The sequence below is a fragment of the Panicum virgatum genome, chromosome 1K (assembly GCF_016808335.1).
Source record: "Panicum virgatum strain AP13 chromosome 1K, P.virgatum_v5, whole genome shotgun sequence".
NCBI lineage: Eukaryota > Viridiplantae > Streptophyta > Magnoliopsida > Poales > Poaceae > Panicum > Panicum virgatum.
In genome coordinates this window covers 13,644,447-13,706,147 of record NC_053136.1, presented here as the reverse complement: position 1 = coordinate 13,706,147, position 61,701 = coordinate 13,644,447, and the positions used below count along the sequence as shown (strand labels likewise).

At 46.0% G+C, this 61,701-nt stretch overlaps 2 protein-coding genes and 1 non-coding gene across 8 annotated transcripts; all 3 read right to left on the bottom strand.

Moving 5' to 3' along the window:
* Positions 1-8,714: 8,714 nt before the first annotated feature.
* Positions 8,715-8,853, bottom strand: LOC120658265. The gene has a single exon (XR_005668567.1). It is a non-coding gene; the product is annotated as a small nucleolar RNA Z247 (small nucleolar RNA).
* Positions 8,854-10,263: 1,410 nt separating this feature from the next.
* LOC120696018 (basic leucine zipper 19-like) lies at positions 10,264-12,181 on the bottom strand. The gene is made up of 4 exons (XM_039979191.1): positions 11,575-12,181; positions 11,112-11,202; positions 10,794-10,920; positions 10,264-10,693 (listed from the first exon to the last, which is right to left on the bottom strand). Exons 1-4 carry the CDS (start codon positions 11,973-11,975, stop codon positions 10,536-10,538), a joined length of 777 nt encoding a protein of 258 aa, XP_039835125.1. The 5' UTR covers positions 11,976-12,181; the 3' UTR covers positions 10,264-10,535.
* Positions 12,182-15,441: 3,260 nt separating this feature from the next.
* Positions 15,442-56,820, bottom strand: LOC120695969 (putative callose synthase 8). 6 transcript variants are annotated; one of them, XM_039979161.1, is made up of 42 exons: positions 56,245-56,820; positions 55,125-55,225; positions 54,840-54,910; positions 54,641-54,722; positions 54,458-54,565; positions 53,899-54,015; positions 53,705-53,797; positions 53,486-53,577; positions 53,286-53,412; positions 52,032-52,169; positions 51,869-51,945; positions 51,715-51,799; positions 50,625-50,801; positions 28,605-28,730; positions 28,386-28,503; positions 27,897-28,225; positions 27,014-27,066; positions 26,875-26,935; positions 26,681-26,762; positions 26,513-26,562; positions 26,321-26,407; positions 26,096-26,230; positions 25,908-26,005; positions 25,754-25,838; positions 24,901-25,061; positions 24,667-24,790; positions 22,206-22,300; positions 21,982-22,135; positions 21,749-21,900; positions 20,854-20,960; positions 20,612-20,710; positions 20,454-20,522; positions 20,102-20,288; positions 19,909-20,020; positions 19,580-19,699; positions 19,384-19,499; positions 19,222-19,305; positions 17,950-18,062; positions 17,637-17,866; positions 16,342-17,211; positions 16,037-16,222; positions 15,442-15,951 (listed from the first exon to the last, which is right to left on the bottom strand). In XM_039979161.1, the coding sequence occupies exons 1-42, from the start codon at positions 56,522-56,524 to the stop codon at positions 15,721-15,723; spliced, it is 5,982 nt and encodes a 1,993-aa protein (XP_039835095.1). In that variant the 5' UTR covers positions 56,525-56,820; the 3' UTR covers positions 15,442-15,720. The 6 variants fall into 6 exon arrangements, with proteins under 6 accessions (XP_039835095.1, XP_039835101.1, XP_039835105.1 ...); XM_039979167.1 differs by having other exon boundaries at positions 16,342-17,190; positions 56,245-56,819; XM_039979171.1 differs by having other exon boundaries at positions 28,674-28,730; positions 56,245-56,618.
* Positions 56,821-61,701: the final 4,881 nt, after the last annotated feature.

Genomic DNA, 61,701 nt, shown 5'->3' with positions numbered 1-61,701 from the left:
TCATCGTTGTTTAATTGCACTTGATAAAAGTTAAGCTGCAGTTGCCTTCATCTGCAAAAGTAATTAACAAAATAGTACTAACATTGATATTTCTAAATTGCCTACATTAAATTACCAAATTGTCAAGGGTGAACAATAAATTGCTAAAAAATGCTACCAACAGTAATGCACAACGATATTACTAAATTGCCTATATCGTATTACTGAATTGGCAAGGGGTAGCCAATAAACTACTTAGCTTCAATTAAAAAAAACGCTAGCAGCAACAATGTACAAAAATAAACTACTAAGCTTCAGAAAAAGTGTTAGCAGCACCAATGTACCACGATAGTACTAAATTGCCTACATCATATCACGATACACCAAACGGTGAACCAATAAACTTATACGCTTATATGCTTCAGGTGAAAATTATACAACTCAAAACAAAAAGAGGCGAAATCAAAACAAAGAAATGCAACAGATGACCTCACCTTCCCGTGCACAGCCTTGCCAGGGCTCTCTGATTTCCACTCCTCACTGCATCACATCAGAAACATTAGAAAATAAATCAAACCTGGCCATCAATCTGTGCAGCTAGTTGAGAATTTACTTGGGTGAAAGTTTTGAGATATAGTTGATCCCTCTGTTCCAAGACTGGTGTTCTCTAGAGAATTTACTTGGGTTCAATGTCCTTCAGCTCACAGATCTGCTCCTCTCCCATGGCTGACTGGACAGTCACCAAAAGGTCCTTGCCCCTCCTCAAATCCATCCTTGATCTAAATAACGAAGCGTTGGATTAGTAAGCATTCTTTTACAATCTTATCACGGATTAAAACCGCAAAATGTACTCAAATATGTGTTCTCCAATTGCTAAATAAATTTACTTCTAACTACTCAAAATACCTTCCAGTCTGCATTCATGTTTAATACTCTAGTCGCCTGCAATGTAATGCAAAAAAAAAAACAAATCAGAGAACATTTAACTATGTAAGTAATGGAGGTTAAAAAGAACATTTCCTAATTAGTAGGCTGAAGAATTATTGCTTGTCTTAGCATTGCTAGTAGTTATATCAACTATTTAATGAAGGCAGCCATAAAAATGAATTGTAAGATACTCAAATAAAATTACTTAATGAAATATATTTTATGCCAAGATAGAACTATATTATTGCTTATTGGGAACCGATATTATTGCCTATATAGGACAATTTTTTGGGGAATCAACATTACTGCCTAAATTTCTTCAATTGCTTATTATTGCCTGCATAGGACAATATTATTGCCTAATTCCTCCTACACTATTGCTTGATTTAGAGCCAAGTTATTGCCTAATTAAAAATGCAACGGAAAGATATTCATTGCTGTTCAATTTTTCTAACAAAAAGTCAAGCTGCAGGCCTGCATCTACAGAAAATACTAGTAAAAGGTCAAATGAGATGAACAAAAGGCACATAAGCTTAAATTCATTATGATGAATAAAATAAATAATTATTGAATTCACGGCCAAAAGCAAGCAAGACATGATAAAAAAATGTAACCACCAGTTGCATCACTATAGCATGAAAATGACATCTGGTTGACTAGCCCCTAAAGTCCGATCACTACTACCGGGGGATACAGGATTCTAGCGAGCAAAAATAAAGGACAGCTCCTCGTTTCTGGTCCCAAAATCTTAAGCCACTCAGTGGATTTTTCTAGGACCTGAGCTAGATGAGCTAGTCAACCAGTGCTACTCAACTTTGCAAAAAAATGATAGCATATGTCCTACTGGTAGCAAAAAAAAATGACAACCAAATTTTTATCCATCCAAATGATAGCATACATCCATTTGATAGCAACAAAAAAAACTATCTCAAAAACACCTGAGCACACATGAGGATTAATGAAAATAAGCATTTCCTAAAATCTAGTGCATCGGCACAACAGGAAGGTGGGAGAGAAGGTGCTCCAAAATTTCACAGTGATATCTCAAAATGCATTTCCTAAAAAATGCTGAACCAAAATGAATAATTTGCATATTCATTTAGCATAAGTTGCCTACATGAAACCCAATAAATAATGAGTACGAACATTGAAAAATGCTAGAATTAGAATGCAAAAATGTGAAACTGAAATTAACAATTTACTTGATGATTTAGCAAAAGTTTTAATGGCCAAATCACAGATTACTAAGAGAACATAAAAAATGGAATAAAATGACTAGACAATGGAAAAGACATGATTGGTGTCAACCGTTGCAGAGGTGCATTAGACATCTCACCATAGGAGCCGACCTCCATGGCAACTGGAATGGCAGACTCCAGGAAGACCTGAAGTTTTGGGGGCAGACCCAAATCTCTCTGCTGGCCGCACCTTCATGGACATCACCTCCCAAATGCTCTCTGATTTTTTTCTCTCTACTGCATCTAAAACATTAAAAAAATCAAGCTATAGGATGGCAATGAATTTGTGCAAGGGGCTGAGCAAAATCACTGCATGAAACAAAATCATCTCGAAAATAGCACAGTGCACAATCTCACCCTCACCTGATCGTTTGAAAGCAACCTCTTGCCACTATGCCTGGAACTTCTACAATTAGCAGCATAAAGTAGTAGAATCACCTAATTGAAATAGTAAAATTGTCTAGTTCAAAATAGTAGGATTGCCTGGGCGAGAAACATGAAAAATATATTAAAAACAGATTTGGTCCTACAAACTATGGTACTAATTGCTATGCTACAGGATCTAGTTCTATGGTTCTACAAATTATGAAATATGTGTAATGTAAAAACTGATCTAGTACTTTGTCATATCATATTTATGTTGACTCAATGGATTTGCATCAAATTTCATGGGAGATGATCTTAAGCAGAATATCAACACATCTGATTGAACTCTTCACTCCTAGTTACTGTTTAAGACCCCAAAATCTAACATCACTATCTACACGGAGCTGCTATATTAGTGGCAGAATTGGAACATATAACTGATTTTTTAGGGAAATGACCTAGAAAAAATGGGGGAGAAATTCTTAGGCACCTAGTGAAAATATTCTTCATGCTCCTCGCTGCTCGTCGGGATGAAAACTTCGACGCTTGTGACTTGTCCCAGCATCCGCGCCTTCGTGCCGCGCCCTGCCATTGCCGTGCTCGCCGGGGATCCGTTCCTCCGCCGCGGCCCCTAGCTCCAAGCCACGGCCCCCAGCTCCGCACCGCGGCCCTTCATCTATGCCTTCGTGTCACGCCCTGCCGTCGTCATGGTCGCCGGGGATCCACGCCGCCGCCCGCGGCCCCTTGCTCCGCGCCGCTCGCCACGGCCGCCGGCTCCCGCACCGCGGCCCTGCATCCGCTCCGTCGTGCCGCACCGCGGATCCATGCCCCCCTGCCGCAGATCCTCCATCAGGAGAGGGGGAGGGGAGGGTGGTGTGGGAGGGGAGGGCAGGGGTGGCTCCGCGCCTCCGCGAGCCCTCGCGCCGTGGGCGGAGCACCGAAAAGGAGGGGGCTGGAGGCGAGAAGAAGAACAGCTCCATTGGGGAGTGAAGGTCGGCAGGTTGGGTAGGGGATGGGAATGGGATGGCCGGCGGGGGAGAGCGGAGATGCAGAGGACCGTCGGGTAAAGAGATAGGAGATGGTGGGGGGATAATTAGTATGAGGTGGGCCAAACACAGTGCGTGGCTAGATAGAGCCGGCCGTGCAGATGAACTAAATTACGGCAGGCCGGTTTGAAGTCATTACCAAAATATAAATAAAAAACATGTTTAGAGTGAGAAGTAAAAGATAAGTGAAGAAAAATGAAAGAAAAAATATGGAAGAAAAAGTGTTGTTAAAAAGAAAAGAAAGAGAAAAAACAAATGATTAGATACATATTCAAAAAGAAAAGAAAGTAAGCATAAAAAATAATGAATAGAAAAAGGAGGAAAGTAACAACGGAGGAAAGAGGGATAAATATAAAACGGAATAAGAAAAAAAAGAGATGATAAAATTACATGGCGGGAGACAAATGCTGCAGGCAGATAAGAACGAAGGACTTGGGTTGCAGCTCGAAAGCATCCTGGGCTAACTTCTAAGTTGGGCCAAAGTGGTTATATACCGGAGTATATTGAGCCGAATTCACGCTAGCAGCCTATCCGCAACCACAATTCTCTTCAGACGATCAATTGTAAATATGTAACACAATTCTCTTCAGCCTATCTCACGGAGTCCACTGCCGCCGCTCGCACGGAGTCCACTGCCAGAGGGCTTCTCGCGAAAACCGGCATCCTAGACGGCGACGGGGAAAGGCCAGTTTCCACTTGTGTTCTCTGGTCATTACGAGCTGCCATGAAGCCCAGAAATGCCAGAACACCGGCCCAAATCTAGTTCTCTGGTCCCTCAGTACCGGAAGCCCATCACCTCCATTCGTTTCCTCCCCTCTTGGCTCTCAGCAGACAAATAAAGAGGCGACAACGCAACATGGGTGATTTTGGCATGCCACACTGAAATCTGAAAATGGTAGCCATTCATATCTTTTGTCCCACATAGATGGGGCCATGGGGGGATATGCGCCATCAAAACTATTGAGCATTGCCATAAACAAAACTATTGAGCCTTTCCTTTTCTATCTTTTGGTGTTATCATAATCATATAGGCGTGATGGGTAGTGACGGATCTAGAATTTGGATCTAGAAGTCTCATTTTTCTCTTCTTCTTCCTGTGAAAATCAGAGGGCAATAGATTAAAGCGTGCTACCTCGTTGGAGGGCCACCCTACGTGTTTATATAGGCGCAAACAACAGGCGCAGGATTTATAGGATCGTAACAAACTAGAGGAGTCGGCCAGGAGTTCTAGTTACAACAGAATATCTCTATCTCTATCTATCTAACTTGTACAACAAGATTCTAGAACTCCCAGCCGATGCTTACTCTTGTTTGTTACAGATATTTGTTTACAATAACCAACACGTAGGAAATCTAATCTTATCTTCTAACACCTTCCCTCAATCATAACCGGGTGAGGTTGAGATTGACTTTGAAATTCTCCAGAAGCCGAACTGACAAAGGTTTAGTAAACCCATCTGCAACTTGATCTCCAGTAGGCACATATTCTATATCAAGTAGTTTCTTTGAGACCCGATCTCTCACAAAATGATAATCCACTTCAATATGTTTTGTTCTTGCATGAAAGATAGGATTGGCTGACAAATATTTAGCTCCCAAATTGTCACACCACAACTTAGCTGCTCTAGGACTTTTAATACCAATTTCAGTGAGTAAAATCTGTACCCATATCAACTCTGCAGTAGCATTGGCTAAAGCTTTATACTCAGATTCAGTGCTAGACCTTGACACCGTAGGTTGCTTTCTTGCACTCCATGAGACAAGATTTGATCCTAAGAAAACAGCAAACCCACATGTAGATTTTCTATCATCTACACTGCCAGCCCAATCTGCATCAGAAAAGGCACTAACAAGAGTAGAATCTGATTTATGGATATGCAGCCCCAAGTTTGTACATTGCTTGATGTATCTAAGTATCCTTTTGACTGCTGCCCAATGCAACGTAGTAGGAGCATGAAGAAATTGACAAACTTTATTAACTGAAAATGTAATATCAGGTCTAGTTAAAGTAAGATATTGTAAAGCCCCCACTATACTCCTGTACTGGGTTATATCTTTTTCTCCTAAAGGTGACCCTTCATGTATAGATAACTTCTCACTAGTGGAAAGAGGTGTACCGATCCGTTTGCAGTCAGACATACCAACATTTTTAAGTAAATCTGAAGCATACTTGTCTTGAGTCAAGATAATACCATCTCGTACCTTGTTCACCTCTATTCCTAGGAAGTAGTTGAGGTCACCCAAGTCCTTGAGCGCAAATTCTTTGTTGAGATCACTTAGTAACGCTTCTGTTTCTTTGTGAGTGGAGCTTGCAACAATTATATCATCAACATACACAAGCACAAAAACAGTAACACTTCCCTTATTGTAGAAGAATAATGATGTGTCAGCCTTAGATGCTTGAAACCCAAGAGAAAGAAGCTTATTGCTCAATCGTGAATACCATGCACGTGGAGCTTGTTTCAACCCATAGAATGCCTTATCAAGTTTGCACACATAGTTGGGTTTTGTGGAATCCTCATATCCTGGAGGTTGCTGCATGTAGACTTCCTCCTCCAACACTCCATGAAGGAATGCATTCTGAACATCAAGCTGACGTAGGCTCCACCCTCGTGACACAGCAATAGAAAGAATTATACGAATGGTAGCATGTTTAACAACAGGACTGAAAGTATCATTATAATCTATTCCATATTGTTGTTTATACCCTTTAGCTACTAGTCGTGCCTTGTACCTATCCAAGCTTCCATCGGCTTTTCTTTTAATTTTATACACCCATTTGCATCCTATAACGTTCCTACCTTTTTGTGGAGGAACAAGGTGCCAAGTTTTATTTTTCATAAGAGCTGAGTATTCTGTATCCATAGCATCTTTCCAATTAACATCTCCTAAAGCTTCATTTAGATCATAAGGTTCACCAGAAGAAGTAAAACAGCCATATCGAATAGTGCCATATGTATATACCTTTGGTTTCCTGATCCCTTGTTGAAGTCTTGTCCTTGGGCGAGTTGATGCAGGGTCCGTAGAAGATACACCTCCCAGAATCGGCTCCGGGACTTGTGCATCAGCAGCGGTCGCAGGCAGAGAACCAGGCGGCTCAGAACCTGCTGGTGATGTCGCGGCAGTGGGAGCCGTCAAGGAGCTCTCTTCCCATCCCGCAATGCCGCGGGGCAAGGCGACGGAAGCCACAGAATCGTGGCCAGCTGAAGGGTGCGTGGCAGCGCGCGAGTCACCACGGCAGATTGGAGACGGTGCAGCTGTCGATGGCGCTGCAGGAGCAGATCCCGAGTGCGAAGCACTCCCAGGAATCTGCACCGCATCAGCTTCAGGAGCAGCGTCTGGTACTGGAGGCGCCAGGACATCCATATTTGATGTGTGTTCTGCCTGATTTTGAACAGAATTGTCTCCAGAAATTTGGTTAGGGTCAGTAGACATATCAGCCGCATGATCAATCAAACTGTCTACCCCAGAATTAAATGTGGCAGGATTTAAAAGATCAGGTGAAAGAAGCTGGATTTCAGATCTCAAACGTCCACCCGCATTGCTATGCAAGGAAGCAAAGGGAAAAACATTTTCATCAAATGTAACATCCCGAGAAACATATACCCTGCCAGTAGAGACATCTAAACACTTAAACCCTTTGTGTAAGCTACTATACCCAAGAAAAACACATTGCTTGGAACGAAACTGTAGTTTGTGAGAGTTATATGGGCGAAGATTAGGCCAACATGCGCATCCAAAAATGTGGAGAACTGAATAATCAGGTTGTTGATGAAACAAGCGCTCAAAGGGTGTGTCTAGATTAAGAATTTTTGTGGGAGTGCGATTGATCAGATATGCGGCAGCTAGAAACGCCTCATCCCAAAATTTAAGAGGCATAGACGCATATGCAAGCAAAGAAAGCCCAACTTCTACAATGTGTCAATGTTTTCGCTCAGCCGACCCATTTTGTTGGTGAGCGTGAGGACAAGAAACCAGATGAGAAATGCCGATCTTATTAAAAAAAATATTCAAGCGCTGATATTCCCCTCCCCAATCAGTTTGGACAGCAAGAATCTTCCTGTCAAAAAGTCGTTCAACAAGGCTTTGAAATTCATGAAACTTCTGAAAAACTTCAGACTTATACTTAATAAGATAAACCCAGGTAAATTTACTATAATCATCAATAAAGCTCACATAATATTTTTTTCTGCCAACAGATTCGGGTGCAGGACCCCATACATCAGAAAAAACAAGCTCAAGAGGGGAGCTAGATACGCTAGTGGATCTAGGATATGGGAGTTGATGAGCTTTGGCTTTCTGACAGGCATCACACACGGATTCATCTGTTGAAGGACCTAAACAAGGAAGTTTATTCTTGCTAACAACCTGACGAACAATAAAAGAAGATGGATGACCTAAACGATTGTGCCATCGGGACATGGAGGGCTTGACAGCACCAAGAGCGGTCTTTATTGTGGATGTGGCGGGGATGGGATACAGTCCTTTGTGACATCGCCCCTTAAACAGAATGTTCCTGGTGTCCTTGTCCTTGATAACAAAAAAATTTGGATGAAATTCTATGAAGGCAGAGTTATCAGAAGTTAATTTATGAACTAAGACAAGGTTTTTTTAGCTTGTGGAACATAAAGAACATCATTTAGATGTAGATCTCTATTAGGGGTATTAACAGTAGATTGACCAATGTGACTGATTGTCATACCTGAGCCGCTGGCAGTGTGAATTTGATCACCACCAGCGTACTTCTCCCTGATTGAGAGCTTCTCAAGCTCTCCTGTTATGTGGTCGGTGGCGCCGGTGTCCGTGTACCAATTGGTGTCGACGTGGTAGGAGTTGGTGGCGGCTCCAGCAAGCTTCTCATCTGGGACGAAGTCTTCTTCAAACATGTGCCAGCACCTGGCTGCGGTGTGGCCCTTCTTGAAGCAGACCTGGCAGACCGGCCTCTCGTCGCTGGAGTTGGTGGAACGCCTGATGTAGCCTCCCTGGTTGCTCTGGCGCCCGCCGGACCCACTAGCCCGGCCACCACGAGATGACCCGCGGCCTCCATGCTGGCCACGGCCACCGCTGCCTCCACGTTGATTTCCACGACCACCGCGACCAGCCATATTTGCTGATCCTTGATGCTGGTCGCCTCCACCTCTCATGAGATCCAACTTGGTCTCAAAGTTCAGCAACTGAGAGTAGAGGTCTTCAAGCGAGATTGGATCTACCCTCGTGACAAGGGCAGACACCAGCGGCAGGAACTCTTCCTCCAGGCCGGTGAGGATGTACTCGACCATCTCTTCATCTTGGAGCGGTCTTCCTGCTGCAGCCATCTCATCGCCGTAGCCCTTCATCTTGGTGTAGTACTCGACGACGGTCATACTACCTTTTTTGGTAGTTGACAGAGCAAGGCGAAGATTCATAGCCCGGGCTCGGGTCTGTGATGCGAACATGGCCTCGATGGAGCGCCATGCCTCCGCCGCAGTCTTGGCTGAGGTGACTTGAATCTGCACCTCACTGCTGATGGATGAGAGGAGATAGCTGAGGATCTGTTGGTCCTTCGCCTCCCACTCTTCAAAAGCAGGATTGGGGCTCTTCTTGCCCGCGTTGTCGACGATCTCCTCGTCAGGCATCTTGGTTGCGCCGGTGAGGTGCCCCTCCAGACGTGCGCTGCGCATGGCAGCGCGTACCTGGGCCTTCCACAAGGCATGGTTCGCCCCTGGTAAGCTTCTCAGAGACGGGAACAGCGACGGAATGTGCAACAAGTGCGGCGGAGGAAGCACTGGTCGACATGATGAAGGTTTTGGTGGATGGTTTAGGCTCTGATTACCATGTGAAAATCAGAGGGCAATAGATTAAAGCGTGCTACCTCGTTGGAGGGCCGCCCTACGTGTTTATATAGGCGCAAACAACAGGCGCATGATTTACAGGATCGTAACAAACTAGAGGAGTCGGCCAGGAGTTCTAGTTACAACAGAATATCTCTATCTCTATCTATCTAACTTGTACAACAAGATTCTAGAACTCCCAGCCGATGCTTACTCTTGTTTGTTACAGATATTTGTTTACAATAACCAACACGTAGGAAATCTAATCTTATCTTCTAACACTTCCTCCTCCTTTGCTTCTTCTTCCGCCTTTTCTTCTTCAGTCATGGTTGGAAATTTGTGGAAGACTTTTGAGACGCTCCATGGGCTGCATGGGATAGGGGGCTCCAGCTCCCCTTGCCCCCACACTAGATCGGCCTCTGGACAGCTAATGCTATAACTTGAAATAACTGTATTTTGAGATAATTTGAAAATATATTAAAATAAAAATATCTTACAAAAATCAGAAACATCTTGCATCAATCCGGTTAATCATTGTAGCCATTGAATATTTTGTTTTTTTAAAAAAAATTACTAACCTCTGTCATTATAAGAATGGTTTGGTTGTCTGTGTAGGGATCACAGTGTACATACAACAGCATATAACTCAAATGGATATGAAAAATTATCGGGTCGACATTTAAAAATTTGGCTTCCAATATTGCACATCTTCATCATAATGTTCCTCACTGAAGTGTAAAACAGGAAGACTCATCGTGCCTTGATTTAAATTCGTTCTAAATACGTCTGTAAGTTTTCGTAGACGCTGGAGATAATGTTATGTGCATGTTTCATCCAGGTTCAATCTTACAACAAAATCCTTATATTTGCCGTTTTGCAATGAGGTAACAAAAAAACTGAAGAAACCAATCACCTTGGAAATTCTTTACCAACTCAAATGTGAGGCTGTCCAAACAATACATTCACAAAGATTCCCCCATTCCAGCCCATTTTTAGCTAGGATGAGCAAATTACATCACATACAAATCAAAAGGTAACAAATAAAACCAGCATATCAGACTGCACAAATTTTTAAACTACTAACAGGTGTGTCTTTGCACACGATGAACTGCCCCCCAAAAAACCAGCACAATGCAAGTTGGCACGCGTTGCGCCGACGATCACCACCGCTATCGAATGGCAGCGCCCTCGCACGCGAGCAGCTCTTGCCTGGTCTGCATCGAGGCGGCAGTGGCGATGTCGGCGCCTCTGGTGGTGGCCTTGATCTGCTGCTGGTGGAACAGTTGGCGTAGCCGCTCAATCTCCTTCTTCAGCGCCTCTTGATGAGCTGCATTACATTGCATATTTGATATCAGTTCAAATATAGTCGAACTAGCATGTTCAAAACCAAATAAATTTTAACTAAACTGAACAGAAGGATCTGATACCATCTTTGAAGATCTTGTCTTGGGCGAGCGCCGCAATTCTTTGCTTGAGATGGCTGTTGCCGACGGTGAGAAGCGAGCGCTGGTGATCGAGGAAGGCCACGCGTGGGGACAGTGCTGACACCTCCATCTGCAGCAATGATGAATCGATCAAACAAATGGATCTCAAAATGGCTCAAGTAAATAAAGTAATGATGATTAGTGAATACTACATGAGCTGAATAGTAGTAACTCATGGTAGAGTTGAATTAGCAAACAGATAACCGCTGAATTTTGCAATATCTATAACTAAACGTCAGATGTAGTGTTTAAAGTTGTCACCTGGAGACTGGTTACACTGCGTTCAAGCTCGGAGATGTACTGCAGCTTCCTAACTCGTGACCTCTGAGCTGACTGTCTGTTTGCCAATATCCTGAAACAAAATAATCACCCAAGGAACAAATAGAAAACATATTTCAGTAAACAAAGATTGACAACGAAGCAAACAAATGTGTTTGTTCCTTCTTGGAACTTGAAAGAGTGGTAGAATTTTCTTAAGAAAATTAAAATGCATATTTTCGTGGGATGATTTTTAAGTGCCAGAATTTTGATTTTTTTTCTCTCTTTTCTGTAGAGCGTCAAGGCTGACTGAGTTATTACTGCTCTATGCGTTGGTAATTTTGTAATTCGAAATGTTAGTCTAACTGTCTAATCTTGGAATAAAGAAACTACTGTTTTACCACAAGGTAGATTTGGTAGGTGAAAGGAACACTATTTACCAGACTATATGCAAGTTGCAACTAACCTCTTGACCCTCTTGGGGTCCGCGACGCCGTCCGCGGCCGCGCGCGCGCCGGCCGGCGACGAGGCCGCCATTCCGTCCTCCGCGTCCCCCATGTCCATCAGCTGCGCGTCCCCGGCCCTCTCCCCGCCGGCGCCGTCGGAGACGGCCGGCGCGTCTACGTCGGAGAACATGGACATGAGCTGCTCGTCGTCGAGGCGGTCGAAGTCGTCGCCGCCGCCGCCGCCGCCGCCGCCGCCGCCGATGACGTCGTCCATGGGCACGGCCTCGAGGAACGCGGCCGAGTCGCTGGCGGAGCGGCGGTGCGCGCCGCGCCTGGCCGCGGCGAACCCGAGGAACTCGCCCGCCGCCGACCAGGGGTCCTGCGCCGCGGCGCTCGGCGCCCTCGGCGGCAGCTGCGCCATTTTCCCCGCCGAGCTCTTCTTCCTGGCACTGGCACCCCCTTGGTTAGCTAGAGCTAGAGAGGCCGCCTAGACTGCTGGGTTGCTAATGCTAGCTGTGTGCTGAGACAGCGTATAGTGTGTATGTATATGGTTACTGGTAGCAACAACTTGCAAGTGTAGGTGGAGGCATATATGCAGTGTATATATTGTGGCGTGTGAGAGCACATGCATGGGTGATGGTGGGGGCACATCACAGATCACACTGCATTTGCAGTTGCATTAGTGTGTGCATGCTACAAACCGGTAGCCTTTAGGGGCGTCTCTTGCAGCATCATGCATGTGTTTAGGGGGGCTATGCATATCAAGATCCAAGAGATATGGTAGGTTAGGTGGTTAGGGGTAGGGGTAGTCTACTACCATGGCAATAATTTCATCTTCTTTGTCAATGCAAAAAAAAAAAGAAAAATTCCTAGCTAACCTTATAGCATTGTTTTGATTTACAGTACATGCTTAAGCAAGATGTAATGTATTGATTAATGTTGTTGGTACTATGGTAGTGAACTGTTGGTGTGTTTGACGTTTTGTACAGAGAGGTTGAGATTTATCAGGGCTTGTGTTATGGTTGAGCTGGTCTAGCTGCTAGCCTGTGGTTAGCTATCCAGAGGTACAGTAATTGTCTAGGTAGGGCAAAGGTAGTTGGGATCTATTTGCCTCTTTGACAGGAAGAAGGAAAAAGGGTGGCAATGCAAGTAGCAGGAGGAGCAAGGATGGAGGGAGGTCACATGATGGGGGGGAGGAGACAGCTAGCAACAGCTAAGTGAGAGACTCTGGACTCTGGAGGAAGGAAGATGCATGGCAATGGCAATGGCATGCATACATGGGTAGAATATAGATTGATATAGGTAGACTGTTAGCAGCAGTGGAGTTCTACTTTCTAATATTTTTATTTTCAAAAGCTAATATTTTTTTCCAAGGAGTTTATTAATCATGCACAGAGCTGCAGGGGCTGGCTTCTCTGGTTCCGGGTTTCAGACTTGAGAGCCCGTCAGCTGGCTGGGCAGTGGCAGCTGCCTGCCGCCCGAGCTGCTCGACCACGTGCTGGACCAGAGCTGTGGTGGTCACTTGCTAGTTGCTGCTGCTGCTGGTGCTGGCTCATCTCCCCTGCTCACCTGCCAAGCGAGCAGTTCAAATTCGGCATGGATTTTCATCCCAGATCCAGAGATTCTAGCGCCGGAGATAAGGATGGAAATGATGGAGCGTCGCTGTCGGGGCCAAGGACAACGCCAAACGACCCTAGATGGCGTGGTTATGCTTAACAGTTACATGGAGTACATCGTTTGATACTAACTAGTATATATATATTAGTATATATACAGTATTCCCTCCGTTCCAAATTAGCATTCGTTTTTGTTTTCTAGATGCATAATTTTTACTATACATTTAGATATATGTTATGTCTATCTGCCATGGAGCAGCAGCTCGGCGTGATGATCGGCGGATGCTTTACGTTCTTCTCTTGGTCATGCTCTGTCTGTTACACATGCACGAAGCATGTGTAAGCCGGGGGGCGGCACATGAGAGCATTGCCCAACGTGGCCGAAAGGGCGCCGTGTAGCTTGCTTAGTTGCCTGCTTGTGGAGTTGTTGTTAGTTATCATGAGAAAAATATGTTATCCTGACCCCCATCAAAGTCAGCCGCCCTCATCAAATTCCGCCGTTCAGGGTCTGTTTGGAACCCGGGAAATCTATCGGCTCCTATTTATTGAACCATTTCTTTAAAAATGTTTCCCTACGCAAAAAAAAATAAAAATGTTGCCTGTTCATAATTTTTTTTAGAAAAAAAGATGTTACCGGCGGTGGTCCTTATAGAAAATTTAAAAGATGTTACGGGCGGTGGTTAGAGTGGGAGATCGAGGATTGGCAATAAGGCGTCTGGAGCAAGTTGCGCGCGCGGGCTCAAAGCAGCAGCCAGCAGGGCTCAAATAATGCGGTGCCGGTGCCCTCCCATGGGCATGTGCCCGCTGGCCGTAGGACATTCCCACGAACAGGGCCCGATCCCTCCACATGCGCCTCACATGCACCGGCCTCCGCTTCGCTTTGCTTCCTGCCAACGTGTGCTGTGCTCTCTCTCTATCCACTCGCAGCGCATCCCTGCTGCCCTCTCCCTTTGTGCTCTTCGCATATATCGCACACGGTGCCTTCCTTGCACTGCACACACACACACACACACACACACACACACACACACACACACACACACACACACACACACACACACACACACACACACACACACACACACACACACACACACACACACACACACACACACTCCTATGTAACCAGCATATAAAGAAATCATATATAGAAATCCTTCTACCATTTCCTGTCGTCCATCCTTAGCTTGTGCTCGCCACTGCCGTGTTCGCCGGCCAATGCGCGTCGATCTCCCTGCCTGACGCTGTCCTACGGCTGTCCCTGCAGGGCTTTCTTTTTCAATGCAAGAGAGTACCACCCGTGAGCTTCTCTCTTTGTGCCAGCAGCCAGCCAGCCAACCGGCGGCACATGCACGGCGCGGCCCCCAGCTTTGGTTCTCCTCCTCTCTCGTGCAGCTAAATCGCCCGTCGCCTCGCGGATTATGCTTGAGGGTTAGAGTGCGAGCATGGCATGGACCAGTTCCTTTCTTTTATCTACTGGTGGCGTTTATTTTATTTGAGGACAACAGGTTTTTTTTTTCCATCCTGGCCGGTGGTGCTGTGTTCCGTCCTTGATATGATATAAAGAAATTGTAAGGTATTTTGTAATAATGTGGTTGGTTAGTGCTGCTGGGGTACATTAGGAGATGGACAAAGTGATACCATATTGTCACAACACTACTAGGGTCCATCATCACTGGGGGATTATCGACACAGCAGATCGCTCGGCTAGCGACTCAGCTATCGTGCCCCTGAATCTGAATCCGACTGGGGCCAACTCCGATCCAGCAATTCTGTAATTTCGATGTGCGACTATGGGCAATATATTGTTGTACAAGACTGGAGAAAAACCCTAAAGTTTTTATCATAAAAAAGATAACAGCAAATAAGAATATAAGATCATCCATCATGTGCCAAGAGTCCAATGCTGCTCTTGAGGTGATATGTCCATCTGGTCTGGAACAAACTTGCTCACAGGCCACACTGCCTCAGCACAGGAGAACATGCACGAAAAAGGAAAAGGAAAACAATGAGAATGACTAGCTGATAGATTCCAGGACGGAACAAACTTTTTTTTTATCTCCAAGAACCTTATTCATAGGTAACAAGGTGGCGTATGAATGGTATGATTGGTACTGGCCACACCACCACACATTAAGGACAAGTAGGATGAGTCGCATTATTTTACATGGATACTACCTCTGTTCTAATAATGATATTAAGGATAAACTAATTACCTCAAAATCAACTAATTTACTTGTCCCAAACATCGTATATTTATAAAAGAAAACAGGGTGAGTGGTATCTTTGTAACTGTATTATGCATGACCCGTCTAAGAGCAATGGTGCAGCTGTTTCTTGTTACAGAAATGGTATGAGAAGTTACAGAATAACAGAAACCGAAACCAAGCTGTTACTACGTTAGATCCGTCAAAGGTGTGGACCAAAGAATGATGGATCACACCGCATAATATTTACACTACCATATTACAACAAACTTATTGCCCTGAGCACCAACCAATCGACCATATTGACACCCCCATTGTGCATCCGTATGAAGCTATCAGTACGCTATCTCCTTTTAGTTTTGCCTACAATAAAAGGTTGGATCTGTAGTTGCCGGGAAAATGCTCTGTTGAAAAGAACCCGAGTTTGGATGGCAGAGATAACAGGCATCCATGCGAGCACAGCGATTGGGGAGAAGAGCAGAGATCCCATTCCATAGTCGTAAGCGTGAGCTATGACCTGAATAGGCTCCCATATCGCATAGTACTCTATTTTTGGTCTCAGAACTTGAACAATCTGCAAGACAAGTGGGAGTTAGGGTGGGCTCCAGCAAAAAGGAAATTATCTTAACATCAACTGTGAGCTGCCACTTGATACTTACAAGGAGAAGACCCCAACCAGTTGGTATGAATGCGAGACAACAGATGATCAAATCCATGATGGATAATTGGCAGAGACAATAGAGAAGAATTAAGGAAGTAACCACCATCAGGAATATCAAAAGTTTTATGACCCTGAAGATGAGTTGGTGCTTCGTGCTCAGCCGACGGCTAGCACAATTTACAAGCTGCAGCAGATTCAAATAAACATGAGAATATTATAGTTGGAAAATGAAATCATCATAAGAATAATGAATCTCAGTAGCATGAAACGAGAGAGAATTGTTTTTGGAGATGAAGCTGGTACCTTAACCAAACCAATAATGGCAATTATTACAACCCACGAAAGCAAATAGACAAGGAAATTCTTGTTGTCTTGAGATATATTCAGGTGATAGACAAGTCCGTACTGATATATAAAGAAGCGTAGCGAGAGCAGCACTTCAAGAATTCTAGAACTCAACACCGAGTGTCGTAGATGTGCATTCTCAGCGTTCCACCATGACTCCCAGCTCTTTTCTGGTTGCACTCCTATGCCCCCTTGATTCCTCATCCACCTGTTCCAGTCAGCCCAGTCCTCGACAATTTTTTGCCAAGCAAAACCAGCTGGGTTAAAAAGAAAAGGAGTAAACAGCCAAGTCACTGCCATAAACCACGTTGAGTATGTGATCATCACGTGCAATACACTGCTCACATAAGATCTCCTAAAGATGTGGTAGACTATCAAAAGGAAGACCAGCTCAAATCCTTTGACAAAGTGACTCCTGGAATACAACTGATAGTTTTCTGTAAAGCTTGCATGGAAAACTACAAATTTACGCCCTGTGGGCCGGTATTTAGCACCACCATGGAGAATAGTACGGCCATAATAGTGTGCTTTTGTTCCAAGAGAGAACGTGAAGAAAACTGAAGCCAACTGCAATTGCATGAGGATAAAATCACTCAGAGATGCACGGAAGCCCTTTTCCAAACCTAGTTCCATCACCATAGGCAATCCTGTAAGAAGTCCCAGCTGGAGAAAAGACTGAGATGCAAGGGCTGTTTCCAAGGATTTTATATTCTGAGTCTGAGCATCATGTAAAAGAGCCCTCTGCAGGCCACTGAGAACCAAGTATAGCTGCCCATAGAGGAAAACATAAACCCCAACAACTGATATCTGCGCCAACATATGGATCAACTGAAAAAATTAGACTGCTAGGTAATGGTAAGGTCTATTGCTATTATAACAGGAACTTTGCCCAAACATAGAAACTACTCTATGAATCCAAAAGGTTTAAGAAAATTAATACTGAGTAATAATAAATCACAAACATAAAATAAGTTTGGTATCTACCAGACAATATTTTAGATTTTGACAAATAAGATAATATTAGCATTTTCCACATTATTGTTGTTTTTTTACTTTAGAGAGAGAGGAAGGGGAGTGAGAGAGTATACTAGGCTGTTGAAGTAAACGTTTAAAATAAGCCTTAAACTTAAAAAATTAACCTTATTAACATTTTCACATCATTGATGATTATTTTTTTACTTTAGAGAGAGAGAGAGAGAGAGAGAGAGAGAGAGAGAGAAAGGGGGAAGAGAGGGAGGAGTGAGAGAGCATACTAGGCTGTTGAAGTAAAATCCCACTGTCGTAAAATAGCATGAAAGCATCCTGAAGAAATCAAATCGCCGACCGAGCCGGTGAATATCACGACTTATTGTTTGTTCACTGTTGCCATTTGCCACTTTAGCTTCAAATTTTGATATCTGATTTAGACCAACATCACGCCCTTTGCCAACTTGAATGTACTCGTTGTAAGTTATATTTCCACGACGCAATATGGAATTATACCCTGTAAAAATAATTTCAAAGCAGCAATTGTTTTAGAAAATGGTATGATGATTTCAGTTCAACAGAAGGAAATCTTAAACTTACCAGCAAATACATCCTCACTTAAGTTTATAGTTTTAGATGCTTTACTTATACCACCTCTTGTTAAATGAAATATCCGGTCAAAAATATCTGGATGGCCATAGTGAAACCGTACCCTACAGTCAGGAAAATATCCATTTGAGTTAATAGTTAATTTCCGAATGTGCCTCTTGCATACGCATATCATATGTAGAAATTTATGAATAATAACTGTGCGTTGTACTCAATACCCCACCCTGTTATTTACAGTGGCTGGGTTGTAGCTGGAGTTTAATACAAGATGGGACTCTTGACCTTGATACTAAGTTTCCAACACTATCAATCCATAAGAAATCAATATATATATATATATAGATATTAACAAAGGGTAAAAAGATTTAAACTGACATCTATGCACTCTAAACTGCTGAAATGCCATTTATAACCTGGAAATGGAATCTATCACGTCCATTTCAAAGCTTTCTTCTCAAAATGCCACTATATCTGATTAATTTCTTTTCTGCAACTATAGATTGCTCCTACCGCCTTCATCTCCTCTTTTGTAGACTGTAGTGTTCAATCTCACAGCCACCATATATTTTTGTCATGTCACACCTATGTTACTACTGCTACCTCACTTGACGCCACTGCTGAACCATGTATACATGAACTTACAGAAACAAATCATATCTTGCTACTTTGTTGGCCAAGCATGCAGCAACAACCAGAAAAATCTGGGTGTGGTGGTGTGTTTGTGGGGTGTGTGTGTGTGGGGGGGGGGGGGGAGGGGAGGGGGGGTATGCATTGGTAGTTCATGAACCATTCATCAAACCACTTGATAATGTTAAAATAGTGGAAGGGCAAAAGTAACATTCTGCAAAAAAAAAAAACAACTGGAACTGTACAAAAGGACTCGAAACCAGTAACTTAGGCTCAGTTCTTTTTTTTTTTCTAGAACACATAGGAGAGCTGCATATCTTTGTATTAAGAAGAAAGGAATAGTCCAATTACAGATCCCAAATCCCACCTTGGACCAGTTCTAAAATGTAGCGTTCTGAACATGCCCTATTCAACTTTGTCAAAGTGCCATTCTGAGAAGATTGAAAACAAGGGGCATAATGTCATCAGCCATTTTTCAATGACATTACATGTATCTAGGGTTCTGCAATAATATATTCAGATTTTTCCTCTAATGTAGAACATAATTCCATCAGAAATTAGAACTTGAAGCAAAAGAATTTAGTTTGCACCATTTTTTGCCTATATTATAAGATAAAATAAGATGCATGTTTTCACCTAAGGGGATCAGCAAGAAATCTTTGTCCAATTGTAACAAAGCTTGTCTCTTGATATGACATGAAGCCAGCAAGAGATGAAACACTGCACAAACAATAATAGCATAATTATCCTACTATAGACGAAACACGTTTCAAAGAAATGTGTTGTAATATTACAGACCTCCCAGTGAAGATATGCTCTCTAAGCCCAAGTATGGTTGGAGCTTGGTCCCTAGGATGTATTACAAACTCTTGAAGGACATTCCTCATTTTGTAAGCTTCTTCCAGATAGTTGTCCTGATATCAAGTTGCATAAATGAACATAAAATCTTTAAACAAAAGAGAACGTGATTATAGAAGCATGTGCAATGCATTACTTGATTCATATCAATTGTTTGTAGAGCTTCTCCACGAGTGAAGATAATGGCATGGTTCTGATTTTCAGGCTTCCCTTCTCCAATGATGGGCGGACCAGGCAGCTTTATACGGTAAATCTCCTATGGACAAAACCAACAAGTCAGCAAACGCCATGGGATTAGAGTGAAAGAACCATATGTTTTACAAGAAAGGCTGTTAATGGGGATGATACTTAATGACTAATGAAGATTGTCATGATGACAAAATAGAAGAGAGGTACTTTCAAGAAATCTTAGATTTACTCAATACAAGTTTTCCTACTTTTTTAGTCTTAACCTGAGATCATTACCTGGTCCAAATTATTTTCTGCTTTTATTAACACAGAGGAATAAACCTTGTGAGGAGCGTTATTTACTATGACTTCCTTCTCTTCAATATAAACGACCCGCAGAACAGAGTACCTTTATTGGGCACAAGTGAAAAAGGTCAGGATAACTCTAGCGACCATCATTTTCTACATTCATATATGTTCCAATGCATACCTGGTCATCAGATCTATGATGTCTTGAGCATGGGGATCACCTTTGATTTTCTGTTCCCCAAACTTCTGACATGAAATGATATATGAAAATTTCATATCTGCAAGTGCTTCAATTTCAGCTGATAATGATTGGTGGATGTTTCTTTTATTTTTTCCTTTCTCAGTTGCCAAAGGTACTTTATATAATTCTGCATAAGTTTTGTAAAATTGAATTAGTGGAAATGCAACAGTTTCCAAAGAAACTTAGAGCTGAAGATTACACAAGAACTTCTACCATAATTTTACATGTCTAACTGTCCTAGGTTATAAATTTCCACCCTTGAATTTAATTAGGACAAGATTTCTATACGCACCTTGATCACTTGTCCTGTCTAAGAAAGCCTGTAGCCTCAATGCCTTTCTGTAGTACATCATTCCCCGAACTAGGAAGTTTATCATAAAAATAGGAGTGAGCTGGGGAGCCATGGTCTTAAATCATAATACAACAAATGAGAATGATACACTGAATTACCAGTTCGGCTCAGTGTTTGGCCACGGTAGGAAGCCCAGTATCTAATTTCATCATTTGTTATCTTTGGACCAATGCGTTCCGAAAAGTTTTTCCATTCATCTAAAATCATAAGAATACCTCAGTACCTAAAGATGGATGTCTCATTTTGATATATCTTAGTAACATATGGTATTCCAGTATGTTTTCATATAAATCAATGCAAGCAGTTGTGGTAGCAGTCAAAAGAAAGTTTTGCTATATACCTGGATATATCTTTTGCATGTAGGAAAGGATGGACGACTCATCTTGATTTGAATAAAGTTCTTCATCAGAAAACTTCACTTCTTCCATGAAATATGGAGTTATTATGCTGGATAAAATATGTAATGTCAGGATATACACTAACACATGGATCACAGTTGTTTTCCATTGAGATGGATGCAGATATCAGAATTATCAAACAAAGAACTACAATTAACTGAACAGCTTGCTTATATTTATAGCAATTCTCATTGGTTATCATCTTATCGAGTTGATTACCAGGAAATCAGTAAGGCCAAGATCACAAGTTTGCTTATGGTTGCTGTTGGATTGTAGGATGTGTGTAATGTGGTCGATGTATTGCATTGAGCCTCTAGGGCGAATATATAGGAGTGCATGGCCTAGAGGGCAAGTAGCCTCTCATAGAGATAAGGAAGGTTATCCCGGGATTACAATCAATCCTAAACTAACCATATCCAGAGTTGCCTAATATACTCTAACAGTTGCATATGAGGGTTCTGGTTATCAATGTTACTTAAGGAGACAGTACGTTATGAACAAATAGCTACTCCAAATTATGAAAAGCGAAAGAATACATTAAATGGAGATTTCTCAAGGATATAGTCTGAATTATTTAGACTTTTAGCATCATCAGATAGTCTGGATTTGGTTCATCTTTGAGATAGATCCTGTGTGCAAATTATGCTACTTTTATTTGTCAATGTATGTAATCAATGTTCAGATAATCCGAGTCGCTTCTGGCAGCAAATCGACAATGATCACTTTGTCAGAAATAAATCAGAACAAACAAAAAGTAAAGCGTTCATTGGTTTCCCTTTTGGATTATTCAAGGTAACTTGGAATAATTCCAGTTGCTTTTGCAAGCAGAAGTATTACCTGAATGATAACATACTGCGAACTTTGGGAGCAGCAGGCATATCCATAAACAGAGATGTGGCGAAGAATGAAATGCGTCGCCTGGCCTCTAAGTTTGATGGTATTTCTGCAACCTGTTCTTTTGTATTAAGCAAAAGGTAGAGGCGTTTAACCTGAATATGAAAGGGAATTTCATTATCCAAAGAGTTATAATCTGCTCCAGCGTCCTTAGGTAATCGAAGGTTAGCTCAGACCTGTTCTTTTTGCTGACTGAGCTGACCATCAAGAAATGGATATCGGATGTTTGTTATTGAGCTGACTGATGCAAAGAGCTCTGGTTCATAGTATCCGAACGCGCCATCATCATCAGAGATCAGTCTCTCGGAAGAATTAACCACATCCAATATACTGTACAAATTGGAGATTATTATACTGGTACACATAAAAAAATAGATCATTTATATTAAGAAATTATTACCTTTGAGCATCCACAATCATATCTTGGATTAGAATATCAACAATATCTTGAAGCAGAATTGTCACCTCATATCGATGTTCGTGTTTGTTTAGATACTAGGTAACACATGCAAGAAAATTTCATTATATTTATTGGCACATACAGAGGATTCAAAAGAGAAGGAAACGTCTGTCTGCACTATATTAATAGAGTTCATATGAGAAAAGAATGTATCAGCTGTCCATCAATATATAGAGCTCAAGAGGAAATAATCTATCCTCTCTTTGAAGTTCTGCAAATGTGATGCCACATTTTAAATTACATCTGACAAAAATAAATACAAAGGGGCACTTACTTCAAAAAAGAAAATAAAAGTCTTCCATGTTTGACCTATTTAAATAGTAAATATAGCTTGACACTCCATTATGTAGTCATCCTTAGTTATTCAACTATAGCTTTCACTTAGAATACACTCTAGTGCACATTTTTATCTTAGTCCTAAGCCAGTGACTGGCATTACATGTGAGAGTACATAGTAAGCAACAACCCTTGTCATCGTTTGGGTTTCTGCAAGACTGCAACACCCAACTCCAAAATCTACTGGGTGTGTTTAGTTGGTGAAAAAGTTTGAGTTTTGGTACTGTGGCACATTTCGTTGTTACTTGACAAATAATGTCCAATCATGAACTAATTAGGCTTAAAAGATTCATCTCGTGCTGATCAGTTAGACTGCGTAATTAGTTATTTTTTTCAACTCCATTTAATGCTCCATGCATGTGTCAAAAGATTCGATTTGACGGGTACTGTAGGGAATTTTTTGGGAACTAAACAGGGCCTTATGGACCAGCTCCTCATGTGGAACGGAACCGAGTACGCATAGCACCTCTCTTACATTTTTATCCTCACTTCTTGTAAAGGGTTAGCCTAGAGGTATGTTTGGAACAACAAGGATTATAAGTTGGCCCTCACCCCCCTAAACTTCAAAGGTGGCACTAACAACCACAAATGGGTTACATGGGCCAACTATTTGTACTATGAGATTTTGAGCTCAACTTATGGGCTGACACCCTCGACGCAACAGACTCACATAACCACCTCATGGTACACAGGTCATGCCGCAGGTCAATCCACATGTGCAATCCACACGTACACACGCACATACAACGAGGGTTCACGCTCTCCTACAATCTATAAGACCCTACTCCAAAATTTTCTTACTGCCTAGCTCCTCACATGGAACGGGCCCGGATACGATTAATACCTCTATTACACTTTCGTCCTCTCTTCGTGTAAAAGGGTAAACCAGGATGTGCTAAGCGACAAGGATTATAAGATGGCCCTCACCTCCTAAACTTTCAAGGTGGTACTAAGCCACCACAACTGGACCACATAGTGTTGGCCCAAATGAAATCTATTTCTCTCAACCCAAAGGCCAATTCACCTCTCTAACCCTATTACTACCTAAGCCGCCACAAGAGGCCAGTAAATCCGCCGTGTGATCCCATTGACGGTCGAGATCACTCCGGGGGGGCTATACCTAGCCCTATCTAGTAGTATAGATAGATACAGGGGCACACTAATGTGAGACTTATCTAAAACATAGGCCTACTGCCCCTATGAGATATTGGGCTGGGGTTTACAATTTCGGTGGGAAGATGTGCTTCTCGGTGACAAAGTGACCAATGATGGATGCACCATTAGTAAAGGGAGAATGAAGTGGGTTGGGCACCAGATAGGTCGAATATGATTATCATCAAGTCTCTTAACTAGATAGATTTATCTAATCAAGTTCCTTAACAACTCAGCTTCTTAGGGATGGCTAACGTGAGCAGTTACCATGGATAATGGAGCCGGAGGTCAATTGCATTCGCTGATTGGTGGAAGAAGTCTTGGAGGAAGGTACCAAAACAACATAAAAAGGGTTTCAATACTCTGGTTATACTTGGAGCATGGATCTTATGGAAGCACCGAAACAGTTGCATTTTTTATGGAGCTGCTCCTAATCTCCAAGGTGCCTTGCAGGCTTTTCAGGATGAAGCACAATTCTGGCGATCTGCAGGAGCTAAAGGGCTTGCTGCCCTGTGTTTAGGTCGTGTAGGACAGTAGTGTCAACGGTGTGCATTGGCTTTGGTCTGGTCCTTAAGTGCAAATTATCTGTAACAGCTCCTTTTGTGTTTTCTATTTTTCTACCCTCACTTTGGCCCAAGGTGAGGTGTGGTTGTGCTGTAATTGGACCATTTCTTCTCCTTAATACAAAGATACGCAGCTCTCCTGCGTAATCAAGAAAAAAAAGGATATGCAAAGATTGCAGTAAAAAAAAGATAAACAGTTGAGCAGGTAGATTTTCAAAGCAGAGCCTAGAATTGCTCTGAAAAAGTAGAATCTAGAATCAACATGCATATGCAAGGACACAGTGACAAAACAGTAAAATAGACCACAATAATAGAAGTGGGGTTGTAGATAGTTCCAGTGTAGTAATTACCAGAAGTTCAGCCAACCGATCAAATTTGCTGAACAATGAAGGCAAATGATCCATCTTAAAATCAGTCAGCAGGCTTGAGTTCTGAATACTCTTCTCTATTTTATTGAATATGACAGCTACCACACTGAACACAATTTGTAGACATTATAATAATATTCACAGGAATATATACTAACAAAACTGCAAGATTGAGCAAAAGAACCAGTGATGGAGGTGACGAATAAAGTGGATTACCTCTTCTCTGTTTCGCCAATAATGAGAAATCTAAAAATAGTTTTTGTCAATTCGTAGAAATCATTTATAGAGCAAAACATGTAGCTATCCTTCTTAATTTTCGAGAACAGTTGAGCACTTTTTCCAGTAAAATTTGCTGCCATGTCCACTGCTTCTGAGAACTAGAATGTAATAGAAACAAATATGAGACTATAGATAAATATTTGCTGGCAAAGATAGAATGGGTACCGATGTATGCCAGACTGCAGAAAGTAACAGAAAATCAACTAATGAAGTATGACTCAAAACAATGTCTTGGAAAAATGGAAGACAGAACATACTATTCAAGGACTCAAAAAGAATAGGTCACTTTTCAGAGAATATTCTTTTTGCCCTTAACTTTTTGTGTGTGTTTATAACTTGAAACTGTGAAGATTTGTTCAATGATCCATAGACCATTTCCTTTTTTTTTGTTTCTTTTTGTGCGCGCGCGCACAAATGACAGTTTGCAACAGACATATCCCCTAATAAGTTAATTTTTCAATGACGTTTCTTACCAGTTACAAGTATGAAGCTAGCGTTATTGAAAACTTGTGCCCTCATAAAGTAATGTCTTCTAATGTTAAAATTAAGAAAAATTTAAGTGAAAAAAGTCTATTATCACCAGGTTTTATTCTGCATAACTCAAAATAATATTATATTTAGAAAAGGCGCATTTGCATATTAACATGCTAACTGTTAGACACGCCTTATATTCTGTCAAAGGTCTGTGGAGACAAGAAACATAATCTACCAAAATAAATAGATTATGTCAACTTCGACATTATGAAGGTGTTGCAGAAAACAGTGTGTACCATAGAAGAGGTCAACTTACCTTTTTAGCAAGTAAAAATAATGGCCAACGAATGGAACCAGAACTATGCTCTAGTGACATGGGCATCGTCATCAACTCCATCTCTCTGGAAAACAACAATTGTTTTTTACAGGTCCGGTGAAACTTAAGCTGCAACAGGTTAATCGATGTTTACCTATTGCTTATTATGTCCTCTGAACGGAAGCTATTTATTATCTGGTTCCAAACCAAAGCAAACTTCGTCGGGTCAAGTCTTTCATCTTTACCTAATTTCTGAAAACAAGGAATCATTTAAAAAACACAATGGACATAAGGGGAAAAGAACATCTTCAGATAGCTCAAAATGGCATGAACATTTTTCACCTTGAATACTTTCTTCTCCAAAAAACTAGGAAACATTCCTTTTTTCTCTTTTGGCATTGCTGGAGGAACAAGAGACATATTGAAGGCTTCAGGTAAGGTACAAAACCGACTTCTCACCATTCCCATTGTGCGAATCTAGATGAGTATAGGACTGTAGGAGGTAAGAATCTGGTAGGTTATAGACATCTGAAAATGAGTTTTCATGTTAAGTGTGCCTAATCTCACCTCCCCGAGATGATGGATAATACCACACATACCACCGAAAATAGTACAGAATACAGAATACCATATCTGTGTGTCCATGAAATAGACCTGTTGAGAATGAAAAGAAAAAATATTAGATAATCCCAGTTCCATAGGCATATGCAGTTATGCACAATTATAACTGTAATTACTGTAAGTGTATGGAATCCTCACAAGAATTATAGGGGACCATACAGCAAGAATAGCGCCAGCATTACTCTTGACTGGTGCAAAATCAAACGTATAGGATCATTATTTTTGCTTGGCTGTAATTTGTCAGCACAAATATAATATTACAAAAAGTAAGGAACAACACAAAAAGCAAGATAGCATATGGAGGACCTTGTGGGAAGAACTCATGCCACTCATATTTGTTCATGTTGATCTTCATAATTTCTTTCGTAGGTCCTACAAGAGGCTTAATCTGTATATATTTTGGTAAAAAAAAATGTATCATGAAGTTGTGTAAGAACAAACAAAATTTTTCCAGTCGTACCTATGATCATGTCCAGTGCATGCTTGAGAGAGAATCTTACCTCAAAGTAGTAGCTGAATAAAAATTTACTTGACAAGAGAATCATCCAAAAAGCTGTGTACCTGTGAGTTACAGAAACAATGATTTAGCTCGTATTAAATGCCCGAAACAAAGTTACTAATTGTAAATAAATATATTACTTCAGTAAAGGTACTAGTCCTTCTTGCATTCCTCGTCCAACATACAATTGTGGCTGCACAAGTAATTGTCATTAGGGCATAATAACAAGATATGCAAGCAATCAGGCGAAGTGAGGTAGTACCTATGTTAAAAAAAAAGTAGTAAATTATTTTACTTTAAAGGGGCTGAAGTTATTTGATATAAAATGGCATGACAACGCATCAAAATTAGTTTTATGACAATATAATTTGTTATATTATGTTAGGCATAGAATTTCAGCTGACTGGTTGAAATGGCGGCAAGCTTCTGGCATCCTTTGTGACAAAAGGGTGCCACAAAAGCTAAAAGGCAAATTCTATAGAACAGCAATTCGTCCGGTGATGTTATACGGTGCTGAATGTTGGCCTACAAAAAGGCGACATGTCCAGCAACTGAGTGTAGCAGAGATGCGGATGTTGCGGTGGTTTTGCGGACACACAAGGAGGGATAGAGTCCGGAACGAAGTTATTCGGGATAGAGTCGGGGTGGCACCAATTGAGGAGAAACTTACCCAGCATCGGCTGAGATGGTTTGGACATGTCCAACGAAGGCCTCCTGAGACGCCGGTGTGTAATGGGGTTCTTGAGCGGGTCGATAATTTAAAGAGGGGTAGAGGTAGACCTAAACTGACGTGGAATGAGTCGGTTAAGAGAGACCTTAAGGATTGGAATATTTCTAAAGAGATAGCTTTGGATAGGAGCGCTTGGAGACTAGCTATCAATGTGCCTGAACCTTGAACTTATTTCTTTCGGGTTTCATCTCTAGCCTACCCCAACTTGCTTGGGAAAAAAGGCTATGTTGTTGTTGTATAATTTGTTATACTAAATTACAAGCTTAAGAAAAATGTGAAGAGAAAAAACATACCTGACACCACCATGACAACATACTGCAAATTCGCCAAGTAGATGTCTCTATGTAGTTGGTGACAGCTGGCACAAAAAATAACGCCATCCCGATCACATTGCTTGCAAGGTACAATGCAACAACCATCATATATTTTGACAAGCAAAACATTCCCAGAAAGGTTTTAGATTGTTTAGCTGAACAAGCCCTATAATTTTGGGAACTGGCATAAAATATAGGAAGAATGATCGCCCATGCCACCGCAAGAGAAAGTTTTAGTGTAAATCGTAGGATCTGATCGGATCTTATTGTTTGCTTGGTTCTCCATGAGAAAGCAATGTCAACGACAACTGCAAGAAAAAGTAGGTATGTCAACCATGCATCAAGATATTAAAAAGGGAAACAAAAGTAGGTATTTCAATTGATTACGCATTATTTTCTCATAACATAATAAGTTAATAACTGATAATGTATAGACTATAATCATAAGATACAAAGATTCACATCAACCTTGAATAACTCGAAGAACTGCATTGGTAATGAAAATACTCAGAATATCTTCAAAAATTATTGGATCAAGTAACTGAGTAGGACTCCCTAATCCGTGCCATGCCATAATTATCAGAACCTGAAAATAAAATGAATAAGGAAATGTATCGAAAGATCTGACAGAACTGTGAAAGTAATCCTAAATGCATCCACTCAATCATTAATGATAGAAAACTAAACCTGAAGCCCAAGCACAAGAACTGTCCACATCCTATCAAAGCTTCTGAAGATATGCCAAAAGGAACGGACCTCAACAAAATTCGTCTTCCCCAACCACCTCTGTTGAGATCTGGGACTTGTAGCTTGCTATATGCAGTACCACAAAAAAAATGAAAACATGTAAACAAAAAAAATCAAACAAATGTACCCAAATCCAAGCATCCTGAGTTGCGCACGTACATGAAAAACCATGCAGCATAGAGATTACAACACAGTAAGTTATGAAAGCACATAAGAAATTGTCGGTACCCCAGGACTGGGGTACCCCTTCTTGCTGTATCTAGGCAAGAACCTTGTAGATATCCTTGACTACGACCAAACAGCCGGACCCCTGCGGTCCGAAGTCCTGATCTCTCGGCAACGGTTGGTTCCGGACCTGCCTCGCGACTGGGAAAGATCCGGGAACGACGCGTGTCCCGGAAGAGGCGGGCAGCCCGGAACAGCCGGGGCTCCGGACCTCCTGAGGGGTCCGGACCCCCACGGAAGTCCCGGACCCCTCATGGGGTCCGGGACCCCCTGTATGGTAACCGGACCCCTCGCTAAGGAAAAAGTCGACGCCCTGCCTCGGGGTGGTCCAGAGCCGACACGTGTCTGCAAGCACGGACACGTGTACAAGGCCGCTTGGCCTCCATACTAAGCCTCACCCACCACTGCATTCATTGTGTTAGGTTGACGCCCGCATTGATGCAGTGGAAGCCGAGGCGATTCTTTGACCAGGGGGCACTATTGATCGCGTATTACCAAGGTGCATAGTGGAACCGCTGGCGCCGCCCACGCCGCGCCTGTCAGTCTGCCATAACAGATGGATACGACGGATCGACTCCACCCATTATGACGCCTACATAATAGCCTCAGCAGGTCACGCCGCAGCCTACGCTCCCCACAACGGTCACCTTGCTGACGGGACAAGGGAAGGCCTCCTTTCGTCAGTGAGCCAGCAGGGCATGGAAGCATATCGGAGGAAAGATTCGTAACCACTGTAGTCATTTGAGTACTCGCGCAGTATGCTGCACAGCTCGTTGGGCCCACTTGTCGGGGCCCCGACGTCCAATGTATCCGCCCCCCTTGGTCTATAAAAGGGGGGCGCCGCTAGAAGAAAACCTCAGGCTGGGTGAAAGCTAAGACCCGGGGCAGAGGATAGGTCCATACACAACCAAGAACAATACTTCTCCCAGTGGATGTAGGGTATTACGCTCCGGCGGCCCGAACCACTCTAGATCGTGTGTTCTTGCGTGCCTGCTTCAGTGTTAGATTAGCCTAACTGCCTAGTACTTCCCCGAGTTCTCCCTCACTGGGAATAGGCGGGTGCATTCCGCCACCCGGCTGTGGGTACCCTAGAATCTCCCGCGACATTTGGCGCCGTCCGTGGGGAACCAGGCGCAGGCTGGATCTGCGGGCTTCAGGGGCTGTGTTCATCCTCTGCAACGGCGAACGAGAAGATGAAGGAAGGCAGGGCGTCACCCACGCCACATGCCGTGGCACTAGGGCGCCAACGCCCACAGTGCGGCGGCGCACGGCAGCGGCGTCTGTTGTGCGTCGCCACTGCGACACCTCGGAGCCGGCGCAGCAACGCACAGCGGAGGCGCCGCTGGGCGCTGCTACCCCTACGTCGACTCAAGGTTTTCTCTCAAGCAACGGTCATGCTTCCTCTGCGGCGGAATGGCGTCGGCTCAAGGCTTCCTCTCAACATGGAGCCTGGAGCCGATGGCATCCCGGAGGAAGTTGGCCGTGTCGTCGTGCCGTCTCCGGCATCACCCGAGGTGCTTGGTGCTGCTGCAGACAGGACCCCGCCAGGCGAGGGGGCCCCTGGCGCGAGCACCAAGGACAAACCGGCGAACGACCGCCCTTCTCCACAATCCGTGCTCGTCCATACGGGCACACATTTCCCCGCTGCGCCAAGGGCGAAAAGCCAGCTCCTGCCGCAGCGGAGGGCGTTCCGGCTGGCTCCCGGTGGCGGACGGCGGCGGCAGGGGGCCTCTTCCATTCAAAGCCAAAAAATTTGTCTCATGCTACCTAAGCATATGACAGCTCTTAGGCAAGGAGTGGCCCCCCGAGCTCCCGAGGTGATGCTAGATGATGCAGATCAGTCACATCTAGGGCGCCTTCACCTCCGACGACTATGAAGAATTCAGGAGTGGCCGAACCACTTCCAACCGGGAAGAACACGCTGTATAGCATGCAGTCGTAGGTTACTCCTAAGAAAAGATTAAGAGAGTTCCTCCTTTGTAAAAACGTGGCGCCTACGTGTGTGTCCAGAGCGGTCAAGGTCTGACCTTGTAAACCCGACCTCTGGCCCTATCACGCAAACAGGCAAAAAGCGGTCCGGAGCGGTGGAGGTCCGACCTCGTAATCCCGACCTCTGATGTATACCATGATAACCACAATAATAAAGGAGATTTATTTTCTTAGTCATTTCTCGGCGCCACCCTGATTACATTCATTCGTTCTGGTTGACTATTTCTTGGTTAACCATCTTTTCCCCCCAAAACAGAGTCTTTTCTTTTGCTGTTAGCGACTCAAGTCAAGTTGCCGGCTTGAACTCAGGTGAGGACGCCCCTTCTAGCTGGAAGGCAGTTCCGACCAACTAAGGACCTGCTCTGGAGAAGTGGTACTCGTATCCTGGGGTAGAGGAGCTCCGCGTAGCTTAGCCTGGTAATGTACCCTAAGTTTACGTACTCCACTTCCTTGTTACAAGTACTCTAGTATCCGAGACTGCTGTCTTTAGAGGTCCCGGACTCCCTTCTAGTATAAGGCTTGGTTTCTTGCACCTTACTGTAAGGTCCGGTGACATATTCCTTTGGTTCATCAGCAATAACCCAAGTCCACTCCGGTGGCCCGCTCCGGCGGAGACCGCTCGCCACGGTCGACTCAAGTCCACTCCGGTGGCCCGCTCCGGCGGAGACCGCTCCCCACGGTCGTCTCAAGTCCACTCCGGTGGCCCGCTCCGGCGGAGACCGCTCGCCACGGTCGACTCAAGTCCACTCCGGTGGCCCGCTCCGGCGGAGACCGCTCGCCACGGTCGACTCAAGTCCACTCCGGTGGCCCGCTCCGGCGGAGACCGCTCGCCACGGTCGACTCAAGTCCACTCCGGTGGCCCGCTCCGGCGGAGACCGCTCGCCACAGTCGTCTCAAGTCCACTCCGGTGGCCCGCTCCGGCGGAGACCGCTCGCCACGGTCGACTCAAGTCCACTCCGGTGGCCCGCTCCGGCGGAGACCGCTCGCCACGGTCGTCTCAAGTCCACTCCGGTGGCCCGCTCCGGAGGAGACCGCTCGCCACGGTCGACTCAAGTCCACTCCGGTGGCCCGCTCCGGCGGAGACCGCTCGCCACGGTCGACTCAAGTCCACTCCGGTGGCCCGCTCCGGCGGCGACCGCTTGCCACGGTCGTCTCAAGTCCACTCCGGTGGCCCGCTCCGGCAGAGACCGCTCGCTACGGTCGCCAAGAGCCGGGTCCGGGGAGAGGTGCATGCTCCCTGAGCGATCCAAGGTCTGTGTAACCGCTTAGCTTGGTTCCGCACCCTAAGCCTACACCTTCGTCGCCCTATGGAGAGCGCTCCAGAACCTGAACCTGGCAACCGGTGTACCGGCCTCAGGGCTCCGGAGCACCCGCTCTTAGCATGAGCACACCGACGCAATCAAGTTGCGTGGAAACACATCACGATAGTGGCCCCACCCTCGGGTTCGTACCTCTCCCGAGGTGGGCCCGGGGGCCACTGTCGGTACCCCAGGACTGGGGTACCCCTTTTTGCTGTATCTAGGCAAGAACCTTGTAGATATCCTTGACTACGACCAAACAGCCGGACCCCTGCGGTCCGAAGTCCTGATCTCTCGGCAACGGTTGGTTCCGGACCTGCCTCGCGACTGGGAAAGATCCGGGAACGACGCGTGTCCCGGAAGTGGCGGGCAGCCCGGAACAGCCGGGGCTCCGGACCTCCTGAGGGGTCCGGACCCCCACGGAAGTCCCGGACCCCTCATGGGGTCCGGGACCCCCTGTATGGTAACCGGACCCCTCGCTAAGGAAAAAGTCGACGCCCTGCCTCGGGGTGGTCCAGAGCCGACACGTGTCTGCAAGCACGGACACGTGTACAAGGCCGCTTGGCCTCCATACTAAGCCTCACCCACCACTGCATTCATTGTGTTAGGTTGACGCCCGCATTGATGCAGTGGAAGCCGAGGCGATTCTTTGACCAGGGGGCACTATTGATCGCGTATTACCAAGGTGCATAGTGGAACCGCTGGCGCCGCCCACGCCGCGCCTGTCAGTCTGCCATAACAGATGGATACGACGGATCGACTCCACCCATTATGACGCCTACATAATAGCCTCAGCAGGTCACGCCGCAGCCTACGCTCCCCACAACGGTCACCTTGCTGACGGGACAAGGGAAGGCCTCCTTTCGTCAGTGAGCCAGCAGGGCATGGAAGCATATCGGAGGAAAGATTCGTAACCACTGTAGTCATTTGAGTACTCGCGCAGTATGCTGCACAGCTCGTTGGGCCCACTTGTCGGGCCCCGACGTCCAATGTATCCGCCCCCCTTGGTCTATAAAAGGGGGGCGCCGCTAGAAGAAAACCTCAGGCTGGGTGAAAGCTAAGACCCGGGGCAGAGGATAGGTCCATACACAACCAAGAACAATACTTCTCCCAGTGGATGTAGGGTATTACGCTCCGGCGGCCCGAACCACTCTAGATCGTGTGTTCTTGCGTGCCTGCTTCAGTGTTAGATTAGCCTAACTGCCTCGTACTTCCCCGAGTTCTCCCTCACTGGGAATAGGCGGGTGCATTCCGCCACCCGGCTGTGGGTACCCTAGAATCTCCCGCGACAGAAACTAATTCATATTCCTTGAACCTGGAGAGTTCTGGTAAGCGCTGTATACAGTGTGATAATATGCAAGCAGTATAGTGTACGTGTGAAGAAATCAGCATCACAGAGTATCGGTGTATACATAACTATTTTTTCTCGAACACGCAAGAGAACTGCGTATCATTGTATTAATAGAAGAAGAAAGGAGTCGTACATAGACCCAGACACACACCACGCACCCTAAAGAAATATGATGGCCTATAAGCCTAGTGTTTGTATCTTAATTATGTAATTAGCCTAATGTTTAGACTTGCCTTGGCTTCCAAGTTGAAGAGCCTTGGCTGTTTTTTACTTTAAGCACTTTAGTGGGTGAGCTCCTGCTATATAAGCAGAGCATCCCCTCCCCTCTTGTAATTGGAATTCTATCCCTTGCATTTCCAATTCAATCAAGCGGCCTTGGTCAAGCTGACCTCCGGCCTTTACCATGAGTTTGTGAGTAATCTGGGCAACAATTGGTTCTAGTGCTTTTCCCTCCCCAGCCGCCGCCACTATGTCTACCTCCAGCTCGAGAGCTCGCCGGCTTGCAGATGCCACCAAGGGCCCTGGCGCGGGCGGCGACGCCGCCGCTGCGCAGGCGCGGAAGGCGCGTCTTGAGGCTGCCGAGGCAGCCGCTGCCCAGGCAGCACAGGCAGCTACGGACGCAGCGGCCGCGGCCAAGGCCGTGGTGGAAGCTGCTGCGGCTCTGCGAGCGGAGATCAAGGCAGAGGAGGCGGAAGAGGAGGGAGAGGACGAAGACGAGGCGGAGACAGGGGACTCCGGTGGATCGCGCCAGACGAAGAACCATCGCCGCCGCATGTCGCCATCTCCACCACGGTATCGCAGGCGGCGCGGGCGTTCGCCGGCTGCGCCCATCTACCGTGAGATCGGAAGCAGGTGGCCGATGCTCACGCGGTCGTACTACTACAAGTGGAGTCTCCTCATGAAGGTGAAGATGCAAGCTCGCTTCTTGTGGGACGCCATCAAGTACGACGACGTCGACTTCGAGCAGGATCGCCGGGCGATGGAGGCCCTCTGCGCCTCGGTCCCGCCGGAGATCGGAGCCACCCTCGCCAACAAAACCACCGCCAAGCTCGCCTGGGAGGCGATCGAAGCTAGGCGCGTTGGGAGCGATCGCGTTCGCCGCGCCGCGCTCCAGCGCCTTCGCGAGGAGTGGGAAGGTCTCACCTTTTGCCCCGACGAGCAAATTGAAGACTTTGCGGTCCGCCTCACCAATCTGATGGAGCAGATGGTGCACAACGGCGACACCAACCTCGATGAGGGATGCGCCATGGAGAAGTTCCTCCGGTGCATGTCTAAGAGGTACGAGCAACTCGTCTTCTCCATCGAGACCCTCCTCGACCTCCAGGATCTCTCCATCGACGACGTTGCCGGGCGGTTCAAGGTGGTCGAGGACCGCGAACGCGCGTCGGAGTCAGAGCAGGGCAAGCCGGAAGGGAGACAACGCCACCACGTCCAAGGACGGCTAGGAGCGGCGTCGTCGTCTCCGTGGCGGCAGGAAGAACAAGCCCAAGGGCGATCGCGCTGGCGACGCGCCGATCCCGGCGGAGGACGCGGTGACAGGGGAGGTGACGCCGGCGGCGAACGCAGAGCGGGCCGCGACGACACCTGCCACAACTGCAACCGCGCTGGGCACTGGGCTAAGGATTGCCCCCAGCCGCGGCGGAATCGCAGTGCCGCACATGTTGCGGAGGGAGACGTCGACGTCAGCCTCTTCCTCGCGCACGGCACCGTCGGGCTGGACGCAGGACGTGCAGCAGCGCATGGCCTCTTCCTCGAGCTCGACGAGCGGCGCGCTCGCGTCGTCCTCAACACCACCGTCAGGCATGACCGGGCGCCGTGAGCTCTTCACCGACCTCGACGGCGATGTGTCCGGCTCGGTGCGGTTCGGCGACGCGTCCAGGGTGGACATCCAGGGCGTCGCCACCGTCGCGTTTGAAGGGAAGAACGGCGAACGGTGGCTGCTGCAAGGCGTCTTGTACATCCCGGCGCTCAAGAACTCCATCATGAGCCTCGGGCGGCTGGACAAGGACGGATCGGAAGTGAGGATCAGAGATGGTGTACTAAGGGTTTGGGATCAGCGCGGACGTCTCGTGATCAAGGTCCTGCGCAGTCCCAACTTCCTCTACACCCACCACTTCAACGCGGCCAAGCCGCGCCGTCCTGATCAAGCCGAGGGCCAGAAGCTCTGCCTCGCCGCGCGCAAGGATGATCAAGCGTGGCTCTGGCATGAACGCTACGACATGGTGCGCGGGATGCCGGTGATCAAGCACGACGGCCACCTCTGCGACACCTGCGTCATCACCAAGCAGAGGCGTGCACCCTTCCCCGCCCAGGCCTAGGACCGCGCGCAGGAGCAGCTGGAACTGGTGCATGGCGACTTGTGCGGACCGGTGACGCCGGCGACACCCGGCGGCAGGCGTTTCTTCTTGCTGTTGGTGGACGACGCCACGCGCTACATGTGGGTGTCTCTGCTTGGCAAAATCGGCCACCGCGGATGCGATCAAGCATGTCCAGGCGGAGGCGGAGAAGGTCTGCGGGCGCAAGCTGCGCGTCCTCCGCACCGACAATGGCCGGGAGTTCACCGCCACAGAGTTCGCCGAGTATTGCGCCGACGAAGGCATCACGCGCCACTACTCCGCTCCCTACTTGCCTCAGCAGAACGGCATGGTTGAGCGGAGGAATCAGACCGTGGTGGCCATGGCGCGAGCTCTGCTCAAGCAGCGAGGCATGCCGGCCAAGTTCTGGGGAGAGGCGGTGGTCAAGGCGGTCCACCTGCTGAACAGATCGCCGACTAAGAGCCTGCAAGGCAAGACGCCTTGCGAGGCTTGGCACGGGCGAGCTCCAGCGGTGGCGCATCTGCGTGTCTTCGGCTGCCTCTGCTTTGTCAAGGAGCTGAACCAGGTGCGGAAGCTCGACGACCGCAGCAGGCCGGGCGTCTTCATCGGGTACGCCAAGGCGTATCGCGTCTACGACCCGGTTTCGCGGCGCGTGCTCGTGTCGCGCGACGTCGTCTTCGACGATACGCGTGGATGGGACTGGAGCGAGAGCGCGGATCATGCTGCATCGGTGGCGGAGGAGCTCGTCTTCGACGACGAGCTGATCGACGCCGGCGGACCAGGTGCGCATGACGCATCAGCGACCGCGGCCTCACCCTCGCCACGATCTCCATCTCCGGGGGAGACTGGGAGCGCAGCATCGACGGACGGCACGCCATCCTCAGCTTCCGCATCGTCCCCTGCTCCCGCGCCATCTCCTGCTTCGGCGTCGTCCTCTGCATCCCCTGCCTCAGCAACTCCTGGAGGGGCAACACAGACTCAAATTGAGTCAGCCACTCCTCTGCAGGACGATGAGGACCGCCTCGACGCGTTCTACGACGGCGAGCCCCTGCGGTACTGCAGGATTGACAACATCCTCGGCGACGAAGCCGTGCCGGAGGTGGAGCCGCGAGTGTGCGCAGAGCTGCATCTGACGCACGCTGGCGAGCCGTCCACATACGCGGAGGCACAAGGCGATCCAGCGTGGCGCGAGGCGATGCAGTTGGAGCTTGAGTCCGTCGAGAAGAACAGGACTTGGGAGCTCGTGGATCCACCGGCCGGCCATAGCCCGATCACCCTGAAATGGGTCTTCAAGCTCAAGAAGGATGAGAAGGGCGCTGTGATCAAGCACAAGGCGCGGCTGGGGGTGCGTGGCTTCATCTAGCAGGAGGGGATCGATTACGACGACGCATTCGCGCCGGTGGCGAGGATGGAGTCTGTAACACTCCGGGTGTTTAAAACACTAAACATAAAATACTAAACATAACATCATGCATAATCGTCAAGATTAAATTAAATAATGCATTTCTGGTATGTTTACAAATGCATGTGTATGTATGGGTATCTAGGTGTATGGGTGCAAGATATGTGTAGAATAGAATGCTCATGTATTTTTCACCCTCACCATGAAATGACAAATAGAAGGCAATGATATACACCCTAGGTGATGTTTAAAATTTTTGCAAGAAAAATCAAATTCAAATTTTAAAGTGGTCACATGAAATGATGAAATAATTCAAATCTTTATCAACATGCTTTAAAAATAATTTTCAAACCATAGCTCAACTAAACTTTTGCCCAAAACCAAAGTTGTAGAGTTTCATATAACAAACAACTTTCATGTTCAAAGATTTTTAAGTTAGCACACCAAATTTGGAGAAAAATTCGAAAAACAATGTGTATAGGGTAATTTTCTTTTGCATTTAAATTTGAATTTGTAACTTTCAAACGAAACCTCAAATGGGGAAATGCCTGAAACAAAAGTTGGAGATTTCGACATTTTGAACAACTTTCGTATTCAAAGTTTTTGAAGTTTCAATTAAAAATTTTGAGAAACTTTAAAGTCAACTCTCTGACTTTTCTCTCTTTCTCTCTCTTCTCTCTCTCTCTCCCTCGCTCTCCCTGGCTTCTCTGCTCACGCTGAGCTACTCGAGCGCGCACGCCCGCGCGCGCTGCGCCGCTGCCGCTGCATTGCTGCCTCGCCGCCTGGCCACGCCACCGCGTCACAGCTGCCACCGCGCCGCTGCCTTGCTGCGCCACGCCATCACCCCCACTCGAGCGCGCATGCTGCCCTCGCGGACTTCCCGCTGCACCGCGCACGCCACGCTCGGCGACAGTAGCGTCCGGCCAAGCGCCGTGGCCGCTGCCCGCGCTGCCCGAGCTGCCCGACCTCCCTGCCCGCGCCCATCCCCTCCTCCTTCACCATGCTCGCCCCTAAAAGCCGAGGCAAGCCCCTGCTCGCGCGCCCAGAAGCCGGAACGCGCACGCCGTCGCCGGTGCCCACCATTGCCGTCGCCTCTCCCCTTAGCAACGCGGAGCCCCCTCCTCCACCCTTCCTCGCGCCCAAACGACCCCGTACTTAGCTTCCTTGGCCTCCACCGGTGCTCCCCGAACCGCTTGCCACCGCCCAGAGCCACCAGACCACTGCCGCCGCGGCACCCCATGGCCGCCGCCCAAGCTCCACCGCGGAGCTCTCCCTTCCAGCCCTCCTCCACCCGAGCAAGCCCCCTAGCTAGCTTCTCCATGGCTTGGTGAAGCTCCCAGACCACCCCACTGTCGTTTCCCCTCGCCGGAGCGCCGCCGCCCACTGCTCCCGCGGGGAGCACCCCTCCGGCCATCCCCAACCTCGTTTGAGCCCACAAACGGGTAGAGCTCGGTCTCCTCTAGCTCCTCCCCAACTTTCCCCTCGCCGCCGGGGCCGAACCTCGCCGGAAAACGGCCGCCCGACCCTCCCCTGTTCTGTTCCCTCCGCCAGGGACCTCTAGTGAGAAGAAACAAACTTCCAGGGGCCTAAATGCAAGAGTTCGTTTCCTTTTTCTTTTGTTTTAAAAAAAAACAGCAAACTTGTAAATTCCATATAAAATCGTAGAAAAATCAGAAAAATGCAAACTAAAATGTTTTGGAATCCTTAGATCAAAACCTACAACTTTTGTTACAGTCACATGTTCATATTATGCTTCTATTTTAATCTAGGATAAAGATTAGATTAAATAGCACACAAATGTATCTCCTGTTGTATTCATGAACTAAGGCTAGTTTTTGGACAGTGTACTATAACCTAGATTAGTAGCTTACTGTAAAAATTTAATGACATTTTGACAAATCTAGATATATGTTTCATTAGATCTTGGTTTATGCCTATGTTAAATAGAATTAAATACACAGGGTTCTATTTTAGTTTTCCTGAGCTGAAATTTTTACATAAGCCTTACTTTAGTTTCTAGATGCTACATAAAAATTTTGGGAATTTTTAGTAATGTATAACTAGTCCTTTTGATTTATTCATGAATAAATTTTGTAAATCAAAAACCCTAGTTTACTTCATTAGAAAAATCTCATATTTTTACTAGAGCTTCTATTAGAGTACTAAATCCTTCTGGTAAAGTTTGAGCCTCTATAAATTAGTGTGACAGCCTATGGAAATTAGTTTTGATCCATACAGCTATATGTTTCTCTATTTTTCATGCTCTTTTTACTGCTCCATAAAATCTGAAAAATTAACAGTAGACGCCACGTAAGAGTAGGAAGCCTCAGTAAAAATTATAGCATCTTTACTTGTGTGGTTTGTTCTGTATAAATGAATCTTGCTCCTAGTAGTAGCTGTTTAATGTCTTTTTAATAATTAATATGCTCAATGGAATTAGCTAAAAATTTCACAGTAGGCATGTTACTCAGATTTGTATCTTGCATAAAAATTTCAGTACCAGAAAGTATATGTAACCCTAGTTATGGCGTTACAGGTTAGTATAGTGTTAATTAAGAAAAATACCATTTCTTCATATCAAGAAAACGAAAGACAACAAACTCCTAGTCCTTTTATGAATAAAATCATGTTAGATAGTACTCTATAAACGATTGCCCAATAAAGAGAACATAATCTCCAACTTAACTGGAGTTGTGTTGGTTTACAACTTTATAGTGAATTAAATCATGAATTGAGATTATCACGTAAACTCATGCATATGCATCTCGTGTAGATTCGACTACTCTCGCCGACGGTACGTACGAGCTGGTGCCGGAGTCCGAGAGTGAGCAGAGTGAAGCCCAAGCTAATCTAACTGAAGCCGCCGAAGACCCGAACCAAAGTTCGGAAGAGCCCAAGGCTAACTTTGCTTAGCAAGGCAAGCCCCGGAGCATGTCCTATCTACTGTAGATTTATGCAACTACTTATATTTCTATATACTTGTGCATTTACGTTTACAGGAGTTGATTGAAACCTTAGTTGCATGATCCTAGGTACCTATGCTTGAACACTAGATGGTTTAGGTCGCTAGTTGGCTAGGCTAATGGTTCGGTAGAAGTCGAGTGATTTCCTGTCACTCGCGAGAATTATAGGAATTGAATGTCCACTACATACTGCAACTATAAGGCTCACGGGCGGGGTTGTGGTACTTGAGGTACCCCGTCTGTTTAGTGAAAAATGGATAAGGCCGCAGTGTGTGGTAGTGGTGGTTAAGCTTTTGAACGTACTAACCACATGCCGAGAATATGGTAATCGGTAAGCTTAAGTACTGGATTGAACCGAGGCCGGAACATACTCCCCACCGTCTTGAACTTGTTCACATCTAGCTAATGGCGAGTACAGAGTCGTCGTGCTGCTGTACTTGAGGGCGGTGGGCCTGTTCCGTGAATCGGGAATTGAAGGGAACTGTTGCGTGGGTGACTCTGTTCCCATGCGTGTGTTTAGGTCCGCCTGGCCAGGTTAACAAACTCGATTCGAATCGTCCGCCTCTCACGGATATTGGGACTGCTTAACCCTTTTGCCACATAGAGTAAGAAATGGAACAATGAGGATGATGAATATGGTTGAATGATGAAAAATAATTATTTTCCACCATGTATGCTATTGGATAGATGCTCACTTAGAAGGGTTAATTGAACTAGAATATTGAAGCTAAAATTCGAAATTAAGGATTCACTCTCAGTTGCTTTTCGGCGAAACAAACCCGTCTAGCCAAAAGCCTTGCATGTCTAGGTTAAGGGCTAAGTATACCCTTAGTCGGGTAAGCCTTGCTGAGTATTAGTATACTCAGCCTTGCTTGTGGCTCAACTTTGTTTTCAGGTGTTTCGTTTGAAGATAAGGTAGCTAGCTTGACTTGGCCGTGTGTTTTACCACCTGGTTGGTCGGTGGATTGGGACACGACTCCGGCCGGCGATGACAAAGCCAAGTGATGTCATGTACGGGCTTCATCATGACATCTTGTATCGTCGTTTAGAACTCGCTTTATTTCCGCTGCAGTTGAACTCTGAACTACTTTCAATTTGAATTTCAAGTACCCTTTTAAGATTTCTAACTCGGTTTGTAATTTTTTAAGTTAAGACTATGTGATGTAAGAATTTGTGAAATGTTGTACTCTCTGGACTCACCTTCGTGTGAGTTATATGTAAGCTTTGGGTTTCGAATGCAGCTCAGGTGGTTTTATCGGGACTTTACCCGACTGGACTGTCGGATTTCTCCGTTTGAAGTGCGTGTTAGCCAGGATTACCGTTATGGTGATGGTTAGCGCACTTGAGCCGGATTAATTCGGGCGGTACTGCCACAGCTGGTATCAGAGCCGAACAAAGCGCACACCCGAGAGTACGACAAGATTTCAAAAGTTTTTCCTTAAAACTTAGCCACACAATCGCATTCGGAAAATACGTTGTTTCGCTAAGGATCATGCATAGTACGTAAAGCCCTAGGGAAAATTATGGGAGTTACTAGGTGGCTATCTAACTTATGGTTTATTTATGACTGACTTCCAGCACGTTTCTTTCTGTACATTAAATTCAGTACTTACATTATGTAACGACGCACCTACGCTAAGGTAAGACGGTAAGGATCCTCAGTCAGCTGAGAGAGTTTGACCTTCCCGTCGGTGATGCGAGCCGAATGCTGCCCTCAAGCAGTGGCTTACTTGAGGTGCTGCCAATATACCAACTATTAGTTGGCTATGTTGGGAGTAAAGTATACTCAGTCAACTGAGAGAGTTTGACCTTCCCGTCGGTGATGCGAACCGAACGCTGCGCTCAAGCAGTGGCCTACTTGAGCTGCTGCCAATATACCGACCATCGGTCGATTATATTGGGGGTAAAAGAAAACGTGAATACGTCACCTCAGTAGCGTATGAGCGCTGTCCATGCAGTGCTGGACGCATGGATGCCGCTTCTATAGTGAGCGGTAATGTATGGGGACGCTTTCATGTGTGCTGGCATGAAAGGTTCAATGAATATATATCTATCAATTTTCTGCAGGTACACTAACCACGATTACGTAAGTTAAGAACGGTTAGAACTCGGCTAGAAATATATATATAGGGAGAGACGTAAAATTGTGCCATGCCACCGGTGCTAACCCCGTAAGTCCAAAGCTATTTGGCAATTGTTTTCCTTGTGAGGACGAATAGGACCTGCATGCATCCTGATCATAAACAAAAAGCCAATAGAAATGGATTTGGATTAGTTGGGAATATTAAGGTTTGCATCTCAGCACGATTCTTTTCTCTCGATCGAGGTCTATCTAGAAATCTGTCTTTTCTACCGTATCTAGAGAGATGCGACTTATTAGATATATCAAGGACCTTATATGCAGAAGTGCACGAGGAGAAATTTACTCCAAAACTTGTCTACTACCTGTTGTTAAAATTTGAGAAATTTTGGACATCAACTCCTTGAGTTATGGCTACGTTAGTGCACTGTTCATAATCTGTTCACCTATCTCCCCATATCACACACCATATCATTACTTCAGATGACCGACCCCGTCTAAGGAAAAATTTGCACATTGCAGATGGATCCAGGGATACACGATACCCCTGAAGGCTTAGGAAGTGCTAGTGGTAATGAACAGCCCACACCGCCACTGCCACCGTGCAACCTGGCTGAATTCATGGATGTCCAGACTGTTCTGCTTCGACAGCTTGTCCAGGGACAGGTAGCGATTGGTCAATTCCTGCTGCAACAACACTTTCAACCGGAGGAGCACAATGTCCACCAACCTCAGGTTGTAGGCTATCAAGAGCTCAATGAGGAGATAACGGAGACAAAGGATGTTGTCTCCGACTCTCTAATGCCACCATCACGACTTCCGATGAAGCTTAAGGATCACCAACTAACGTGTCGGACTCTCAAGCATGGCCCAAGTGACATAGACTTGGCTGGATGGGAAATTACATGCACAAAATTCGTTCCACGTGGTAGACGGCGGACTAGCAACACTATTAACACCAACACCGTCCTAAGAGCAAGAACTCGCTCGCCTGTCCGGGAAACGATGGACCTTGCCAGGTGCACTACGCCCAAGAAAGGTTCAGTAGGTGTGCCTGCCAGTACATCCTTAGTTAACAAACCGCCTGGTGGTTCAAGAAAGATGAAATGTTGCTTCAATTGTGGGAATCCTAACCACTTTGCTCGAGACTGCTCCCAGCCTAGACGACCAAAACAGGGTCAAGATTCTATACAGAGCAACAAGAATAAGAACATGAGACGGACTATTATGCAACGAAGGGTCAAAGTCACCACACTTGCCGATCTTCCTGAAGGTACACCAGAAAGGAAGGGTACGTTCTCCTATCCAACCCACCTAGCTCCTTAGTTAGTATTTCGAAGATGAGTAAAGGTGCCTCCCTCGGATGAGTTACAGGAAATCTCAGTTGCTCTTCTTGCTCATATAATTCTGTTGAAAACTAAAAATGGTGCATACAAATACGAGAATATCATGTAGGATCATTACATGCATGGTTGTGGCATTGCCATTGCCAAATCACCTGCATTTTTGGGGCTCTGTCTCCATTAACATCATATGCATCTCGGAAGGACTTCTTATTATCACCTGGCTCTATTTTCCTTCCTGGCCATGCACATTATTGGGTTGCTATATTTTCATCTTGTCGTGGTGTTTGTCACTGACATATGGTGCCGCGACGGAACCTAGGGCCTCGTATGCGCTACAGCCATACGCTTGTGTCACTAGGTGCGCGCTGGTATCATAGTCCGCGATAGCAACTCCGCGACATACTATTTTTCGCAACCTGCATAATGGGTTGACTTGGGTTCTAATTCGGGTCAAAATAAAAATAATAAGGAGCACCTGCATGACTCCCACGGTTGCTAACATGCATTCCAACACGTGCACCATCAGACATGCATCATGACCGGCACATCATAACCAATGCAACACGCCATGTGCATAATTTCATAAATGCATCGGTCATCGCATCCATGCATTGTATCATCGATCTCGTGGCATGTTGGCATTTCCATAATACATTATTTTTCTCAAAATAAATATCAACTCCATTAAAATAAAAGCAACTTTGAGCAAGAATGTCTTGAGAAAACCTTGCTTATGCCACATAATAAGATCTCGGGTTAAAAATGCCTCAAGTAGTAGTAGAGTTGATCTTGTTGTTTTCCATGCTACGCATGTGCCAGTGCAACTATTCAATTATGTACATATAAGATCCACATGAGTCACCATACCGAAGACGAAGCCACGTGTGACACTGGAAGTTACCTAAACCAAAATTTTTGTGCTTCCCCAATCTCACTCCAAGGCACATGCACGTTCCCCTCTAATTTTACTCACCCGAATCTCGGGACGAGATTCTTTTTAAGGGGGGTAGGCTGTAACACTCCGGGTGTTTAAAACACTAAACATAAAATACTAAACATAACATCATGCATAATCGTCAAGATTAAATTAAATAATGCATTTCTGGTATGTTTACAAATGCATGTGTATGTATGGGTATCTAGGTGTATGGGTGCAAGATATGTGTAGAATAGAATGCTCATGTATTTTTCACCCTCACCATGAAATGACAAATAGAAGGCAATGATATACACCCTAGGTGATGTTTAAAATTTTTGCAAGAAAAATCAAATTCAAATTTTAAAGTGGTCACATGAAATGATGAAATAATTCAAATCTTTATCAACATGCTTTAAAAATAATTTTCAAACCATAGCTCAACTAAACTTTTGCCCAAAACCAAAGTTGTAGAGTTTCATATAACAAACAACTTTCATGTTCAAAGATTTTTAAGTTAGCACACCAAATTTGGAGAAAAATTCGAAAAACAATGTGTATAGGGTAATTTTCTTTTGCATTTAAATTTGAATTTGTAACTTTCAAACGAAACCTCAAATGGGGAAATGCCTGAAACAAAAGTTGGAGATTTCGACATTTTGAACAACTTTCGTATTCAAAGTTTTTGAAGTTTCAATTAAAAATTTTGAGAAACTTTAAAGTCAACTCTCTGACTTTTCTCTCTTTCTCTCTCTTCTCTCTCTCTCCCTCGCTTCTCTGCTCACGCTGAGCTACTCGAGCGCGCACGCCCGCGCGCGCTGCGCCGCTGCCGCTGCATTGCTGCCTCGCCGCCTGGCCACGCCACCGCGTCACAGCTGCCACCGCGCCGCTGCCTCGCTGCGCCACGCCATCACCCCCACTCGAGCGCGCATGCTGCCCTCGCGGACTTCCCGCTGCACCGCGCACGCCACGCTCGGCGACAGCAGCGTCCGGCCAAGCGCCGTGGCCGCTGCCCGAGCTGCCCGACCTCCCTGCCCGCGCCCATCCCCTCCTCCTTCACCATGCTCGCCCCTAAAAGCCGAGGCAAGCCCCTGCTCGCGCGCCCAGAAGCCGGAACGCGCACGCCATCGCCGGTGCCCACCATTGCCGTCGCCTCTCCCCTTAGCAACGCGGAGCCCCCTCCTCCACCCTTCCTCGCGCCCAAACGACCCCGTACTTAGCTTCCTTGGCCTCCACCGGTGCTCCCCGAACCGCTTGCCACCGCCCAGAGCCACCAGACCACTGCCGCCGCGGCACCCCATGGCCGCCGCCCAAGCTCCACCGCGGAGCTCTCCCTTCCGGCCCTCCTCCACCCGAGCAAGCCCCCTAGCTAGCTTCTCCATGGCTTGGTGAAGCTCCCAGACCACCCCACTGCCGTTTCCCCTCGCCGGAGCGCCGCCGCCGCGGCCTGCCGTCGCCGCCGCCCACTGCTCCCGCGGGGAGCACCCCTCCGGCCATCCCCAACCTCGTTTGAGCCCACAAACGGGTAGAGCTCGGTCTCCTCTAGCTCCTCCCCAACTTTCCCCTCGCCGCCGGGGCCGAACCTCGCCGGAAAACGGCCGCTCGACCCTCCCCTGTTCTGTTCCCTCCGCCAGGGACCTCTAGTGAGAAGAAACAAACTTCCAGGGGCCTAAATGCAAGAGTTCGTTTCCTTTTTCTTTTGTTTTTAAAAAAAAACAGCAAACTTGTAAATTCCATATAAAATCGTAGAAAAATCAGAAAAATGCAAACTAAAATGTTTTGGAATCCTTAGATCAAAACCTACAACTTTTGTTACAGTCACATGTTCATATTATGCTTCTATTTTAATCTAGGATAAAGATTAGATTAAATAGCACACAAATGTATCTCCTGTTGTATTCATGAACTAAGGCTAGTTTTTGGACAGTGTACTATAACCTAGATTAGTAGCTTACTGTAAAAATTTAATGACATTTTGACAAATCTAGATATATGTTTCATTAGATCTTGGTTTATGCCTATGTTAAATAGAATTAAATACACAGGGTTCTATTTTAGTTTTCCTGAGCTGAAATTTTTACATAAGCCTTACTTTAGTTTCTAGATGCTACATAAAAATTTTGGGAATTTTTAGTAATGTATAACTAGTCCTTTTGATTTATTCATGAATAAATTTTGTAAATCAAAAACCCTAGTTTACTTCATTAGAAAAATCTCATATTTTTACTAGAGCTTCTATTAGAGTACTAAATCCTTCTGGTAAAGTTTGAGCCTCTATAAATTAGTGTGACAGCCTATGGAAATTAGTTTTGATCCATACAGCTATATGTTTCTCTATTTTTCATGCTCTTTTTACTGCTCCATAAAATCTGAAAAATTAACAGTAGACGCCACGTAAGAGTAGGAAGCCTCAGTAAAAATTATAGCATCTTTACTTGTGTGGTTTGTTCTGTATAAATGAATCTTGCTCCTAGTAGTAGCTGTTTAATGTCTTTTTAATAATTAATATGCTCAATGGAATTAGCTAAAAATTTCACAGTAGGCATGTTACTCAGATTTGTACCTTGCATAAAAATTTCAGTACCAGAAAGTATATGTAACACTAGTTATGGCGTTACAGGTTAGTATAGTGTTAATTAAGAAAAATACCATTTCTTCATATCAAGAAAACGAAAGACAACAAACTCCTAGTCCTTTTATGAATAAAATCATGTTAGATAGTACTCTATAAACGATTGCCCAATAAAGAGAACATAATCTCCAACTTAACTGGAGTTGTGTTGGTTTACAACTTTATAGTGAATTAAATCATGAATTGAGATTATCACGTAAACTCATGCATATGCATCTCGTGTAGATTCGACTACTCTCGCCGACGGTACGTACGAGCTGGTGCCGGAGTCCGAGAGTGAGCAGAGTGAAGCCCAAGCTAATCTAACTGAAGCCGCCGAAGACCCGAACCAAAGTTCGGAAGAGCCCAAGGCTAACTTTGCTTAGCAAGGCAAGCCCCGGAGCATGTCCTATCTACTGTAGATTTATGCAACTACTTATATTTCTATATACTTGTGCATTTACGTTTACAGGAGTTGATTGAAACCTTAGTTGCATGATCCTAGGTACCTATGCTTGAACACTAGATGGTTTAGGTCGCTAGTTGGCTAGGCTAATGGTTCGGTAGAAGTCGAGTGATTTCCTGTCACTCGCGAGAATTATAGGAATTGAATGTCCACTACATACTGCAACTATAAGGCTCACGGGCGGGGTTGTGGTACTTGAGGTACCCCGTCTGTTTAGTGAAAAATGGATAAGGCCGCAGTGTGTGGTAGTGGTGGTTAAGCTTTTGAACGTACTAACCACATGCCGAGAATATGGTAATCGGTAAGCTTAAGTACTGGATTGAACCGAGGCCGGAACATACTCCCCACCGTCTTGAACTTGTTCACATCTAGCTAATGGCGAGTACAGAGTCGTCGTGCTGCTGTACTTGAGGGCGGTGGGCCTGTTCCGTGAATCGGGAATTGAAGGGAACTGTTGCGTGGGTGACTCTGTTCCCATGCGTGTGTTTAGGTCCGCCTGGCCAGGTTAACAAACTCGATTCGAATCGTCCGCCTCTCACGGATATTGAGACTGCTTAACCCTTTTGCCACATAGAGTAAGAAATGGAACAATGAGGATGATGAATATGGTTGAATGATGAAAAATAATTGTTTTCCACCATGTATGCTATTGGATAGATGCTCACTTAGAAGGGTTAATTGAACTAGAATATTGAAGCTAAAATTCGAAATTAAGGATTCACTCTCAGTTGCTTTTCGGCGAAACAAACCCGTCCAGCCAAAAGCCTTGCATGTCTAGGTTAAGGGCTAAGTATACCCTTAGTCGGGTAAGCCTTGCTGAGTATTAGTATACTCAGCCTTGCTTGTGGCTCAACTTTGTTTTCAGGTGTTTCGTTTGAAGATAAGGTAGCTAGCTTGACTTGGCCGTGTGTTTTACCACCTGGTTGGTCGGTGGATTGGGACACGACTCCGGCCGGCGATGACAATGCCAAGTGATGTCATGTACGGGCTTCATCATGACATCTTGTATCGTCGTTTAGAACTCGTTTTATTTCCGCTGCAGTTGAACTCTGAACTACTTTCAATTTGAATTTCAAGTACCCTTTTAAGATTTCCAACTCGGTTTGTAATATTTTAAGTTAAGACTATGTGATGTAAGAATTTGTGAAATGTTGTACTCTCTGGACTCACCTTCGTGTGAGTTATATGTAAGCTTTGGGTTTCGAATGCAGCTCAGGTGGTTTTATCGGGACTTTACCCGACTGGACTGTCGGATTTCTCCGTTTGAAGTGCGTGTTAGCCAGGATTACCGTTATGGTGATGGTTAGCGCACTTGAGCCGGATTAATTCGGGCGGTACTGCCACAGAGTCCGTCCGTGTCCTCGCGCTGGCGGCCCAAGAAGGATGGGGCGTGCATCACATGGACGTGAAGTCCGCCTTCCTCAATGGGGATCTCAAGGAGGAGGAGTACGTGCGGTAGCCACCCGGCTTCGCCGTCCCAGGAGAAGAAGGCAAGGTGTACCGCCTACGCAAGGCATTGTACGGGCTCAGGCAGGCGCCGCGGGCCTGGAACACAAAGCTGGATGCTATGCTCAAGGAGATGGGCTTCCAGCAGAGCGCGCACGAGGTGGCGATGTACCAGCGGGGCGGCGGGCGCTCTGTCCTGCTGGTTGGGGTCTACGTCGACGACCTCATCATCGCCGGCGCGGATGCAGAGGAGGTGGAGAAATTCAAGGCGGCCATGAAACAGTGGTTCGACATGAGCGACCTCGGGCTGTTGAGCTTCTACCTCGGCTTCGAGGTGCGCCAGGACTCCAGCGGCATCACGCTTCGTCAAGCTCACTACGCCAAGCGCATTCTGGAGCTCGGCGGCATGGAGGGCTGCAACCCCGTCCACACGCCAATGGAGGAGAAGCTCAAGCTCAGCCGCGACATTGAAGCAGAGGAGGTTGATCCCACTCACTATCGCCGGCTGGTGGGCAGTCTCCGCTACCTCGTTCACACCCGGCCGGACCTGGCGTTCGCGGTCGGGTACGTGAGCCGATTCGTGGAGCGGCCGACGGCGGAGCACTTGCAGGCCATCAAGCGGGTCCTGTGCTACATCGCGGGGATGCTGGACTACGGCCTGCACTACAAGCGTTCCCCTGGTGCGATGCGCTTCATCGGCTACTGCAACAGCGACCTCGCCAGCGACGTCGACACAAGCAAGAGCACCAGCGGAACCATATTCTTCCTCGGTGGCTGCTTGGTCTGCTGGCAATCCACCAAGCAGAAGGTGGTTGCGTTGTCCAGCTGTGAAGCAGAGTACATCGCCGTGGCTGTCCAGGCTGCTCGGCGAGCTGCGGGGCAGCAAGGCGGATGTGGTGGAGCTCAAGGTGGACAGCAAGTCTGCCTTAGCTCTGGCCAAGAACCCCATTTTCCATGGGAGGAGCAAGCACATCCGGATCAAGTATCACTTCATCAGGGACTGCCTGGAAAATGGGAGTATCAAGGCTGATCACATCCCCACTACTGATCAGCAGCCCGACATCCTCACCAAGTCTCTGGGCAAGACCAAGTTCCAGGAGATGAGGAAGAAGATCGGGCTGGAGCAGATCACTCAGCACTAGGCTTAGGGGGAGATTGATGGCCTATAAGCCTAGTGTTTGTATTTTAATTATGCAATTAGCCTATTGTTTAGACTTGCCTTGGCTTCCAAGTTGAAGAGCCTTGACTGTTTTTTACTTTAAGCACTTTAGTGGGTGAGCTCCTGCTATATAAGCAGAGCATCCCCTCCCCTCTTGTAACTGGAATTCTATCCCTTGCATTTCCAATTCAATCAAGCGGCCTTGGTCAAGCTGACCTCCGGCCTTTACCATGAGTTTGTGAGTAATCTATGCAACAAAATATACATAACTATTAAGCCTTTTTCTCAACTTCAGTAAATAAATTGCTCTGTGCATAAATAAGTAATAAACCTGGTTATATGAATCAAATATTACATATTTTTTAGGATGATCATTTTTGAAATAACTGTTACCTGTTGTCTTTGTTCGGCTCCTAGATTAAGATAGTTTTCTGTGGATGATGACTCATGAGGCAGTTGGGAATTTTGCTGCTCATTTTGGTGTGATGTGTCTACAGACACTAGTGGAATACAGCTAGCACAACTTTCAATGCCATGTGGCACCCTTGATAATCTTGATCCACAAAGAATCTAAACAATATGAGAATTTAACATTTGTAAGGATAAGAGAAAGAACTCCATCAAGAAGGGAAATGTTGAATATCTCCATATAGCTATATATCTGAACTGCAAGTCTCAATCAGTTCATGCTGTAGATAATGCCCTAGCATGCAAGCGTGCTACAGCCTGTCTCTGCATTAAAGAAACTACACATAGATAGCATTCAAGCTTTTAAATCCAAGCTTCATTTCAAAGGTTTAAATGGAAGTTGCTACTTGGCTCCCTTAGGTTTATATACTACTCAGCCTCAACTTAAATCACAATATGGACTAGAAGCACAAATGGGCCACTCAAGCATCCACAAGATGAACCAAGTTTCAAGAAGCCCTTGAGAAATATAATCTATACACTAATGATTTTGGTTGAATAGCTAACTAACTTGCGCATCAGTTATCTCAAACATACTTCCATTTTCCATTTGACCAAATATTTGGGGTTCTTCCTTGTGATTTAATAAGCTGTGGATTTTTATGACACCTTGATTGAAGCTGAAAAATGTGCTTACATTTTCAGTAGTTGTGGATTAATGTTAGGGAGAAGGTAGGAAGGGCAGGAAGGGAATTAAGGGAGCAGCAGCAGATAGTATCAAAGGAAAGAAAAGGAGGCTTTGCAGAGAGAAACAGGGTGAGGCATGATGGTAGAGAATATAGAGGCGGACGTGAGATTTCATGGGTATCTGGGTTTATTCTTGCTTGATTCCAAAAGACCTGATCAGAAGGCTATATTGGCACCACTACCAAACTTCATTTCTTAGCCCAAGACAGAATACCTATTTATCATTTGAACAAATGAACTTCAACAAAGAAGTAGAACTGGCAGTAAAAAGATAAAATAGAAATCAAGAGCATGCATGAAGGCACAGTAACTGTTTGTCAAAGGAAACCTGAGAGTTCTTAGTCGCATCTGATATCAAAAAGAAATCATTGTTAGGGCGCATGGGCCAACCAAGCTTAAAGCAATCGGTAGACCTGCATTGTAAAAATATTTAGTACATTTTTTAATTAAAAGCTATACAACACAAAAGTATGGTATCTAACCAAAAGAATTCATTAAGGTCATCATAGTTTCTCCATGTTGAGTGATCAGATGCTCCATTCTTGTTCTTTTGTGCTTCCTTCATTAAAAAGGGAAAGGCAATCATTTGTAAATACAAACTTCAAAGCTCTGTGTATTAAAGGTTCAAAAGAAGATATTGTAGACCTGAAATATAACATCATAAATTGGCTTCACTACATTGTTAAGAAATGATTCATCATCTCCTCCATATGCAGGTCGGACTTTTTCCCCAGTAATTAAGCTTACAGCTCCAGAGAGCACTCCATATAGCTCATATGACATCTGAAACAAAAAAGTAGCCACAAGTCCACTGAGGGCTAAAGTATTTAGCAATAAAAAAATGCAATACCCAGATATACTATTTGGAGAATAATATAAACAAGTTAATAAACTTCATGTTTTGATAATATCACTAAGAAAGGCAAAATCTTAGCAAACATTGATATTTTACTAGAAAAGGTAAAGAAATCCTGCCCGTCGTCATCTGCCAACCTTGAATCAAAATTTGATTGTTAAAGCACAAACCATTCCAGTACTGTTCATATTTGTGTCTTCTACGAAAATCTGTTCGTTCTGTAGGGGAATTTTAGGCACTGATTTGTTTTTTATTTTACTCAATAAAATAACAGAAGTTACTATGGATCAGTAAGAATTAACCAAGTTGTAATTCAAAAACCTGTGACCTTAATGTGATGCTATGGACTAAAAGTCTGGCCAACTCCAGCGGTTTTCTTATCAGTGACTATATACATGTATCCACTAATGACTTTCAGTATCTCATATTGGCATATTATTTTGTCTTGGTTTAGACTTTATGCCAAACCACTTCAGAATATTTTTATTCCCTCCTAACTAAAGCAGCTAGCCATGAGAAGTTAACATCATAACATGAAATGAGATTGATTGCATCTACATAGCTGTATCCGAATGAGGTATAATACTAAAGAACCTCCCATCTCATTTACCTCAAAAGGGGAAAAAGAAAAAAGAGGAAATGCATATGGAACATTGATTTTATTACAGTACTGGAAACAGATCAAGCACAAATTACAACCTATTATTTATTTATAGTAAGGATGCAAGCAAAAGAATAAACAATTTTGGTTGACCTCACTGAAACCCACTTGTAGTGAAACACATAGGTTTTATTCTTAAAAAGTAAACTAATTAACGTGAAAGGATACTGCTAAAAAAGGATAGATCATTCTGGTAAAAGCGTTTATAGGATGCCTTTTATTTCCTGGCAATGGAAATTTATGTGACCAGAAAAACTACAGTCAAATAATAAAATTCCCGAAATGGTGCCAAGATAAATAGAGCGCCATAAATGGTTTAAATCATCAACACAGCAGAAGCACGACAAAAGTATCAGAGGCATAAATGTTTTTTATTACTTACATGGTGAAAAATGTAGCATAAGCATTCTGGCATCAGTCTTAAATTTGATGCTTCTCCCCATATGAGGAGATAAAGAGCTATGTACAAAAGTTTATGTTGCTGAATTTCCTGCTTCACAGAGGGCAACCTGAAGGTGCAACACAAACAGTTGAGTGCAGGAAATGGTATTTGCTTTCAATTGATGCAGTGCAACATTTTACCATATGTTGCTTTTTCGCCCCAAAAACTTGCACCAGGTCAGATAGTTCTCAAATGTTTTTGCCAACAATTCATCTACTGCTCTGTCATCAAGCTGAAAGGAGATATATGAAAATGGCATTCTCATTAAAGATACATAAATAGAACTAAGCTGAAAGGAGATATATGAAAATGGCATTCTCATTAAAAATAGATAAATAAAAAAAGTCATGTACGGGTACCATTTGAGCAGAGGATGGCTTGGGATTTAATCGAGCATGCATATTTGCAAGCAATAGAATTAAATGCTCCCTTTGGTTGGCAACATTTCCTGTCTAACCAAAGAAAAAGCAAGCCAAATTATCTAGCCGTAGTACAAGAGAAAATACCAGCCATACTAACTGAAGCATTTCGCATGAAACTAAATAACTCATACCTGGAATCCAAACCAACTTTGCAGCCATCTAAGAATATCTGTATGATTTTTGTCATCTTTCATGGTCGCTGATGGAAGACTGCGAACATTAAACACCGCAGAGAAAGCGACTCTGACCTGTATAAGAGAATATTCTAACAAACTTTATGCATGCTGATTTATATCATATAACTAAAAATATAACTATTGCTTGCAGCACAGAAGGCAATCTTACTAATTCACTAACAAAGTAAAGGGAATTTATTTCAAAGGAAGCATTATTGTACAGCTTGAGCTGTTAGAATTACAGAAAACCCAACCGCCACTATAATTGTACAGCAAGCGTATTCTGGAAAAACGTATTGGTCATTGTCGTTGCAAACACCAATCAGATCATGCCCTTCACACTGTGTAAATGAATCACAAACTGTGTAAAGGAATCCAGGAGCACGAGCCATTATGCCATACCCAAAAAGTGAAGATGTAAAGCCATATTATCAGAAAAATACTAGAATTGCAGTATCACACATAGTAGGGTGCAGGACAAAATTTGATTTTTGAGTAGAAAAAAATGGCAAACCTCTGGGAGAAGCATAATTGGTCTTTGACTAAATTTAGGATGGAGTGGAAGAATGTTATATCGTAATAAGCCTGACCTGTCTGTAAAATCTTCACCAGCAACAAGGTTCTGAAATTTTATGAAAGTGTTAAATAGAAAACAGTATCATAGACAATAATCCCATTTTGTCAAAAAAATCACAACCTCCAGGCCAGTCCCACTGAGAAGAGCCTTCAGCACTTCTGCCAGGACAGGCAAGAGTTCATGTGCATTAGCTTGCTTTTTCCTATCAAAAAAGTGCAGAATACAGAGTGAGAGTTAGATTTTAGTATTGAGACTGGGATTTGACAATGCAGAATGAGAAAGTGCCAAGTGATGATACGTATTTGAGGAATAATCTTACTTCTCATAGAATAATTTCATCTCTCGGGCATCACTTTTTTGTGTCATCTTCGATTTGGTGCTTCTCTCATCCTGTTTTATAATTACATCCAATATTAGGGGCATCCATAATCAACAAAGCTCTTTGACTAACAGCATATATCAGAGATTCTGAGTGCTCTAGAAATTTGCCTACATAAGATTTTGAAGATGTTATACGCATATGTGCTGCTTTCAAAGTTGACCATCCAAATCTAACAACGTAATTATATTATAAAAATGTCATTCCTCCGCATAGTGTCTGCACCTGCTCAAGTCTCTGAAGAAGTGTGGTTTTAAATTGCCTAACACCCCTCCCTGTCGAAAGTCGATCCATTGTATGAGCCTTTTCAAACGCGTGGAAACGACCTGGCAAAAGAAAACCTGCATTAAAGATTCATACAAATACGAAAATAATTATTCTAAGCAACACTCAAGTTGGTTTGTGACGTCCATTCGATCATTGTGTTTATGTGTTCCAATAGAGTGAAGAAAGGGGTGACTGGCACTTCATGAGCTAAGAGTTTCCAGTTATCTTTTCAAACTCGTTGCACTATCCGATGGGGATAGCTGACCCACTGCAGCACAAACTGAGGTGATGTGGCTTGCATGCTGATGCAACAAACTCTACTTTCAAGGCCTCCAACAGACTGCTCTTGTTAAGCAAGTGAGATTACATGGAGCAGAGAGGCCAGAGGAATGTTCTCTGCAGGAGAATCTTTGGTTGAGCCACTGACAGTAGACAATTGACCCATGATTCTCTTCGGAGAAATATCCAGCCTTAGTATTTAAAATCCAATTCCACACCACAAAAGGGGGGGGGGATCACGGGATATTCCAGGTGATGATGTGCTCTGAAACCTCCAAACACACGCTTTCCCCCTCGCAGAATCTTCAAGGACCAAGGCACTAGTTGTACCTGAAATAGCATCTCTGTCGCTGTAGGCAAGGTGGACCATCAGGCACAAAGCAACCATGGTTGTTGAGTTAAGCAAGGAGAAATTCATGGTCACCAAGTAGCATCTTCCAGCGTCATTGACTCCAGGACAAACAGAGACAGGGAGTAGTATCGGTATCACGGTATGGCACCAAAACCACCAGGAATATTCTCTCTGGCCCCGTATCCGAAACAACAGCTCGAACCGAGGGATCAGGATCAGACAAGACGTGGCACCAACCAACCAAGCACCCAAACCATCGCAGATACGCTTGCAGCACCCGGATGTCCACCTCGCGCCAAGGTGAGGCCGCCGGCTAGCTTCCTTCGCCGCGCATTTCCACGAACAGTTGGCGCGCGCCGAAGCTCTCGACGGCAAGAAACGTAAGAGGAAAAAGGGTACGGGGAGCAGGCAGCGCGCGATCGATCGCGCGGGCGGGCGGGCACTCACACAGGTAGGCGACGCGCGGGTTCTCGGCCTCGACCTGGTTGGCGGCGCGCAGGAAGGGGCGGATCTCGGAGACGAGCGTCTGCGGGAGCTTCTCGCTGTCGAACTGCTGCGCCGCGGGCGCCCCCGCCGCGTCCCCGGCTCCCCCATGCTGCTGGTGGTGGTGCGGCGGCGGAGGAGGGGGAGGAGGCGGAGGCGGCGGGGCGTGCCACGGCTCCAGCTGGCGCGGGGCGTAGCGCAGCGGGCGGCTGGACGGGCCCACCTCGACGATCTCGAGCTCCATCCTTCCGCGCGGCGGGTGGAGGAGGGAGGCCACTGCGGCGGCGGCGCCATCGCGTCGCGATCGCGCGGCTTTTATCGGGGGCCGCGGCTCCCGCCCGCTTTGGCTTTCGCCTTCGCCGCTAAGCTTTTCCGCTTTCCCGCTGCAGATCGAGGCGGGCGGGCGGGCGGCTTTTGCTTTCTGGGGATCGGTCGATCGATCGCGGGTGCTGACTGGGGATTGGTGGGAGGAGGAAGCGAACGGAGGGGGAGAGGAGAGGAGGCGAAGCAAGCAAAGCGAGGCGAGTGCGGGAAAAAGGAAGGGGGCGGCTTTTTGAACGTTCTGGGGAGTGGGGATTGGCAACGGCCGCCTGGCCGGGCCGCTTTGCTTGATCTACTGCTGCGTAGGAGTGGGCCCTGGTCTGACTGGCAACGGGCGAGTGATTGCGATTAGAATTACTACTACTGGATTATTATTATTAGCACTTGTCTCTCTTTCTCTCTTTAGATGGCATGGCGCCATGGCCATCTTTTCTTCTTTCTCTATTATCTCGTGTGCTTGCTAGTGTGTGTGATGATGCATGACTGTGTATGTGTGTGTGTGCTTTAGGTGGGTCGAGTGCTTTACTTTGGGAGCACTAAGCAATGCTGCATTTGGCTTGCTGATCTACTTTTTCTCACCGCGGGGATAGAAAGAGTGGGTGATCATCGCTTTAGAGGAATGTATAGGTCTAAGGTCACGGTTAGGTTGTTTAAGCTTTCTTCGTTACAATATACTGCATGCACTGTCTGTTTGTTAACACAGCTACACGTACAAATTCATGTACTAGGTGATAAAAAGAAAAAACTGAATAGCAGCACACACGCATAGGCATAGTCCTTATGATGAGCCGTTCAAAGGAAAAGGACGACGACGCTCCTGCAAATTCGATCTGTCACGATGTCTAGAGCGCACTGGTCTACTATATAGTAGCTTTTTACTGCACAACTTGACGATTTTATTCTGCGCGATTATGGAATACTGTGACGCATACATATTAATTATTTCTCGGTTACAGGGGTCTCATGCTCATTACGTAACTAATGAGGACCTAAATAGCGTGGCACATGTTAATTCCTCCTTTGTGCAGGGCCAACAGGAATTCAAGATAAAAACAACAACATTTTGGCCCTGTTTGGAGAAATAGCTAAGAGTTATTTTGAGGGCTAAAGTTTAGCCCAAGAAAATAACCCTTCAATGATATAGCCATTGAGTTGTTTGGATCTAAAGGCTATTTGGCTCGTAAAGCACTTTTCTAATCATTGAGCTGCCACTTTTCCATAAGAGAGAGTGAGAGTATCAGTGGGCCCCACACGAAATAACTCCAAATAGCACCTCTTGGAGAGGATAGTTTTTTGGGTGGACTATTTGGAGTGAGCTAAAAAATAACCTATGAATACAAACAGGTCAGGATGCAGGATTTCTTGGGTCAACCCAGTGACCTAAAACCCAATTCATAATTAGCAGCGTAAAAACCCTATAGAGCCAACCTAAAAGTAATATGGTGCAGTAACTGGTTCGCAAAATGGGTTATCGGGTTACCCAAAATACAAGAGAAAAGTAAGCCTCTTCCCTCTCCTGCGCTCCTCTAATCAATTCCGCTGCTCGCGTTGCTAGCTAGTAGCACCACCATCGTCCATAGCTTTCTCCGGCGTGCCCCTATCCGTGCTCTCTGATATAGTTAAGATTGGCGCGCACTACGGCCGCGCACCGGCCGGAGCTTCTGCTACCTCCCCTATTCGCACGACATCCTTTTTCGGCCACGCCTACGCCTGTGCCCTCGAGCGCGGCGGCGGCGGTCGCGACCCCTCGGCGGAGTCCCATGTCGTGGACAAACCGGTGCTCATCGACGAACATGAACTCCGCCAGGGCCTCGAGCACCAGCCAGGGGATCTGGTTCTCGAGCAGGAAGATGTCCTTCTGATGCTAGGCCTGTGGATAGCGTCATCCGGTTCCGCAGCACCGCCGCAGCGTCTCGCTGTCCACCATGTATTGCAGCAGGAAGCAGTCGTCGGCGCGATGTAGCGGCCACCGTCGCCATCGCCGATCCAAAGGTCGCACGGGAACCGGTGGATCTTGGCTCCACATTTGTGAACTCGGCCTCAAGCTTCTTCTCTATCGTTGCTGCTGGCTGGAGCAGGGAAGGGAGAGGACGATGCAGGATACACCAAGTTTTGGGTAACCTAATGTTTAATTTTTGGGTCAACTCATTACGCAGACGTTTTCTACTGGATTGAGTGGGTTGAGCACTGGTTGACCCAAAATCAACCCACTTGCATCCTGACAAACAGGGCCAAAGCACGACCAAGAGTTCTACGCCACGGTGGGGGTTATTTTACTAGTATACGCTGTTTTCCTTTCAACTTTCCCGAGGTAATACTTTCAAACGGGAGCTAGATGGTAACAAATGCGGTTGATATGATTGTGCGATCACTCCATGGGCCTTCCTGTACTTGACGATCGAGTTACGTACTCCAGTGATCGAGTACGTGGATCGTGGTGGGGGAAAAAAAAAAGGCAACCAAAAGGTTTGTACATCCACTTACGCCGCATACCAATATTACCAGACAGATGATTGATATCGTCCTTCAGTCCAGCACAATGTCAATCAACACATAGGCACACTGACACCGTTGCATTGCTTTATGTGTGGCAATCCTTAGCGCCCAAGTATTGCGTGCGAGCTCAGTCATGTCATATCCAAGGCCAAGGTCGTCGACCAACCTTCAGCTTTCCCACTTTCTAAAATTTCTCTACGAGTCAGTCGTGAACAAAGTGCTAGCTAGCTAGCTAGCTAGCTAGTGCATGCAGCTTTCCATTGTGATATCAAACAGTTCGTAGATGAAACATGAGATGATTAGCTGCAACTGGATTCTGGCCAAAATCTCGATCAGCTGGGTGGACACCGGCCCGTCAGTTTTTTTTTTTTTTTTTTGCCGTTGTTTCATTAGGAACTGAAGTTGCATGTTCATGTCACTACTACATAATTCCATTTTGCGAGGCACTAAAAAAAGTGCTCGGAGGCGGGCACAGTTCTGGCCCGCCTCAATTAATTGTGGTCGGCCCGCCGGCCGTACAACCGTCTCGGTTAATATATTTGGTGAACATGTACTATGCAACTCGGATCGACACATTCATAGATGTAATCACGTTTACCCTTTCGTTTGTGTCGGTGTCCCGACCCGGGGGGGCGGATCCCAACTAGTAAATGCTGCGTGTTTCCTCGTCCCAGATGATGATGCAAGAGGCAACACAGTAACGCACGGTTTATCCTGGTTCCGGCCGTGGGGCCGTACGTCCAGCAAAGGGGGTGTGCGAGGGCACTGTATTATCTTGCACCCGGAGTGTTTGTAGTAGGGGATACAAGCGAGGCGAGAGAGGGAGGGAAGCTCCCGGGTCTCTGCTAGAAGAGGGGTTGAACGTGGCGAATAGGGGTGCCGGAGCGTAAGTGATGACGGATCACGTCGGGAGGCGTCTGAGCGTCCTCAGAGAGAGAGAAAAACCAGACCGCGCTAAAGGAAGCCTGCCTCCTCCTTTTATAGTTACAAGGAGGGGCAGTGCACATGAGTGGGGGCGTGGAAGTCGTCGTCCTCCCCTGAATCGCGGGGGTACAGTGATCGGACACTGTAGGAAGTACACTGTGGGAAGGCGGCGCGCGTCGCAGTCGTCCTGGATATTGTCCTTGGTCCTGCGAAGATCGCGCCGGTCGTGGCTGATGTATGGTCTTCTATATGCGGCGCGGCGGCGTTCGGTGGGCCCTACGGACTAGGGTCCTACATGCTCCAGCGACAGTGGGGCGCGCGGCGGCCCCGGACCCCCTGGTCGGAGTGCGGGCGTGCACACTAGGAGGTCTGGGGGACGCGTGGAGGTCCGGGGCTCCTCAAAAGGGGGGAGGTCCGGGGCTCCGTCCGTGCGTGCTAAGCGCCCCTCTCGGAAGGACACGTGACGTCGCCGGACCCCTTCCCCAGTGGGAGGCGAGTCCGGATGGTCGGTGTCGGCAAAACAGTAACAAGAGCAGGGCCGAGCCTGTCTTGTCCCACGTCGCATGTCCCACAGTGCTGCTACAGCCTCCGGGATGGCGAAGCGGTGACCGAAGTCAGCGGATGGGACCCCGGTCACATCCACTGTGGGAGTGGCGGCCTGACGCCGCCTGTCCTGGGCGCCGTGGCGGAGTGGCTGGCTTTTAATGCCTTCGCACGGCAAGTGGTTGGGCGGCGGGGCTGTTTGTCCCTTGTGCCGAGGGTGGCCTCGAGCGAGGCGGGGATTGCCCAGCGGGCTCAAGAGGGACCCTTGAGCGAGGCGGAGATCGTTCCGTGGGTTCGAGGGGGATGTGAATGGGCCGCACGCTGGGCTTCTTTGAGTCCTTTCCTTTCTTCCGAATGGGAAGAAGGCCGTGGGCCTTTGTGGGCCTAGTTGCTTTAACAGGTGCTTGCGTTTTTAAAGCGATCTCAGTACCCCGATTAGGGTGTCCCTAATTGTGGTACCCAACTGTAGCCCCCGAGGCTTTGGTCGAGTCAATGGATTCGGCCAAAGGGTGATTCGGCGATTTCCCCTTTGATGTGAGCGGTCAATGCCGCGCACCCGCCAGACACGCCTGAGCGCCAGCCCGGCGGATGTGACAACTCACCGGTCGGGGTAGTACGCCCGTGGGAGGAGTTCTTCGAGGCGCGCGCCTGTTTGTTTGTTTGTTTGAAGGACAAGATGTGTTCGCGCGCTGAGGGGGGCCAGGGTGACGGTGGCGCCCGCTGCCTGGCAGCTAGTGCTTTCATCGCGTTGTCTCGCATGTAGGGCCTTGGCCCCGGCATTCCTGGTTGCTTTGCGGCACGCTGTTCGAGGGCAGCCGGCCAGAGCCGATGCTGCACCGCTTAGCGTCCAGGGGCTCAGCTCCGCTTTATTTCGTTCGGTCGTGTCTCGGCGCGGTGACCGAGGACATCCTTTGCTCGTGGAGTGCCGCATCGTCACGGGTGATACAAGCCTCCGCTCTTCGACGAGCTTGAAGCTTTGTGCCCAGCGCAGCTATAAATAGGGGTCGTGGGGTTCCCTTTCTTCTCCAACCTCCCAGCTCTTTCTTCCAGCATCGTCTAAATCTTGTAATGTTTACTTTGCCTTTTCGTGACCGGCCCCCGGATGGGGCGGCCTGGCTTTTTTAGGCTTTTGGTGCT

What these genes read in the sequence shown, in the direction of transcription:
- LOC120696018 (XM_039979191.1), bottom strand. Translation starts at nt 11,975, where the DNA reads ATGGCGCAGCTGCCGCCGAGGGCGCCGAGCGCCGCGGCGCAGGACCCC. An exon ending in GACCCCAAGAGGGTCAAGAG is followed by an intron (nt 11,203 to 11,574) that starts GTTAGTTGCAAC and finishes ATTTTGTTTCAG; the next exon opens with GATATTGGCAAACAGACAGT. An exon ending in GCAGTGTAACCAGTCTCCAG is followed by an intron (nt 10,921 to 11,111) that starts GTGACAACTTTA and finishes TCATTGCTGCAG; the next exon opens with ATGGAGGTGTCAGCACTGTC.
- LOC120695969 (XM_039979161.1), bottom strand. Translation starts at nt 56,524, where the DNA reads ATGGAGCTCGAGATCGTCGAGGTGGGCCCGTCCAGCCGCCCGCTGCGC. An exon ending in CAATTATGCTTCTCCCAGAG is followed by an intron (nt 54,016 to 54,457) that starts GTTTGCCATTTT and finishes TCTCTTATACAG; the next exon opens with GTCAGAGTCGCTTTCTCTGC. An exon ending in GAGCATATCTTCACTGGGAG is followed by an intron (nt 19,306 to 19,383) that starts GTCTGTAATATT and finishes TTGTTTGTGCAG; the next exon opens with TGTTTCATCTCTTGCTGGCT.